Source organism: Triturus cristatus, chromosome 4_1, assembly GCF_964204655.1.
Source record: "Triturus cristatus chromosome 4_1, aTriCri1.1, whole genome shotgun sequence".
Classification (NCBI taxonomy): Eukaryota; Metazoa; Chordata; class Amphibia; order Caudata; family Salamandridae; genus Triturus; species Triturus cristatus.
Window position 1 is genome coordinate 1135622129 of NC_140585.1, and position 72089 is coordinate 1135694217.

Below are 72089 nucleotides of genomic sequence, written 5' to 3' on the forward strand. Positions count from 1 at the left end.
AAGCAATGATTGTGCGTTGGCAACACTTTCATATGGCAGTCAATGGCCAGAGAAACAAAAATAATCAACCCGCCCTTGTGTCTTCCCGCCCTTGATGGAATTGCGAGCACAAAAAAGCTCTTGTAACCCTCGAGAAAAATACTGTTTGTGTTGACCCATGTCTCCTACAGACATATTACATCAAAACCTTTTATGAAAGCACACCAGATATTGTCACTAAGTTTATTTATTAACCTTGCATTGTTCCACGACACAAGTTTACAAGCCTTTCTTTCTCTGGAACCGATAGGGTCTGTCAAAATCGAATTATTAAACAGTGATGATGACTGTACCGGGTCCTTGTCAGTGAGTCAGTCACAGGAGTCCAGGGTATCCAGGGGAGCAAATCTGTTGAAGAGGGGGGTATCTTGAATCATCAGCTGTCTAAATTGCTTGAGGCGCAGAGGAAGAGCCGGGTGATTCCAGTCATTTCTTTACCAATGTGGTATCGCACTACTCGGGGTACTATAAAAATGTCCCACGGGCAGGGCTACTATGGATTAAGCAGGCCATAAGAATTGATCTGTGTGACTGCTTGCAAGACCCTGTCTACCAGTTGATGCCTGTCAAAGTTGATTACAATGCAGTCTCCTACCATATATTCATTGGAACTTTCGATCCATGAAACTCGTCGTACTATGTTGATAAATCCCTCCATCCTTAGGCCCAATGTCGTGTTACAAGACAGCCAATGTAGGACTTTGTTCTTTAATTGGTCAAAGGCCTCAGTGCCACCCTATGGTAGTACCGGGATGTTTCCAAGGACCACTCCGTACGGGGTTGACTCTGGGGGTAGGTCTAAGACCGGTAACCTCTTCGTCTGATTTGTTCCCATGTGTACTGCTGCCCGAGTCTCCAGATAGGCCCCCCACTCGAGGATTTTCCCGAGAGGTTTTGGCTGACCTATGACAGGTCTGAGCTTTGAAGCAGGGGTTTTCCATTTCTGCTATTACAGCCAAGGGGTCTACTTTCGGGGGGTTTGAGTCCACCTGCGACCGGAAGGGAAAAAATTCTCTGCCTTGGAAGTCGATCAAGGATGGTGGAGGCATCTGGCCATTGGACTCATTGGACCCAGGATAATGTACACTGGCACTGTCTGGTCGAAGGCCAATCATTCCCCTCACATACTCCGGGTTCCTCGGACCACTGCTGGCATGTCCTGTCATGTCTTTAGACGCTCCGATTCAATAGCGGCTAGGCGTTGCAAAATGGGAGCTAATTTGAGGTCCATGCTTGCTGGTAAGGGTTCCAGCCAGCCTTCGATCATTACCACCAGCTCTCCCTTGGTTATGGTTAGAGGGTTATTTACACCTTGTGCTGAACCCTCTGCCCTCGAGCATTTTGCTTTGCTCGCAGACTGAGGTCTTTCTTTTTAAGTCCCTTACCTATCCCAGTTCTAGGCGCTGTCCCCACTCAGGTGTTCCTTGTCTTGGAGATGGGCTCCACACACTTGCCACAGGTGCCCTGAGTAACCAGGCAGGATGCCCTATCCAGCCCTATGGCTGGGGCTACCTCTCCATCCAGGCCGGGTCCTACATTCACCCCTGGGCTGATAGCACTTGAACAAGGGAAAAAAGTGCCCGGATCCATATCTGGGTGGGCGAGCCCGACAGAACCGTCAGGCTGGTCTATACTGACCCTTACAGTGTTTAGTAAGCTGGGTTGGGGGTAAAGGACTGGGGAACGGGACAGCCGGAGGGGGACAAACTCGATCTCCTTGTCAATGATCCCCACTGCTCTGAAGAGGAACAAGTCCATCGTAGAGCCTTGCGGCTCTGGTGCGCCTAGGGCTGTCCCATTGCATTTTCCCATTTTCACCAGGTGTGGGATGTAGCAGCAAGAATGCAGTCACCAGGGATTGTACGGGTTAGCTCAATAACTCAGTTTTAAAATATTGCAGTTTCACAAACTATCAGACAGGTCCAACCCCTTCCTATCTTACACCCAAGCCGGCAGTAATCCTCCTCCTAACTGCTCAGGTGGAGGTGATAAGGTCCATGGGGCTGTTGGGTGAGGAGCACTTGCTTGTCAACACCCTGGCAAAAGGTACTGCACAACGGCACTCCCAGCACACTGGGTCTGGCCTCAGGTCACGCCTCTGCATGCCAAGAGGGGTAGCTCGGTCGCATCCCGTGCTGCGGGAGTCCTCGTGGGCTCAAAAAGGCATGTAGGCCCTTCCTCCTGGGCATGGCCTCCTGGGACTTCAAGTCTTTCTCTCCCCTTCAGTAGCAGGTGATTGGGAGGCAACTCACCAGAACAGCATGTCCCGACAACACGTCCCATGCCACGGGAGTCCTCGCAGGCTCAAGAAGGCTTGTAGGCCCCTCCTCCTGGGCACAGCCTTCTGGGACTGGAAGTCCCTCTCTCCCCTTCAGTAGCAGGTGATGGTGAGGAAACGGATCAGAATAACAGACGGCAGTCCGTTAATGCATCATTTTATGTTTAACATTTTTAAAATGTAAAAGACGTGTTTCACACTATTCATGATTCTCTCTCGCATTACAGAATTTACCTGAATTGTGTTATATGTATTAAACAATAGTAAGTAACTCACTGTAGTAAATAAATCCATATGTCAATGTTGAGCTAAACGTTTTATAAAAAAACGATTAGTTCTATAAACAGAGCTCCTGAGTGGCAATATATTATACAACAAATAAAAGAATATTAATAACAAGCAAATTAAAATATAATTTAACATTCATTCATTACACATTTCGGAGTGCAACATATAATACTGACAACATGGAAGGAAACAAATTAAGCATGATACATGACACTATGAAACTTTTAATCTACAGATAAAGATGTACATTGTTTCTTTTGTAATATTTACCACAATACTGCTGCTCTGGGTCCCCCTGCTGACTGTGCAGAGTCAGAGAAAGTTCTTCTGAAGATCCACGTGTGCAGTGTGAAGAAACATTGACACTACTTTTGGGAGGGGGCATAACTCCTGCAAATCCTCTGCCTTCTGTCCTGCCCCATTCCAGGTGTTGTCCAGTCCTTTCCCTACTGCCTGTGTCTTCATGTGACAATGTCCTGCCAGATCTTGTTCTGTGCTACTTTTCTCACCACAGTGCCAGGTTCCCTTTAGAACTGAAGATCATTGTTGAGGGGCTTCATCCCTATGGTCTCCAATTTCTCCTGCAAGAAACTCAGGACCCTCTCTTCTTTAAACTCTGGCATTTGGGAGATTCGAAGACCAAAAGGAGAACCAGAAGGGAGGAGAACTGTATGGTGGCCCTCAGAAGGCTCAGGAATGGCCTTCTTCATGTTCGCATATGTCGTATCATGTTTGTCGAGGTTGGTGGAAATCTCAGACTCTGCAATGGAGTTCTCCACCTACATAACGAAGGTGACAAATTTTGCATCCTAGGCAGAATAAATTGCTATAAATAAAAATGAAGGAGAAACATGCCTGGAGAATTGTTACCTAAAAACAGTTTTAAGGATATTATTTTAGGATAGAGAAGTAGATGCATTTGGATATGAAAATGCGTGGATGTACTCCTCCATGTGTCCTTGCACTCAGCTACAGATTGGACCCCAGAATGTACCTGCCTGAAATCTCAGATTCCTCCACTGGGCTTAACTTGCTAATAACCTGCCAAATATTATGCTCATTCATTGCACAAATGCAAGGTTTTTAGCACATGCCAGACCCTTTGGCCAACCCGTTCTAAGCAGGGCATAAGGCTTTGTGTAGTCAGAGTTGGCAGCCTGTGGCAGGTTTGGAGCTGGGCCAGGCTAAATTCTGCTGCATATGGCCTTCTGCTCCATAAGCATCCTACAGAGACTGGCCAACAAAAGTTGTTAGTGTCAAGAGTGTACACTGTGATGGGATGAATTTACAAATGGCTATGTTTGTGATGTCATTCCCTAGATATACATACAGTCCCAGATTGAGTCAGTTAAAATTACCAATTTGCCACATGTAACCGAAATCCCCAGCAACCATCTGATGTGCAAGAGTGAACTGTCTGAAAATTGAGCTGTTGTGTGTGCATATACATCAGGGAAGCAGCCCCTGCAATTGCATACATCTTGCATTTTGGTGGAGTACCCATTGTGCCTTTTGTGGGAATGGCGTTACTTGTAATAGAGTGGATGAATTGTTATGTGGGTGCAATCAATGGGACCTGATATCTGAAGGAAGTGGAAAAGGGAATAGAATCCCCTTGTCACTTGTTGCCTTTCAGCTAGCAACTGTTGTATGATGGTAAACGAGGTCACTTGTCTGATGATGCATCTCAGTAACTGTCAGAAGCACTGTGATTGGCTTGACTGTGAGAAGTACACAGTGTCCCAGCTGACTTTCTGGAAAGATTCAGTGGCCAGTAAATAGAATGCAGCCAGTATTTTGACATGAGCAAGAACCACCTGGGAGCAGGCTGTATGTGATGTAAGTCCCAGTTCTCACTATGCAACCATGTCAAGGATCACAACAGCTGAGAAGCCATATCTAGCAATTACACCTTCCCTGGACATAGCAAAGATGGTTATTCCTGCCAGTAAAACCCCTCTCTCTCTTCCTCAAGTAATTGTTCCACAAAATGAGGAGCAAGGCAACAAAGAAATTCACCAACATGCTAAAATTGGTTTTGGTTTTTATCTGTGCACAGCCTGTGTGATAATGTTTTGTATGTTGATGGGTGTGGTAGAGTCCTTACTGCGGTAGCAAGTCTGTCGAATGTGTTGTAATTTGTGTTCTCAACCAGTTCAAGCTAGGTTTTGAAACGTAAAAATATTTCCCCAAGATTTTACACTCTGTGATATTAGTATTATTACCTGCCTCCACTGATTCCCATAAAACTCCCTTGCAATGCCAGTGATTGGCCATGTACGATGTGTAACTTAGCTTGAGTAGATATGAACCTGTTTGCTCAGTGGTACTACTGGAGGAGATGTGGGTGTAACTTTGGTGAATATCTAGCAGCTTTTTCGTTTTTGGGCATATTTTGCATTTGCTTGTGCCTCCGTATGCTCCTCCTTGATTTCCCTTTTACCCCACCCATTTAGTTGTAGAGATTCCACATTTGCTTGCCGCTCCCAATCCCCCCCTCCCAAGTGTACATCAAAAACATATTTTCTGTGCAGAGTTCTCTGTACATAAAAGACTGGGCAGGGATAGGCAGAGGCCACTGCCACAAGATTAATAGGTAGCATTTGTGAGTACATACTGAATGATCTGCTCCCACATCTTAATACTGTACCTCTGCAAAAGATTCATGCAAAGATAAAAATGAATACACATGCAAAGCGCACAACTTTTTTGGCAAAGAAACATCCTTCTGAAGGGTCGGATCTTTCAGGTCTCCCCCAATGCATGGTGAAGTGGCAAAAATACATAGTGTGATCGGAAGATATTGCTTTTTCAGCAAATATCTCAATGAGTTGTTTAACAAAAGGTATATGTTCCCAAGGAAGGTGGGAGACTTTGTGGCGTTTGGTGGTCTTGGGACCACAATTTTAATTTCTACAGATATAGATACTTAAGCATGGGGGATTCACAATTTTTCAACGTTTTCACAGTATGGAGTCTTTGTTTGTAACTGTTAAACAATCAGTTCTTCTTCTCAGGTTATGGCAAATAATAAGGCACTCTGGTGTGAATAGCAGGTCTATCAGTGACTAAGAGTAATCATGCTGTCCAGATTCTGCCAAGAGTAATGAATCAAGGTTGTCAGACATAATAAAATCTGCAGTCTTAAGACTGTTTTGAGGCTGATCTGGAATTATAAAGGAGGCAATGCAGGATACTTGATCCCTAAATACGATTTATGTCTTTTGCATGTCATTGTAATCACTAAATTGTTGTCTTCTTAACTAAATTCATTTGTTTTCCTTTTCTAGAATCTTGTTTTACTTTTGCTATGCATGCACCCTGTGAACTTTTCTATGAAGAACAGCTTTCTCCTTCTCACAAACTACAAAGGATAATCCGGGGAATCCTCATCAAATCTGTTATACCTTTAGGTGCTTGATTGCTTTGTCTTTGTGGGAGCTTAGCTGCAAGAGCGCTCTCCCTTCTTTATGTCAAGATCTATCTTTGGATTTTATGATTTCCTCCAATTAAGGCAACAAAAAATATATTTTCAATGTTTTTACATCATAAATGTAATCTACAAAATATTAATATTGTAGATAACAACATCAGATATTGATTTGCACAATGTAAAGCCTTGTTAGGTTTTGTGGTTTTGCCCACACAGTTTGATGTGGGCACCTAGCCGTGGCAAAGCAGTTCCTTAACACCTAGATTCTGATCTGACATTTAGCCTTTTTGTGCTATTAATTGTATTAGAATGCTACAGCAAACTATATGATGCACATTCTAACAGAAGACATTAGAACAAAGGCTATTCACCTAACGCAGAACTCACTGTGGACAAGACCTCTGCTCAAGAGGAGCTGATCATTGATGACAGAAGGGTTTTGTTTCTGAACAACAGAATCACAGTGGTAAGGCTGCCTTTCACTGTTCTGTTAAGAGAATGGGAAGTTAACCTGGAAAATATGAAGGTGACAAGTCAAGAGCACAGGCACTTGACATTACTGTGAGACTGTGAAGAAAGTGCTGAATGTTTGTGAGAGAGAGGTACAGTGTTGGAAGGGAATTTCTGTGATGATCACCTCACAATCACAATATTAGGCAGTGTCTGGCTGCATCGATACTGACAGCAAACCAGGATCACCCGGATCATCTAGGTTCCTATTTCCTTGTTAGTTGTGACACCAAAGGACAGGATTGTAAGCCAGCTTGTGTTTCTCTTACACTACTATTACTTCTCAAAGCATGTCTTGTGCCTTTGTGAAGCATGTCATTGATGTGGCACCTACCACTTCCGCCTACCTCCTATTGGTGTACAGTGGTGGCTGCCTTGGAACGGGATTGGTGGGGTGGGTTGGGGGTGGGAATGGATAAACAAATAAAAGAAAAAAATGTACCTTCGCTGCTGTGCCTCCGCATGCCTCTCCTCCATCCTCTTCATCTGCTGGAAAGCACCGGAAGCACCCAGGCTTACATACTCTCCCAGCCAATAAGTGTTCTGATTGGTCTGAGTGGCCTGTTTGGTCACTCAGGCAGTGCCTGGGAGCCTGGGCAAGTTCTCAACGGGGCTGTGCAACACAGCCCCATGGAGAGCATGCAAACCACTCCTCACTCTGCCCTGGTCATAGAGCCGAGCCTCGCTCCGACCTGGCTGAGATTCCCGCATAGAAAAATAAACTGATATTAACGTCCTGTTATTATCATTTGATTTTTATTTCTTGCACTGGTGAAATAGCAGTGGGGTGACGGTCTTCCGCCTTAGCATGTGAGCTGCTACTGTTGGTTTATAGAATGAAGACAATTTCTTAAATCACAAGCAATACGCTTAGCATGTGCCGTGATAGAGCATTCTGGACATCATAGTGTATTGTGTTTTTTTATATTTCTTCTATATTCTGTTGGATGAATGATTTCCACTGTTTTTCATCTACTGTGTCAAATGCCACCAATCTAAAATGAAAAAAACACAGAAATGATGGATGGAATGCAGTGCAAATCAAACATTCATCCCAGTCAAGAGATCTGGTTTAACTCCATTGTTCTTTTGCTCACCATGCCACCCCAGTTTAGACCCAGCCATATGCAAATCAGTCTCTACCCTGCTCCTCATGGGAACTGCCAAGCCAGGTCCTCCCTGGACCAGAAACAAGCATCCTGGGACCGGTTTCATAATATCACCCCTCATCGGCCCGGTTAGCTGGAATTCAGTGGCACAGTGAGCCCTGGACCAATGTCTGGGCATACCCAGCACCCAGTATACCCAAGACGTGGATTCTGGACTCACTGTGACGCTGGGCTACATGCACTTTATAATGAGAGATAAAAGTGGAAGGGGAGGACCATATGGCAGCTTGGGAAATGCCACAATTGAAACCCCACCTAGTTACTCCAGAAAGCTGCGATACTCATTTGGGAATAGGCTCTAACTGTACCCGGGAGTTCTTTGCTCCAGTCCTGATATGCCAAATGTTGGAAGGCGGACCCCGAGAAGTCGGCGAGACCACTCAGGGGGGGGCCCCCACACTGTACGAAGTAGCCGAGCGCTGCAGAGAAGCCTCCTGGGAGATCCTTCTCCTATTATGTACTAGCACAGTAACCCCACCACACAGGACTCAAGGAGGTTGTCTCAAGACGAGCAATTCTTTATCAGCACTTAAGGGTTACGGGCTCAATATTTACACGAAAAGGGATCAAGGGATCCACAAAAGTCTCAGTGTCTCTTTAGAAGGGAAGGGGTAGCGGGACAGTCTTTGGCAGGAGCTTGGTACGAGGGTACCTGGGGCCCAGTTCTCATCCTCAAGCTGGAGGGCCTCCGGAACTCGGAGGGGTCGAGCCGCGACGGCGTCAGCAGGGCTCTGGCGTTCAGTTCGTGGAGAGCCGCGACCAGGTCAGCGGGGCTCTCAAGATGGTTTCTACTCAGCTCGAGCCGCGACGTCGTCAGCAGGGCTCCGAGGGAGGTTTCAGCGAGGTTGGGCTGCGACAGCGTCAGCAGGGCCCCGATGTTCCGGGGGGCTTCAAGGTTTCAGCAAGAAGGAGCCGCGACACAGTCTGCAGGGCTCGTGGTGGTTTCAAGCAAGAGTTCTTCTCCGTAGGGTCGGCCGCGATTCAATCAGCAGGGCTCTCGACTCCGGGATACAACTGCCGGTCTGTTGCGGGGTCGCCCCAGATATAGGCCTGGAGCCCTTTGAAGTCCGGACCCTTGCGCCCGGAGGGGCGGAGAGGCCGGGGTGGGAGCGGCCAGACGCCCAGCAGGAGAGGCGCCGGGCCCAGGAGAGATGGAGGCCGATCGCACCTCGGTGTGTGGGGACGGTTGGGGGTCCCATCGATACCGCTCTCCGCCAGGGCGAAGAGGTGTTCACGTGATACCCCCTGGCCAGTTCTTGGTGCCTCAATGTCTGGGCCTCGCTGGGGCCGAGGCCGGGTTGAGCGGGGTCAGATGGACTGGTGTGCAGGGTCACGTGGCAGGCAACAAAATGGTGGAGCCCCGAGGTGTATGCGACCTCGTGCGGCTCGAACGGGTGGCCCGTGGAGGCCAGGGCGGGGAACGGGCCCAACCCCAGGGAAGTCAGGACCACGCCACGAGGCCGGGTCCAACAGGTGTCCCCCCCAGCCGAAGGCAGGGAGAGTCACCCATCTTCTTGGGGATTCTCCTCGTCAAGGCGGAAGAAGCGGGACAGGCCGTCAGCGTTGGCGTGGTCATTGCCGGGTCGGTGCTCAACCGAAAAGTCCATCCCTTGCAGGGCAATGGACCATCGCAGCAGCTTGGGATTCTCGCCTCTCATTTGCATTAACCACCGCAAAGGCCGGTGGTCGGTCTGGACCCGAAAGTGGGTACCGAAGAGATAGGGCCGGAGCTTCTGAAGGGCCCACACTACAGCGAAGGCCTCGCGCTCGATGGTGCTCCATCGTTGCTCCCGGGGCAGCAGCCGTCGGCTGATGAAGGCCACCGGGCGGTCGAGTCCCTTCTCATCAACCTGAGACAGGACGGCCCCGATCCCATATTCGGAGGCGTCTGTCTGTACGATAAACTCTTTACTGTAGTCAGGGGCCTGGAGCACAGGGGCAGTGCACATCGCGGCCTTGAGAGTCTCGAAAGCTGATTGGCAGCGGGGAGTCCAGTGCACCTTCTTGGGCTGTTTCTTCGAGGTGAGCTCCGTGAGAGGCCCCACAATGCTCCCATAGTCCCGGATGAACCGCCGGTAGTATCCGGTGAGGCCAAGGAAGGCCCGCACAGCGGTCTGGGTAGTGGGAGGTTCCCATGCCTGGATGGCATCGACTTTTGGTTGGAGGGGGGCCACCTGACCGCTTCCCACCTGATGGCCCAGGTAGGTCACCGATCCTTGGCCGACCTGGCATTTGCTGGCCTTAATTGTGAGCCCAGCCCTTTGGAGGGCGGCCAGGACGGCTTTGAGGTGAACTAGGTGCTCAGCCCAGTGGTTGCTGTACACGGCAATGTCATCCAAATAGGCCGCGCTGAAGGCCTCGAGCCCGGCCAGGACCTTGTTTACGAGTCTCTGAAAAGTGGCCGGGGCATTCTTCATGCCGAAGGGCATCACCCGAAAGTGGTAATGCCCATCAGGGGTAGAAAAGGCGGATCTTTCTCGGGCGCCGGGGGTAAGCTGAATCTGCCAGTACCCGGCGGTGAGGTCCAGCGTGCTCAGGTAGCGGGCGGACCCTAAGCGATCGATGAGTTCGTCGGCCCGGGGTATAGGATGGGCGTCCGTCTTGGTCACAGCATTCAGGGCCCGGTAGTCTACACAAAATCGCAGCTCCGGGGGATGGCCGGGGGCTGCGGCCTTTGGTACCAGGACGACAGGGCTGGCCCACGGGCTGTCAGAGGGCTCGATGACCCCGAGGGCCAACATCTTCGCTACTTCGGCCTGGAGGCATGCCCGTACTCGGTCGGGTACCCTGTAGGCTCGGTGTCTCACGGGGGGGCTGTCCCCGGTGTCGACGTCGTGGACGCACCAGTGGGTCACCCCCGGGGTGAGGGAGAAGAGGGCTGCGTAGTCCTGCAGCAGTTGTTGACAGTCGATGCGCTGTTCCGGGGTCAGGGAGGAGGCGAGCTGTACACCTTTGATGGATCCGTCGTGGACGTCGTTCTGCAAGAGGTCGGGTAGGGGCTCGGAGTCGGCCTCGCCCCCCTCGTCGGTCACCAGCAGCAGGCTCAGTTCGGTCCGGGCGAAGTAGGGTTTGAGCCTGTTAGCATGTAGAACCCGGAGGGGGTTCCGGGGGGACTCTAGGTCAACTAGGTAGGTGACGGAGCTCTTCTTTTCCACCACCTTGAAGGGCCCAGTCCACTTGTCCTGGAGGGCGCAGGGCTCAACAGGGGCCATGACCCAGACTCGCTGGCCTGGCTCGAACTCGATTGTCGAGGCGTTCCGATCGTACCACCGCTTCATGTCCTCCTGGCTGGCTTCGAGGTTGGCTTCGGCCAGGGCTCGGAACTTGCGGGTCTGGTTACGTAGGGTCAGGAGGTATCGGTAGACGTCAGGAGGGGCGCCCTGGAGCTTCGTCTCCCAGCCCTCTTTGACCAGGCTGAGGGGCCCGCGGACCGGATGTCCATACAATAGTTCAAACGGGCTGAACCCCAGGCACTTCTGCGGGACTTCCCGGTAGGCGAACAGGAGGCATGGCAGTAGGACATCCCATCTCCGCCTGGAGGGGCTCTTCCAAGCCCTGGATCATCCCCTTTAGGGTTCGGTTAAAGCGCTCTACCAGCCCGTTCCCCTGGGGGTGATAGGGGGTTGTGAATTTGTACGTGACCCCGCACTGCTGCCACAGGGACCGCATGTATTTGGAGATGAAGTTTGTGCCCCGGTCGCTCACCACTTCGCGGGGAAATCCCACTCGGGAGAAGATTCCCATTAAGGCCCGGCCCACCACGGGGGCCGTTACAGTTCTTAGCGGGACAGCCTCCGGGTACCTGGTGGCGTGGTCCACGAGGACCAGGATGAAGCGGTGGCCCAGGGCGGTCCGGGGGTCCAGGGGCCCCACAATGTCGATCCCGACTCGTTCGAACGGGGTGCTGACGGCTGGAAAGGGCTGGAGGGGGGCCTTGACCCGACCCCCGGTCTTCCCGCTGGCTTGGCAGGTCTGACAGGACCGGCAGTGGTTGTCCACGTCTTTTCGCATCCGGGGCCAGTAGAAGTGGGTCACCAGACGGCTGTAAGTTTTGTCTTGTCCCAGGTGCCCGGCGAGGGGCACGTCATGTGCCAGGTTGAGAAGGAACTCTCGGAAGCGGAGAGGGACCACCAACACGCGGCTGGCCCCGAGTTCTGCCACTTTCTGTTCACTGTACAATAGGCCCTCGGCCCAGTAGACCCAGTGGGTGCCGGTCTGGTCACCGTTGGCTTGGGCGGACGCTTGTCGTCGGACCCCTTCGAGAGAGGGACAGGACTGCTGTTCTTGCTGGAACTGCTCTCGCGAGGGGCCCCCTTCGTGGCGCCATTGTGTAAGTTCTGGTAGGGCGCCTAGGGAAGCAATCTCTTCGGGGGAGGGTTCAGTCGGTCCAGTGTCGGTGTCCGCCTCCCCCTTGCTGCAGGCGGGGGTTGGTGCGAGCCCCTCGGGCTGGGCGGTACCGGGGGCCTGGGATGAGCAGGGGGCCTGGGCGGCCATGGACCGGGTGATGGCGCAGGCCCATTCGGATAGTCCTAGCATTCGGAGGTGCTCTCGTCGCTCCACTTGAGCCCAGGGGGAACTCTCTAGGTCGTTCCCCAGGAGGCAGTCCACGGGTGCGTCGTCCCGGACAGTCACTTTCAGTAGGCCTGTCACCCCTCCCCACTCGAAGGGGACCACGGCCATCTGGCACAGGCTTTCGCTGTTGTCGGCCGTCCGGACGGGGCACAGCACATCGGGTAGGATTTGTTCGGGGGTCACCAGGTGGCAGCGGACAGCGGTGACACTGGCGCCGGTGTCACGAAGGGCTTCGGCCCGTCGGCCATTGATGGTGACCTGCTGCCGGTATTTGTGGGTGTTGCTTGGGATTGGTGTGCGGGGCACCATTTCTCGGCTGCCCAGGCAGACCAGGGACATGGCCGCCGGCTCCCATTCGGTGGTTCCTCGGTCGAGGATTTCTTCTTCTTCCTCTCCTTCCCCCAGGGCGGCGGCCACTAGCTGTCGGGGCGGGGGCCCGCCGGCCCCGCTTCTTCGGTTCAGGGGGCATACTGGATCGCTGGCATAGTGTCCGGTTTGTTGACAGCCGTAGCAGGTTACTGGGGGCCGTGGTCCGGTTCTGGCTGAGGTCGCCCCTCTTCGGGCTAGGCTCGGGGAGAGGTGTTGCGGCGGCGGCCCTCGAGGCGGGCTCCTGGGGGCCCCGGCGGGGGGGTCCCGATTCCGGTTCGGCCCTCCCCCTCCACCGCGTTGGCGTGGAGGTCCGGTGGGGTTCCTCTGGTACTCCCCCATCGAGTTCCGGGGGACGCGGGTGTTGACCCATCGATCGGCCTCGACGGCGAGTTTACGTGGGTCGGTCATCTTGCTGTCGAGGAGGTGTTGCCTTAGCTCCACGAAGCAATTGTTGGAGAGATGTTCCCAAACAATGAGGTCGACCAGCTGCCCCTAGGTGGTGACCTTGCTACCCTTGATCCATCCTTCTAGGGCCCGGCTGAAAAAGTCCACATATTCCACCCAGGTAGTGCCCGGGATCTTCTTACAGTCTCTGAACCGCTGGCGGTACATTTCCGCGGTTAGCCCGTAGCGGGTGAGCAGGGCCTCATTCATGTGGTCGTAGGAGGTCATCACCTCCTCTGGCAGCTGGAGCAGTGTGTCTCGACCTTCACTAAGGAACCGACCCCACAGGCCGGCGCCCCAGTCCTTTCGGGGCACCCGATTGGAGGTCATGGCCACCTCGTATGCTTTGAACCATTGTTGGATGTCGTCATTTTTGTAGTACTCCTTGACGACATCTTTAGGGATATGTACCTTGTTTTCGGCAGGCGGTAGGGTGTCTCTATTACTGGGGGTGTCGGTCCCCCCGTTCTTTGCCTTGATTTCGAGCTCTTTGAGACTTCGCTCGTGCTCAAGGGTCAGTCTTTTTTCCTCCAACGCTCGGTGCCGTCTCTTCTCTTCTATCTCATCTTGTAGCCGTAGCTGCTCTAGGGCCAGTTTCTTTTCTGCTAGCTGGAGTTCGCCGTCCAGCCGTAGTCGCGCGAGCTCTAGTTCGTGGTTCCGGACCTTCTCCCGTTTCCTTATCTCCTCTTCGGAGAGGCCGATTTCTAGGCTGTTTCTTCCTCCGGTTGCCGGAGTCGGTGCGGTTGATGTGGCCACGGTCAGGGGCAGTGGACCTTCATCCTGGGAGGGGCCTGCCCCGGCCTCTAGCCAGGTCCTCAGGGCTTTCTGCATCTCTTCTTTGGTACCTAGGCCGGTGGTTGCAATGCCCTTGTCTTTGCAGAACTGTTTCAACTCTTTGTGCGTGTATTCCTCCAACCGTTCGGGCTGGAACTCCGTGGTCGTGTTGTTCTCTTGGTTGCTCATGCCTTCCGGTTGTTTGGATGGGTAGCTAGTGGGTTACTGGCTTGTACGTACTGCGTTCGGCTCGGATCCCGTCGCTGGCCACCAAATGTTGGAAGGCAGACCCCGAGAAGTCGGCGAGACCACTCAGGGGGGGGCCCCCACACTGTACGAAGTAGCCGAGCGCTGCAGAGAAGCCTCCTGGGAGATCCTTCTCCTATTATGTACTAGCACAGTAACCCCACCACACAGGACTCAAGGAGGTTGTCTCAAGACGAGCAATTCTTTATCAGCATTTAAGGGTTACGGGCTCAATATTTACACGAAAAGGGATCAAGGGATCCACAAAAGTCTCAGTGTCTCTTTAGAAGGGAAGGGGTAGCGGGACAGTCTTTGGCAGGAGCTTGGTACGAGGGTACCTGGGGCCCAGTTCTTATCCTCAAGCTGGAGGGCCTCCGGAACTCGGAGGGGTCGAGCCGCGACGGCGTCAGCAGGGCTCTGGCGTTCAGTTCGTGGAGAGCCGCGACCAGGTCAGCGGGGCTCTCAAGATGGTTTCTACTCAGCTCGAGCCGCGACGTCGTCAGCAGGGCTCCGAGGGAGGTTTCAGCGAGGTTGGGCCGCGACAGCGTCAGCAGGGCCCCGATGTTCCGGGGGGCTTCAAGGTTTCAGCAAGAAGGAGCCGCGACGCAGTCTGCAGGGCTCGTGGTGGTTTCAAGCAAGAGTTCTTCTCCGTAGGGTCGGCCGCGATTCAATCAGCAGGGCTCTCGACTCCGGGATACAACTGCCGGTCTGTTGCGGGGTCGCCCCAGATATAGGCCTGGAGCCCTTTGAAGTCCGGACCCTTGCGCCCGGAGGGGCGGAGAGGCCGGGGTGGGAGAGGCCAGACGCCCAGCAGGAGAGGCGCCGGGCCCAGGAGAGATGGAGGCCGATCGCACCTCGGTGTGTGGGGACGGTTGGGGGTCCCATCGATACCGCCCTCCGCCAGGGCGATGAGGTGTTCACGTGATACCCCCTGGCCAGTTCTTGGTGCCTCAATGTCTGGGCCTCGCTGGGGCCGAGGCCATGTTGAGCGGGGTCAGGTGGACTGGTGTGCAGGGTCACGTGGCAGGCAACAAAATGGTGGAGCCCCGAGGTGTATGCGACCTCGTGCGGCTCGAACGGGTGGCCCGTGGAGGCCAGGGCGGGGAACGGGCCCAACCCCAGGGAAGTCAGGACCACGCCACGAGGCCGGGTCCAACACCAAAGAAATTGTCGATTTCTCCCATCTCCGTAGTAGATTTTTTTACACCTTTTAACAGGACCAAAATGATCAAGAGGCTGTCAGATTTCCCACATTCAGCTGATCTTAACCCTCACAGCATCAAGAATATGAATCAAAGGGTCTTAGTCAAAGGAATCTGGTTGTAGAGAAGGAAGAACCCCCTTTTGATGTCTGTCAAAATGCAGAACGTATCTTGAAGAGGAATTTAGTATCTAAAGAAAGGACAAACCGATCCTTAAAAATTATAAGAAAAGGGTGTCAATACATAAGGGGGCAAAAACCAAATTAAATGATGGACGGAGTGTTGAACATTGCAAGCACTCACCCCCAGTCAACTGATCTGGGTTTAATCCATCACCGTTCTTTAGCCCACTCTGCTACCCCAGTTCAAACATGGCCATATGCAAATCAGTCCAACCCTGTGCCTCATGGGAACAGTCCAGCTTGAACTGCCAAGCCATGTCTTCCCTGGAACTGAAACAAGCTTCCTAGGACCGGTTTCTGGCATTTCAGCCGTCTTCAGCCAGGCTTGCTTGAATCCAGTGGCAAAGTGAGCAAGGGACTCACGTCTGAGCATACCCTGCCAACTTATGGCGAACAAAGCAAAAACCGAGTGGGACGGGGATGCTCAGACGTGAGTCCCGTGCTCCCCATGCCACTGGAATAAACCTATCCTGGCTGAAGAGGGGTGAAACCCCGACAGCGGTCCCAGGATGCTTGTTTCCAGTCCAGGGAGGACCTGGCCTGGCAGTTCGGGCCTAACTGTTCCCATTGGGTACAGGGTCAAGAATGATTTGCATATGGCCGGGTCCAAACTGGAATGGCAAGGCGAGCAAAAATATGATGGATTTAGGCTCAGATTTCTGTACTGGGGTGAATGTATGACATTGTTCTGCAGTCTGTCCATCAATAGTTCTTTTTGCATTTGTCACCCCGAGTGGGACGGGTATGCTCAGACGTGAGTCCCGTGCTCCCCACGCCACTGGAAGCAAGCTATTCTGGCTGAAGAGGGGTGAAACCCCGAAACCGGTCCTAGGATGCTTGTTTCCATCATTCGTTTGCTCACCAAGCCACCCCAGTTTTGACCTGGCCATATGCAAATCAGTCTTGACCCTGTGCTTCATGGGAACAGTCCAGCCCGAACTGCCAAGCCAGGTCCTCCCTGGACCGGAAACAAGCATCCTAGGAACGGTTTTGGGGTTTCACCCCTCTTTAGCCACGATAGCTTGATTCCAGTGGCACAGTGAGCCCAGGGCCCACATCTGGGCATACCTGGCGCACTTAGGGCAAGAAAACAAAAGACACACAATTGATGGATGGAATGCAGAACAAATCAAAACATTCACCCCCAGTCAAGAGATCTGGTTAAATCCATCATTCGTTTGCTCACCAAGCCACCCCAGTTTTGACCTGGCCATATGCAAATCAGTCTTGACCCTGTGCCTCATGGGAACAGTCCAGCCCGAACTGCCAAGCCAGGTCCTCCCTGGACCGGAAACAAGCATCCTAGGACCGGTTTCGGAGTTTCACCCCTCTTCAGCCAGGATAGTTTGATTCCAGTGGCACAGCGATCCCAGAACCCACGTCTGGGCATACCTGGCGCACTTAGGGCAAGAAAGCAAAAGACACACAATTGATGGATGGAATGCAAAACAAATCAAAACATTCACCCCCAGTCAAGAGATCTGGTTAAATCCATCATTCTTTTGCTCACCGTGCCACCCCAGTTTAGACATGGCCATATGCAAATCAGTCTTGACCCTGTGCCTCATGGGAACAGTCCAGCCCGAACTGCCAAGCCAGGTCCTCCCTGGACCGGAAACAAGCATCCAAGGACCGGTTTCGGAGTTTCACCCCTCTTCAGCCAGGATAGCTTGATTCCAGTGGCACAGTGAAAAAGTAATAGACACATAATTGATGGATGGAATGCCGAACAAATGAAAACATTCACCCACAGTCAAGAAATCTGGTTAAATCCATCATTCTTTTGCTCACCATGCCACCCCAGTGAAACCCCGAAACCGGTCCTTGGATGCTTGTTTCCAGTCCAGGGAGGCCATATGACATTGTTCTGCATTCTGTCCATCAATAGTTCTTTTTGCATTTGTCACCCCGAGTGGGACGGGGATGCTCAGACGGGAGTCCCGTGCTCCCCATGCCACTGGAATCAAGCTATCCTGGCTGAAGAGGTGTGAAACCCCAAAACAGGTCCTAGGATGCTTGTTTCCAATCCAGGGAGGACCTGGCCTGGCAGTTCGGGCTGGACTGTTCCGATTGGGTACAGGGTCAAGACTGATTTGCATATGGCTGGGTCCAAACTGGAATGGCATGGTGAGCAAAAAAACGATGGATTTAGGCCCAGATCTCTGTACTGGGTGAATGTATGACATTGTTCTGCATTCTGTCCATCAATAGTTCTTTTTGCAGAGGCCATAGCAGAGGCTCTTAAGATATAAACCATTGTATCCAACAGGAACTTTGTTCTCAGTCATTAGGGAGGATGGAATACCTGTCAATCTGTTGTACCTGTGTCAGGTCTATATTGTGCGTACCTGAGTAAGTTGGCATGTATCTTTAAACCTTGAGTGTTGAGTAATAAGTGTTTTGTGTTCTTATGTACTGTGACTTAGATTGATTCTCTCTGTGGTTAGATGTTTGCTAGCTGGAGAGGGAGTATCATCTGTAGTAGTTGATGTTTTAAATAAATACCTATTTCAACCTTCATGGCCTGAGGACATTTACTTCTCAAGATTAGCGATGGTCATTTCCAGCGCTTACGACACATAACAATGACTACAACTGGGTGTTGCGAGAACCCAGTCTGATTGGTAGGACATCGTGAACACTACAACAATCTGCAAGGGTGTTTTTTTCTTGTTTTAAAAATTGGTGGCAAGTGCTGAATGAGTGAATTTCTCACCATGTATATGTTAATTGTGCTTGGACTGCACCAATGGCTTTGGCGTGTGTGTTCTACGTGTGGATTTCTGTCTACATTCTCACAAACAAGAGCGCATATCGTTGACCAACAACAAGGGATATCAGTTGTGAAAAACTGACGTGCAATGACAAGTGAGATGTCAGGGACTATCGGAGACTATGTCCAGAACACAGTCAGGAACTCGGGCAAGGACTGGTGACTGGGTAGAAAACATAAGCAGATAGAGTAGAACAGCACTTCCCAGGATTACACAGGAAGTCAGAGGAGAAAAGAGATCCAAAGGGAAAACCTGCACAAGTGAACAAGATGGCTAAAATTCAGAAAGGATGGGCACTGTAGAGGCAATTTAGCATTTAGAATAACTACACCCAGGAGGGACGTGCAAAATATATATATATATATGTGAGGAACTTACTGAATTTCAGGCCTACAATGTGGAGCTCCCGAGTGCTTTACTCCACATTCCCTTTATTGTTCATATTGTTATGTGTGTATATATTCATATCTATCTATCTATCTATCTATCTATCTATCTATCTATCTATCTATCTATCTATCTATCTATCTATCTATCTATCTATCTATCTATCTATCTATCTATCTATCTATCTCTTTCTCTCTCTATCTCTCTCTCTCTCTCTCTCTATATATATATATATTCCAAAAGAGTTCCATTTACCGGGGGCTCCGACCCTGCAGGGCGGGCTCTCAAAGGCAGGAATGGAGATCCTGCCGCTTTAACACCACAAAACACACCAGAGCCCAACTTCGTCTCACGGCAAGAAGCCGACTTTATTCGTCTCGAGCACTGCAGCTTGTGACACCCTTAAATAGTCCTGACGCGTTTCGGCGTGAATCCGCCTTAATCATAGGTAGGTGTGTCATTAATTAATCCCAAGTGGGCTTGGTCCCGCAGTAGCTGAACTACGGGTACCAGCATGCATCAGGTAGGTTATCCCAGGTAGGTACTGTGTTTGTGTCATTCTGCTGAATAGCGTTCTTCCACCCAGTACTGCTGATCCTTTTGCCAGCCTGACGTTGCCATTAAATTTCTGCTGCTCAGTTGCCATAATGTTTTTGCCAAGTGCTTAAGCCAATGCTGCAATGTTCACCAAAATATGCGCTTCAGCAGCGAAGTTGTAGGAAAAGGACGACGCCCTTCTCCTCTCCCTTTCTTCAACAAAATGCCAGGTAGCCAAGGAAGTCCAGATACGGCAGGCATTGTTGTAAGCGGATCATCCCCCTCCATTTGCATTCCAAAAGAGTTCCATTTACCGGGGGCTCCGATCCTGCAGGGCGGGCTCTCAAAGGCAGGAATGGAGATCCTGCCGCTTTAACACCACAAAACACACCAGAGCCCAACTTCGTCTCACGGCAAGAAGCCGACTTTATTCGTCTCGAGCACTGCAGCTTGTGACACCCTTAAATAGTCCTGACGCGTTTCGGCGTGAATCCGCCTTAATCATAGGTAGGTGTGTCATTAATTAATCCCAAGTGGGCTTGGTCCCGCAGTAGCTGAACTACGGGTACCAGCATGCATCAGGTAGGTTATCCCAGGTAGGTACTGTGTTTGTGTCATTCTGCTGAATAGCGTTCTTCCACCCAGTACTGCTGATCCTTTTGCCAGCCTGACGTTGCCATTAAATTTCTGCTGCTCAGTTGCCATAATGTTTTTGCCAAGTGCTTAAGCCAATGCTGCAATGTTCACCAAAATATGCGCTTCAGCAGCGAAGTTGTAGGAAAAGGACGACGCCCTTCTCCTCTCCCTTTCTTCAACAAAATGCCAGGTAGCCAAGGAAGTCCAGATACGGCAGGCATTGTTGTAAGCGGATCATCCCCCTCCATTTGCATTCCAAAAGAGTTCCATTTACCGGGGGCTCCGACCCTGCAGGGCGGGCTCTCAAAGGCAGGAATGGAGATCCTGCCGCTTTAACACCACAAAACACACCAGAGCCCAACTTCGTCTCACGGCAAGAAGCCGACTTTATTCGTCTCGAGCACTGCAGCTTGTGACACCCTTAAATAGTCCTGACGCGTTTCGGCGTGAATCCGCCTTAATCATAGGTAGGTGTGTCATTAATTAATCCCAAGTGGGCTTGGTCCCGCAGTAGCTGAACTACGGGTACCAGCATGCATCAGGTAGGTTATCCCAGGTAGGTACTGTGTTTGTGTCATTCTGCTGAATAGCGTTCTTCCACCCAGTACTGCTGATCCTTTTGCCAGCCTGACGTTGCCATTAAATTTCTGCTGCTCAGTTGCCATAATGTTTTTGCCAAGTGCTTAAGCCAATGCTGCAATGTTCACCAAAATATGCGCTTCAGCAGCGAAGTTGTAGGAAAAGGACGACGCCCTTCTCCTCTCCCTTTCTTCAACAAAATGCCAGGTAGCCAAGGAAGTCCAGATACGGCAGGCATTGTTGTAAGCGGATCATCCCCCTCCATTTGCATTCCAAAAGAGTTCCATTTACCGGGGGCTCCGACCCTGCAGGGCGGGCTCTCAATGGCAGGAATGGAGATCCTGCCGCTTTAACACCACAAAACACACCAGAGCCCAACTTCGTCTCACGGCAAGAAGCCGACTTTATTCGTCTCGAGCACTGCAGCTTGTGACACCCTTAAATAGTCCTGACGCGTTTCGGCGTGAATCCGCCTTAATCATAGGTAGGTGTATCATTAATTAATCCCAAGTGGGCTTGGTCCCGCAGTAGCTGAACTACGGGTACCAGCATGCATCAGGTAGGTTATCCCAGGTAGGTACTGTGTTTGTGTCATTCTGCTGAATAGCGTTCTTCCACCCAGTACTGCTGATCCTTTTGCCAGCCTGACGTTGCCATTAAATTTCTGCTGCTCAGTTGCCATAATGTTTTTGCCAAGTGCTTAAGCCAATGCTGCAATGTTCACCAAAATATGCGCTTCAGCAGCGAAGTTGTAGGAAAAGGACGACGCCCTTCTCCTCTCCCTTTCTTCAACAAAATGCCAGGTAGCCAAGGAAGTCCAGATACGGCAGGCATTGTTGTAAGCGGATCATCCCCCTCCATTTGCATTCCAAAAGAGTTCCATTTACCGGGGGCTCCGACCCTGCAGGGCGGGCTCTCAAAGGCAGGAATGGAGATCCTGCCGCTTTAACACCACAAAACACACCAGAGCCCAACTTCGTCTCACGGCAAGAAGCCGACTTTATTCGTCTCGAGCACTGCAGCTTGTGACACCCTTAAATAGTCCTGACGCGTTTCGGCGTGAATCCGCCTTAATCATAGGTAGGTGTGTCATTAATTAATCCCAAGTGGGCTTGGTCCCGCAGTAGCTGAACTACGGGTACCAGCATGCATCAGGTAGGTTATCCCAGGTAGGTACTGTGTTTGTGTCATTCTGCTGAATAGCGTTCTTCCACCCAGTACTGCTGATCCTTTTGCCAGCCTGACGTTGCCATTAAATTTCTGCTGCTCAGTTGCCATAATGTTTTTGCCAAGTGCTTAAGCCAATGCTGCAATGTTCACCAAAATATGCGCTTCAGCAGCGAAGTTGTAGGAAAAGGACGACGCCCTTCTCCTCTCCCTTTCTTCAACAAAATGCCAGGTAGCCAAGGAAGTCCAGATACGGCAGGCATTGTTGTAAGCGGATCATCCCCCTCCATTTGCATTCCAAAAGAGTTCCATTTACCGGGGGCTCCGACCCTGCAGGGCGGGCTCTCAAAGGCAGGAATGGAGATCCTGCCGCTTTAACACCACAAAACACACCAGAGCCCAACTTCGTCTCACGGCAAGAAGCCGACTTTATTCGTCTCGAGCACTGCAGCTTGTGACACCCTTAAATAGTCCTGACGCGTTTCGGCGTGAATCCGCCTTAATCATAGGTAGGTGTGTCATTAATTAATCCCAAGTGGGCTTGGTCCCGCAGTAGCTGAACTACGGGTACCAGCATGCATCAGGTAGGTTATCCCAGGTAGGTACTGTGTTTGTGTCATTCTGCTGAATAGCGTTCTTCCACCCAGTACTGCTGATCCTTTTGCCAGCCTGACGTTGCCATTAAATTTCTGCTGCTCAGTTGCCATAATGTTTTTGCCAAGTGCTTAAGCCAATGCTGCAATGTTCACCAAAATATGCGCTTCAGCAGCGAAGTTGTAGGAAAAGGACGACGCCCTTCTCCTCTCCCTTTCTTCAACAAAATGCCAGGTAGCCAAGGAAGTCCAGATACGGCAGGCATTGTTGTAAGCGGATCATCCCCCTCCATTTGCATTCCAAAAGAGTTCCATTTACCGGGGGCTCCGACCCTGCAGGGCGGGCTCTCAAAGGCAGGAATGGAGATCCTGCCGCTTTAACACCACAAAACACACCAGAGCCCAACTTCGTCTCACGGCAAGAAGCCGACTTTATTCGTCTCGAGCACTGCAGCTTGTGACACCCTTAAATAGTCCTGACGCGTTTCGGCGTGAATCCGCCTTAATCATAGGTAGGTGTGTCATTAATTAATCCCAAGTGGGCTTGGTCCCGCAGTAGCTGAACTACGGGTACCAGCATGCATCAGGTAGGTTATCCCAGGTAGGTACTGTGTTTGTGTCATTCTGCTGAATAGCGTTCTTCCACCCAGTACTGCTGATCCTTTTGCCAGCCTGACGTTGCCATTAAATTTCTGCTGCTCAGTTGCCATAATGTTTTTGCCAAGTGCTTAAGCCAATGCTGCAATGTTCACCAAAATATGCGCTTCAGCAGCGAAGTTGTAGGAAAAGGACGACGCCCTTCTCCTCTCCCTTTCTTCAACAAAATGCCAGGTAGCCAAGGAAGTCCAGATACGGCAGGCATTGTTGTAAGCGGATCATCCCCCTCCATTTGCATTCCAAAAGAGTTCCATTTACCGGGGGCTCCGACCCTGCAGGGCGGGCTCTCAAAGGCAGGAATGGAGATCCTGCCGCTTTAACACCACAAAACACACCAGAGCCCAACTTCGTCTCACGGCAAGAAGCCGACTTTATTCGTCTCGAGCACTGCAGCTTGTGACACCCTTAAATAGTCCTGACGCGTTTCGGCGTGAATCCGCCTTAATCATAGGTAGGTGTGTCATTAATTAATCCCAAGAGGGCTTGGTCCCGCAGTAGCTGAACTACGGGTACCAGCATGCATCAGGTAGGTTATCCCAGGTAGGTACTGTGTTTGTGTCATTCTGCTGAATAGCGTTCTTCCACCCAGTACTGCTGATCCTTTTGCCAGCCTGACGTTGCCATTAAATTTCTGCTGCTCAGTTGCCATAATGTTTTTGCCAAGTGCTTAAGCCAATGCTGCAATGTTCACCAAAATATGCGCTTCAGCAGCGAAGTTGTAGGAAAAGGACGACGCCCTTCTCCTCTCCCTTTCTTCAACAAAATGCCAGGTAGCCAAGGAAGTCCAGATACGGCAGGCATTGTTGTAAGCGGATCATCCCCCTCCATTTGCATTCCAAAAGAGTTCCATTTACCGGGGGCTCCGACCCTGCAGGGCGGGCTCTCAAAGGCAGGAATGGAGATCCTGCCGCTTTAACACCACAAAACACACCAGAGCCCAACTTCGTCTCACGGCAAGAAGCCGACTTTATTCGTCTCGAGCACTGCAGCTTGTGACACCCTTAAATAGTCCTGACGCGTTTCGGCGTGAATCCGCCTTAATCATAGGTAGGTGTGTCATTAATTAATCCCAAGTGGGCTTGGTCCCGCAGTAGCTGAACTACGGGTACCAGCATGCATCAGGTAGGTTATCCCAGGTAGGTACTGTGTTTGTGTCATTCTGCTGAATAGCGTTCTTCCACCCAGTACTGCTGATCCTTTTGCCAGCCTGACGTTGCCATTAAATTTCTGCTGCTCAGTTGCCATAATGTTTTTGCCAAGTGCTTAAGCCAATGCTGCAATGTTCACCAAAATATGCGCTTCAGCAGCGAAGTTGTAGGAAAAGGATGACGCCCTTCTCCTCTCCCTTTCTTCAACAAAATGCCAGGTAGCCAAGGAAGTCCAGATACGGCAGGCATTGTTGTAAGCGGATCATCCCCCTCCATTTGCATTCCAAAAGAGTTCCATTTACCGGGGGCTCCGACCCTGCAGGGCGGGCTCTCAAAGGCAGGAATGGAGATCCTGCCGCTTTAACACCACAAAACACACCAGAGCCCAACTTCGTCTCACGGCAAGAAGCCGACTTTATTCGTCTCGAGCACTGCAGCTTGTGACACCCTTAAATAGTCCTGACGCGTTTCGGCGTGAATCCGCCTTATCATAGGTAGGTGTGTCATTAATTAATCCCAAGTGGGCTTGGTCCCGCAGTAGCTGAACTACGGACTTCCTTGGCTACCTGGCATTTTGTTGAAGAAAGGGAGAGGAGAAGGGCGTCGTCCTTTTCCTTTTCCTACAACTTCGCTGCTGAAGCGCATATTTTGGTGAACATTGCAGCATTGGCTTAAGCACTTGGCAAAAACATTATGGCAACTGAGCAGCAGAAATTTAATGGCAACGTCAGGCTGGCAAAAGGATCAGCAGTACTGGGTGGAAGAACGCTATTCAGCAGAATGACACAAACACAGTACCTACCTGGGATAACCTACCTGATGCATGCTGGTACCCGTAGTTCAGCTACTGCGGGACCAAGCCCACTTGGGATTAATTAATGACACACCTACCTATGATTAAGGCGGATTCACGCCGAAACGCGTCAGGACTATTTAAGGGTGTCACAAGCTGCAGTGCTCGAGACGAATAAAGTCGGCTTCTTGCCGTGAGACGAAGTTGGGCTCTGGTGTGTTTTGTGGTGTTAAAGCGGCAGGATCTCCATTCCTGCCTTTGAGAGCCCGCCCTGCAGGGTCGGAGCCCCCGGTAAATGGAACTCTTTTGGAATGCAAATGGAGGGGGATGATCCGCTTACAACAATGCCTGCCGTATCTGGACTTCCTTGGCTACCTGGCATTTTGTTGAAGAAAGGGAGAGGAGAAGGGCGTCATCCTTTTCCTACAACTTCGCTGCTGAAGCGCATATTTTGGTGAACATTGCAGCATTGGCTTAAGCACTTGGCAAAAACATTATGGCAACTGAGCAGCAGAAATTTAATGGCAACGTCAGGCTGGCAAAAGGATCAGCAGTACTGGGTGGAAGAACGCTATTCAGCAGAATGACACAAACACAGTACCTACCTGGGATAACCTACCTGATGCATGCTGGTACCCGTAGTTCAGCTACTGCGGGACCAAGCCCACTTGGGATTAATTAATGACACACCTACCTATGATTAAGGCGGATTCACGCCGAAACGCGTCAGGACTATTTAAGGGTGTCACAAGCTGCAGTGCTCGAGACGAATAAAGTCGGCTTCTTGCCGTGAGACGAAGTTGGGCTCTGGTGTGTTTTGTGGTGTTAAAGCGGCAGGATCTCCATTCCTGCCTTTGAGAGCCCGCCCTGCAGGGTCGGAGCCCCCGGTAAATGGAACTCTTTTGGAATGCAAATGGAGGGGGATGATCCGCTTACAACAATGCCTGCCGTATCTGGACTTCCTTGGCTACCTGGCATTTTGTTGAAGAAAGGGAGAGGAGAAGGGCGTCGTCCTTTTCCTACAACTTCGCTGCTGAAGCGCATATTTTGGTGAACATTGCAGCATTGGCTTAAGCACTTGGCAAAAACATTATGGCAACTGAGCAGCAGAAATTTAATGGCAACGTCAGGCTGGCAAAAGGATCAGCAGTACTGGGTGGAAGAACGCTATTCAGCAGAATGACACAAACACAGTACCTACCTGGGATAACCTACCTGATGCATGCTGGTACCCGTAGTTCAGCTACTGCGGGACCAAGCCCACTTGGGATTAATTAATGACACACCTACCTATGATTAAGGCGGATTCACGCCGAAACGCGTCAGGACTATTTAAGGGTGTCACAAGCTGCAGTGCTCGAGACGAATAAAGTCGGCTTCTTGCCGTGAGACGAAGTTGGGCTCTGGTGTGTTTTGTGGTGTTAAAGCGGCAGGATCTCCATTCCTGCCTTTGAGAGCCCGCCCTGCAGGGTCGGAGCCCCCGGTAAATGGAACTCTTTTGGAATGCAAATGGAGGGGGATGATCCGCTTACAACAATGCCTGCCGTATCTGGACTTCCTTGGCTACCTGGCATTTTGTTGATGAAAGGGAGAGGAGAAGGGCGTCGTCCTTTTCCTACAACTTCGCTGCTGAAGCGCATATTTTGGTGAACATTGCAGCATTGGCTTAAGCACTTGGCAAAAACATTATGGCAACTGAGCAGCAGAAATTTAATGGCAACGTCAGGCTGGCAAAAGGATCAGCAGTACTGGGTGGAAGAACGCTATTCAGCAGAATGACACAAACACAGTACCTACCTGGGATAACCTACCTGATGCATGCTGGTACCCGTAGTTCAGCTACTGCGGGACCAAGCCCACTTGGGATTAATTAATGACACACCTACCTATGATTAAGGCGGATTCACGCCGAAACGCGTCAGGACTATTTAAGGGTGTCACAAGCTGCAGTGCTCGAGACGAATAAAGTCGGCTTCTTGCCGTGAGACGAAGTTGGGCTCTGGTGTGTTTTGTGGTGTTAAAGCGGCAGGATCTCCATTCCTGCCTTTGAGAGCCCGCCCTGCAGGGTCGGAGCCCCCGGTAAATGGAACTCTTTTGGAATGCAAATGGAGGGGGAAGATCCGCTTACAACAATGCCTGCCGTATCTGGACTTCCTTGGCTACCTGGCATTTTGTTGAAGAAAGGGAGAGGAGAAGGGCGTCGTCCTTTTCCTACAACTTCGCTGCTGAAGCGCATATTTTGGTGAACATTGCAGCATTGGCTTAAGCACTTGGCAAAAACATTATGGCAACTGAGCAGCAGAAATTTAATGGCAACGTCAGGCTGGCAAAAGGATCAGCAGTACTGGGTGGAAGAACGCTATTCAGCAGAATGACACAAACACAGTACCTACCTGGGATAACCTACCTGATGCATGCTGGTACCCGTAGTTCAGCTACTGCGGGACCAAGCCCACTTGGGATTAATTAATGACACACCTACCTATGATTAAGGCGGATTCACGCCGAAACGCGTCAGGACTATTTAAGGGTGTCACAAGCTGCAGTGCTCGAGACGAATAAAGTCGGCTTCTTGCCGTGAGACGAAGTTGGGCTCTGGTGTGTTTTGTGGTGTTAAAGCGGCAGGATCTCCATTCCTGCCTTTGAGAGCCCGCCCTGCAGGGTCGGAGCCCCCGGTAAATGGAACTCTTTTGGAATGCAAATGGAGGGGGATGATCCGCTTACAACAATGCCTGCCGTATCTGGACTTCCTTGGCTACCTGGCATTTTGTTGAAGAAAGGGAGAGGAGAATGGCGTCGTCCTTTTCCTACAACTTCGCTGCTGAAGCGCATATTTTGGTGAACATTGCAGCATTGGCTTAAGCACTTGGCAAAAACATTATGGCAACTGAGCAGCAGAAATTTAATGGCAACGTTAGGCTGGCAAAAGGATCAGCAGTACTGGGTGGAAGAACGCTATTCAGCAGAATGACACAAACACAGTACCTACCTGGGATAACCTACCTGATGCATGCTGGTACCCGTAGTTCAGCTACTGCGGGACCAAGCCCACTTGGGATTAATTAATGACACACCTACCTATGATTAAGGCGGATTCACGCCGAAAAGCGTCAGGGCTATTTAAGGGTGTCACAAGCTGCAGTGCTCGAGACGAATAAAGTCGGCTTCTTGCCGTGAGACGAAGTTGGGCTCTGGTGTGTTTTGTGGTGTTAAAGCGGCAGGATCTCCATTCCTGCCTTTGAGAGCCCGCCCTGCAGGGTCGGAGCCCCCGGTAAATGGAACTCTTTTGGAATGCAAATGGAGGGGGATGATCCGCTTACAACAATGCCTGCCGTATCTGGACTTCCTTGGCTACCTGGCATTTTGTTGAAGAAAGGGAGAGGAGAAGGGCGTCGTCCTTTTCCTACAACTTCGCTGCTGAAGCGCATATTTTGGTGAACATTGCAGCATTGGCTTAAGCACTTGGCAAAAACATTATGGCAACTGAGCAGCAGAAATTTAATGGCAACGTCAGGCTGGCAAAAGGATCAGCAGTACTGGGTGGAAGAACGCTATTCAGCAGAATGACACAAACACAGTACCTACCTGGGATAACCTACCTGATGCATGCTGGTACCCGTAGTTCAGCTACTGCGGGACCAAGCCCACTTGGGATTAATTAATGACACACCTACCTATGATTAAGGCGGATTCACGCCGAAACGCGTCAGGACTATTTAAGGGTGTCACAAGCTGCAGTGCTCGAGACGAATAAAGTCGGCTTCTTGCCGTGAGACGAAGTTGGGCTCTGGTGTGTTTTGTGGTGTTAAAGCGGCAGGATCTCCATTCCTGCCTTTGAGAGCCCGCCCTGCAGGGTCGGAGCCCCCGGTAAATGGAACTCTTTTGGAATGCAAATGGAGGGGGATGATCCGCTTACAACAATGCCTGCCGTATCTGGACTTCCTTGGCTACCTGGCATTTTGTTGAAGAAAGGGAGAGGAGAATGGCGTCGTCCTTTTCCTACAACTTCGCTGCTGAAGCGCATATTTTGGTGAACATTGCAGCATTGGCTTAAGCACTTGGCAAAAACATTATGGCAACTGAGCAGCAGAAATTTAATGGCAACGTTAGGCTGGCAAAAGGATCAGCAGTACTGGGTGGAAGAACGCTATTCAGCAGAATGACACAAACACAGTACCTACCTGGGATAACCTACCTGATGCATGCTGGTACCCGTAGTTCAGCTACTGCGGGACCAAGCCCACTTGGGATTAATTAATGACACACCTACCTATGATTAAGGCGGATTCACGCCGAAAAGCGTCAGGACTATTTAAGGGTGTCACAAGCTGCAGTGCTCGAGACGAATAAAGTCGGCTTCTTGCCGTGAGACGAAGTTGGGCTCTGGTGTGTTTTGTGATATATATATATATATATATATATATATATATATATCTATATATATATATATATATATGTATATATATATATATGTATATATATATAAATATACATGTGTATATATATATATATATATATGTGTGTGTGTGTATATGTCTATATTACCTACTGGCGGTCGCCGGTAGGTAGTTATAGTTAGGACCTATTATCAATAGGAAATCCGCAACATTCTATTTGGAATAACTTTGGCACCGGTTGACGAATCTTCACGAAATTTTCAAAACTCGTGGCCCTCTCCGCTCCTATCCTGAAAGTCTCGGGGTGATTCATCAAGCGGGGGCCGAGAAAAAAGGGGGTCCCAAAACGTGTTTTCCCCATGCAATTTTCCATAGGGACCGTTAGTCGCAGCTACAGCCCGACCTGCTGAACGGAATGACACCAAATTTGGCAGTAAGGTAGACCTTGGTTCACACTCGTGCCTTCTGCTTAAATGGTGTAAATCCGTTCAGTAGTTCCTGAGAAAATCAAAAGTAAAATCATATATATATCTATGGGCGCGGTGGATCCGCGCACCCTGCCGAGCATGAGCTGTATGCTAATTGGCTGTCAACACTCCAAACCAGGAAGTGTTGGCAGCCATCTAGTGCCTCGGTAGAACTGAGGCACAAGAAAAGAGAAGAAAAAATGCACAGAACGCAAAAAGGGGGCAGGGTAGAAACACCCTGACCCCCTAGGCCTGCTCATGGGGACTCACAATGAACCCCAGGGCTCCAAAAAATTATTTTTTTAGAAATCGGTGTATGGGTGCGCGGATCCTGCCAAAAAAAAAAAAAAAAAAGCGCGGCCTCCTGCGCTTCATTGCTGATTTGCCCCCGGGGGGCCAAATCCCAGGGGCTATGCAAGGATTGGGTTGGGGGCCCAAAGGGGCCCCCCAGCCCCGGGGACCCCCACCCCCCGGACTTTATGTGAATATGTGGGAGGGCTCACAGCCTCCCCCAGCCCCGGGGGCTGCCACCCCCGGGGCTACAAAAATGAATGGCTGGGGGGGCTCAAAGGCCCCCCCAGGGACCGGCTTTGTGAAAATATTTTCAGGGGGCTCACGGCCCCCTGCAGCCCCGGGGACCGCCACCCCTGGGGCTTGTTTATAAACAAAAGAAATACCCTGAGTGGGGGGGCTCAAGCCCCCCCACACGCCCGGGTATCACCACCCCCGGGGCTTTCTAAATTGGTGGAGCCAATGATGGCCCTGGGGACCTCCACCCCTCAGGGCCGACTCCTGCAGTGTCCCGGGGTGCCCACCCCCGGGACACTGCTGTTTGGTATAGAGGGTGGGAGCCTCTCGGCTCCCACCCTGCCATACCAAACCTGGTTTGAATTTTGAAAGAGAGAGCAGGGAAACCTGCTCTCTCTTTCAAAATTCAAACCAAATTGCTTTTCCACATGGGGACCTGCATGTGAAAAAGCAAAGCTGGCTCCCGCAGGAGGCGGGCAGCCGGCGGGACCGTGGGGGATTAGGGACCCCCCCCCACAGCCCCCAACGGAGAGGGCCAGCCGTGGGGGATGGGGTCCCCAGGGCTATTATTGGCCCAGGAGAGGCGCCACGTGGCCCCCCTTCCACCCAAAAAAAAATAAATTTGAAAGGCAGGCCCTGGAGGGTAGGGTCCCCAGGGCCTTTAGTGGCCAGAGGAGGGGGGCAACGCAGCCCCCCTCCAAAAAAAATAATTAAAAAAAGGCCATGCCCCGGGGGAAGGGGTCCCCGGCCCGGGGCTGGTTAAGGCCTCGGGACCGGGGCCACGTGGCCCCCTTCCCAAATGTTAATTTAAAAAAAAATAATAATTAAGGGGCAGGCCCTGGGGGATGGGTCTCCAGGGCCAAAAAATAAGAAAAGAAGGGGGGCTATGCAGCCCCCCTTTAAAACAAAAATTTAAAAAAATCCGCCAATCGCATCGGAGGCCATGCCGCCTTGTTTCAGCACTCTGCAAACACGCCCCGTGGCACCTTTGCAGATGGGGAACAAATTCCCTTGAATACTGGGGGTCCCTGGGGGCCAAATAGCCCACCAGGAAACTCCAGTATGCGCCAGGGGGCTGCATTGCAGAGAGGTGTTCTGAGGCCACGCCCTTTTCACACCTCTCTGCAACGCAGCTCTGTGGCGCTTAATGGAGGTAGCTGGTGGGGTAGTTGCACCCCAGGGACCCTCAGGATTCAAGGGGGGTAATCCCCCAACTTAAAACGCGCCACGGGGCACGTTTGCACAGTGGTGAAGGGAGGGGGCGGGCCCCGAGGTGATATGTGTGCAAACACGCCCTGTGGTGCGCTTTAAGTTCAGAAATTAATTCCTCTTCAATCCGGAGGGTCCCTGGGGGCCAACTAGCCCATAAGGTACCTCCAGTAAGCGCCACGGAGCTGCATTGCAGTGTGTTGTAAAAAGGGGTGTGGCGTCTGAACACCTCTCTCCAAGGCAGCTCTCTGGCGCATACTGGAGGTACCTGGTGGGCAAGTTGGCCCGTAGGGACCCTCAGGATTGAGGAGGAATTAATTCCCCAACTTAAACCGCGCCACAGGGTGTGTTTGCAGACATGTCACTTCAGGCCACGCCTCCTTCCCTCACCACTGTGCAAACGTGCCCCGTGGCGCATTTTAAATTGGGGGATTCCCTCTCTTTTAATACTGAGGGTCCCTGAGGGCCATCTAGCCCAACAGGTATCTCCAGTATGCACCAGGGAGCTGCGTTGCAGACAGGTGTTTAGAGGCCCCGCCCCTTTTTACACCTCTCTGGAACACAGCTCTGTGGTGCTTACTGGAGGTACCTAGTGGGGTAGTTTGACCCGAGGGACCCTTAGTTCAAGGGAACTTAATCTCTCAACTTAGAACGGCCACAGGGCGGGTTTACACAGTTGTGAAGGGAGGGGACGGGGCCTGAGGTTACGTGTACAAACACGCCCTGTGGTGCGTTTTAAGTTGGGGAAATAATTCCCCTTCAATCCTAAGGGACCCTGGGGGCCAACTAGCCCACCAGGTGCTTCCAGTAAGTGCCACTGTGCTGCATTGCAGAGAGGTGGTGCAGGCTATGCCCCTTTTTACACCTCTCTGCAATGGTGCTTACTGGAGGTACCTATTGGGCTAATTTGCCCCTAGGGAGCCTTAGAATTCAAGGGGAGTTAATCTCCCAACTTAAAATGGCTTCAGGGCGTGTTTACACAGTGGGAAAGAGAGGGGACGGGGCCTGAGGTGATGTGTGCAAACACGCCCTATGGCGCATTTTAAGTTGGGGAAATAATTCCCCTTCAATCCTGAGGGCCCATGGGGGCCAACTAGTCCACCAGGTGTTTCCAGTAAGCACCACTGTGCTGCGTTGCAGAGAGGTGGTCCAGGCCGTGCCCATTTTCTTTGCAAGGCAGCTCTGTGGTGTTATCTAGAGATACCTGATGGGCCAGTTGTACCCAAGGGACACTCAGGATTCAAGGTGACTTTATCCCCCAAATTAAAACGGCCATAGTGCGTGTTTGCATATGTCAGCTCAGCCCCCCCCTCCCTTCACCAGTGTGCAAACGCGCACTGTGGCACGTTTTAAGAGGTAGTTTAATACCCCTACCCTATTATATACTAGGGGCTTACAGAGGAGGTCATGCTAATAACAGGGGTACCCCAACGCATAGTGTTCCCTAGTGTATGTAGGTGTTTTAACTGTATTCTAAGTGTCTTTTAGCATAGCACTGGCTCTAGGACTGGTCAGTTACCACCAGTACCCATCTGAAAAAGTTGTGGGTATAGGATGATTTTGCAACAAAGAGTCTTTCTCCTCCTCTATTTGTTCTTTCTGTACGTCTTCCTTCTTCCGGCACTTTTCTTTGTCTTTGAGGACTTCTGTAGCTTCTTTCTGCATTTCTTTCTTCACATGTCCTATTTCTGTAGGCATAGTTAGAAATTAGCATTTAAAAAACTTTTGAAATTCACTTAAAAAACCATAGGTTTCAGGCACGTTATAGTTAGGAATTAGCATTTAAAAAACCTTTGAAATTCACAGAAAAAACCATAGGTTTCAAGGGTGCTATAGTTAGCTGGACATTTCACTCGTACAAAACCAGAGAAATTCCCTCGTTATAGTTACTTCAGCTAACTATAACTCACGCCCCCGCAATGCACTGCTGATGACATCACATATTTCATCACTCATGACATGGTCAGTGACATCACTGATGGCATCACTGATGACATCATCCATGTGATAATTTGATGCATCTTCTCACACCCTAATATAACCTTTGATACACCCACTCTAAATTACAGACTACCATTCTCAAAACCATAGACACTCCAACACCAATAACTACATACCCACTTACTGATTCTTAGGTCTACACACCCGTACAGTCACTCATACTTATGGTCACTCAGTACAGGACTATCATATGCACTCATACACCTATATAGACACTCACACACTGCCACTCATCCACAGAGGTACTCACACACCTACTCAGTTATGCAAATAATTAATCACACTGCCATTTACTCACCTATACAGTTATACACACACCAGCTCAATTACTCATACAAATACTAGCACATTCTTATGCTCTTATACAATCAATGATACAAGCACACACTCATCCATACAGCCACTCTCACAATCACACACTCTCACTTATAGCCATTTATGTACTCCAACACACATATATACTGCTTTTCACATATGTAGCTACTCACACATGTACCACTGAAATATACATTCACTCACTAACACAACCATACACACACTCACCCACCCATACAGTCCATCACAGATGCATTCTTGAAACCATGCACCCAGTGAATCACCCAGTCACACATCTATGCACAGAGTCACACACACCCCACCCACACAAACACTCAGGCACCCATACAGATACTCAGACAACCAATCTATAACTGATATAGACACTCATGTAGCTATTTGCAAACCCATGCAGCCACTTACACACCAACAGACAGACGGATACAGACATTCAAACAGTTTAGTCACTAACCCATGCATTCAGTAAGATACGTTTAATCACTCACTTATAGAGTCAGTCACGTACCTACAAAATCATCCATTCACACACTTATACACCCACTCATTCTTCAATGTGCCTTTCCCTATATATAATAAACATATTTAAACTTTACAGAAACACACAGACACTGGATGATGTCATCAGTGATGTCATCATTGATGTCATCAGTGATGTCACTGACCATGTCATGAGTGATGTAATATGTGGCGTAATCAGCAGTGCATTGTGGGAGTGCGAGTTATAGTTAGCTGAACTAACTAAAACGGGGGAATTTCTCTGGTTTTGTACGAGTGAAATGTCCAGCTAAGTATAACATCCCTGAAACCTATGTTTTTTTCTGTGAATATATATATATATATATATATATATATTACCTACTGGCGGTCGCCAGTAGGTAGTTATAGTTAGGACCCCTTTTCCATAGGAATATATATATCTATATCTATATCAATATATATATATATATATTATCTACTGGCAGTCGCCAGTAGATATAGATTACATATATATATATATATGTATACATATATTCACTGAAAAACACATAGGTTTCAGGGACGTTATAGTTAGAAATTAGCATTTAAAAAACCTTTGAAATTCACTGAAAAAACCACAGCTTTCAGGCACGTTATAGTTAGTTGGACATTTCAGTCGTACAAAACCAGTGAAAATCGGCAGTTAAAGTCAGTTCAGCTAACTATAACATGTGCCCCTGCAATGCACTGCTGATGACGTCACATATTACATCACTCATGACATGGTCAGTGACATCACTGATGACATCTCAAATGACATCACAAATGACATCACTGATGACACCATTCAGTGACTGTGTGTTTCTGTAAAGGTTAAATATGTTTAATATATATAGGCCAAGCTGTATTGAAGAATGAGTGGGTATATGAGTGTCTCAATGGATAATTTAGTAGGTGCGTGACTGACTCTATAAGTGAGAGCTTAAACGTATCTTACTGAATGCATGGGTTAGTGACTAAACTGTATGAATGTCTGTATCAGACTTTCTGTTGGTGTGTAAGCGGCTGCATGGGTTGTGAATAGCTACAAGCGTCTGTATATGGGTTATTGATTGGTTGTCTGAGTATCTGTATGGGTGCCTCTGTGTTTGTGTGGGTGGGAGGTGTGTGACTCTGTGCATAGATGTGTGAGTGGGTGATTCACTGGGTGTATGGATTCAAGAGTGCATCTGTAAAGGCTGCATAGGTGGATGAGTGTGTGTATAGGTGTGTTGGTGAGTGAATGGATGTCTCAGTGGAACATGTGTGAGTAACTACACATGTGAAAGGCAGTATAAGTGAGTGTTGGATTATATAAAAGACTATCTGTGAGAGTGAGTGATTGTAAGAGTGGCTGTATGGATGAGTGTGTGCTTCTATCAGTGATTGTATAAGAGCGTAAGTATGTGTTAGTATCTGTATGATTAAGTGAGGTGGTGTGTGTATAACTGTATAGGTGGGTAAATGGGGGAGTGATTCATTCTTTGCATGACTGACTAGGTGTGTGAGTAACTCTATGGATGAGTGGTGGCGTGTGAGTGTCCATATAGGTGTATGAGTGCATATGATAGTCCTGTACTGATGAGTGATCTAAAGTATGAGTGACTGTATGCAGAAAGAAGCAACAGAAGTCCTCAAAGATGAAGAAAAGTGCAGGAAGTAAGATAACGTGCAGAAAGAACAAACAGAAGAGCAGAAGGAAGCCTTGTTGCAAAATCATCCTGTACCCTCAACTTTTTCAGATAGATACTGGTGGTAACTGAGTCTGACTAACCAGTCCTAGAGCCAGTGCTATGTTAAAAGACACTTAGAATACAGTGAAAACACCTACATACACTAGGGAACACTATGCATTGGGGTCCCCCTGTGATTAGCATGACCTCCTTTGTAAGTCCCTAGTACAGAGGTCTTCAAACTTTTGTAGGTTGAGCCCCCCCAACTGAATTTTTTGAAATGTCGGGCCCCCCCACCACCTGACAGAAATTTCACCCGCATATCCCGGGCCATATCCGGCAAATAATGTTCAACGCAATAGGAGTTTAGTGAACTGTAAGTTTGCGAGTGGGTGTGGTTAATGACAGAGTCTTATTACAAGCTCAAAACAAAATGTTCCAAGTTAAAATGTGTGCAAAATGTTTTTACTGGGATGCTTTGTTTTACACATGACAGATTGATAAAAACACCACCAACATTAATGTGACGGGTGTACCTGTTTTTCACCACAGAGACGGTCAATCTGTGGATGGATTTTTGCTACTGCCATCCTCAGGTTGTGCTCCACATCCAGTCTTGAACGGTACTTAGTCTTTAATACCGCAAGTGCTGAGAACCCAATCTCACATAAATACGACGAGCTGAAAGGCAAGAGAGTTTTGATAGCAGTTTCTCTCAAAGCTGAATATTCTGTAGACATTTTCAGCCAAAACTCCCCCAGTGAGACTTTGCTGAAATGCATCTGCAGAGTGTGGTCGCTTTGGAGATCAATGAGTTCCTCCTGCATACGAATCGGGAGATGGCTTGCCACCTCAGCCAGAAATGGTTGAAAGACCCAGTCATTGAAGTGATCGTTGTCCTCAGGAAAATACTTTTGCAAACTGTCCCTGAGAGATGTCAGGTGATTTTTTATTATCTCAGCTACACTTGGAAGTTCACCCTCAGTCTCCGCAAGTGCATCTACTAAACATGGAAACTTCTCAAACAGGCCATCTTCAACTAGTCTTCTCCATAATTCAAGCTTCTTCTTGAATGCAGTTATTCTTTTATTCATGGTAAAAGAAGTCATATCAGCTCCTTGCAGCGACAGATTCAGGGAATTTAATTTCTCAAAAATGTCAGCAAGGTATGCTGGAAGCACAAGCCAGCGGGAATTGCATAGTTGTTCTGCTTTGCAGGGGTCCAAACACAGAAGAAACTGCCGTACTTCATTCCTTAATTCGAAGATGCGAGACAGCACTTTCCCCCTGGACAACCACCACACTTCTGTATGAAACAGCAAGCCATCATGCTCGGCTCCCATTTCTGCATATAAAATTGCAAATAGACGAGCTCTTGTGGGATGGGGCTTTATAAAATTTACTATTTTTATAGCAGAATTCAGCACATTCTCTAGTTCGCTTTCCATGTTTCGAACAGCAAGGGCTTCCCGTTGTATCATACAATGAGTCCACAGAATATGTGGAGCCACTTTCAATACATTAGCTTTTAGGCCAGCCCTAGCACCACACATTGAAGGAGCACCATCTGTTCAGATTCCAACACAGTTTTCTCATGTTAAGCCATGGATATTCAGGAAGTCATTGATAATGGCAAACAAATCGGATCCTGTTGCCCACCCCTTGATTGGCTTGCAAAATAAAAAATCTTCTAATACTAGTGTTTCATGACAGTAACGAACATAAGCAATTAAATGGGCATCCTTTGACACATCAGTTGCTTCATCCAGCTGCAAAGCAAACAAACTTGATTTCAGCCGGGCTATGAGCTGTCCCTGGATATCTTCTGACAAGTCAGAGATGCGGCAGCAAACTGTTGTGTCTGAAATGGGTATACTTTTTAACTTCTCTGCTGCTTTTTCAACAAGCATTGTCCTAGCTACGTCGAGCAATGCTGGGAGAATCACCTTTTCTCCATCTACAAAGGGCCTTTTGTTTTTGGCAATGTGGTAGGCTACTTGGTATGAGGCTTTTAATGCATTTGCAGGAGTATTTGCCACATGTTTCACTGCTTCTTTCTGCTGAGTTATCTCTTGCAACTTCCTGGCAAAAAAAATCTCTGCTTTTTCCTGCTAGAGACCCATGTTTCGTTTCAAAGTGACGTCTTAATTTGGTTGGCTTCAAGCTGTCCATAGCTAAGATCACACCACAAACCACACACTGTGGTCTACTTTCTCCACTAACAGCAATGCAGGTGAAACCAATATCCAAATAGGAGGAATCATATTTCCTTGTTTTTGCAGCTTTTCTCTCTCCATCTGTTTCTGTTTCAGCCTTTCGCTTGACCACTCTACCATCTTTTGGGAGTAGAAAACGATCCATATCAAAAGCCTGCTAAGATACAAAATGTGAAGCTGCATGTTAATGAATAGTACATGGCTGCAATTTTACAACTGCATGAGGTACAGGAGGTTTTTAACTTTGTAGTTTAAAAAAAACATCTTTAAAAAAAATCTTCTTATGGTTTAAATAAAATAAATTTGGATAAAAGAATCCTTCTGTGGTAGGTGGATAAAAAGTAATTCCAGCTCATCCAGGCTTTAAGTAGGTGCTCCCAATACTTATCCAGTATGTATATGCTGTATACCACCGATGAGGCTCTGCAAGTTACTTGTTCAAAGGTTAGTGAGGGCAAACTTCAGCACTGCCCCTTCACCCATCATTCAAAAACAAATGCATACCTTCTTATTCACTTCCTCAGATGTTTCTTCTGCTTGAATAGGAGTCCTCGGCCTAGCGATCAAGTAGCTTTTTCCCTTGCAATGAAGAGAAAATGTTTAAGACATATTACTTGCATGTTCTCAGTATGTTCGCACGAGACACCATGAAAGCACGCAAGATCAAAATCAGAGATGGGCAAGGGAGTGAATGGCATGCCTAGAAGTTACTTGCTGCCTTATCTTTATGGCAAATAAAATACGCCCTGATCTGCAAGTTATTAGTTGAAGGCCTGATGCAAGTTAAAAATTTGATTTCTGGCAGTTCCTTTTTGCACTTTTGCACAGAATCACAACTGGCACATGTGACTAATGTAATGTGCACTCTGCAGAGAAGCACAGGATTGGATGAGCATGCATTTAGAACAACTTTAGGACCCAGTGACAGTCACTGTGAGAAACTTGCACTGCCTTTGATTCTCAACTTAGGAGGTCATAATTGTGGTTTTTGGACTGTTTAAGTATGGACGCATAATTTGCATGGAGCCCTGGCCTTTGCTCATACACCTTTGCAATATTACAGACGGATGGCCAGGGCAAAAAAGCACTGGGAAAGATAACTTACTCTACTGCAACAAAAAGGGTTCATACAACATGTGCAGCTGAATGGCATCTGGAACAGAACAAGGAGGGCTCCTGGGATACAATCAAAAAGGGTTCATACAACATGTGCAGCTGGATGGCATCTGAAACAGAACAAGGAGGGCTCCTGGGATACTCCGTACCGCCACTCTGTACCATTTTTTAAAATTTGTATTAAAAATATAAATCTCTCCTATGCCAAAGCTAAGGCTCCATTGGTTAAGACACCACCTTGATATATTGGGAAAAATTGAAGGGTGAAAATGAGGAGTGTGTTGTCTGAATGTAGGGTGCATTCCCATACACTTGATGTCAGCATGTCATTTCCGGCGGCGTAGGATTTCACACATAAGTTAAACCAGCGCTATTATGACATTACCCAGGGATCGATGGTGGAGGGAATAATTAACGTGCTGATTCTGCAACAAACTACCAGTTTTATGATTAGGGTTGCCTGCTCATTATTTTGATGTCCCAGCCGGTACAAAAATAAGCAGTCACCTAAAGCGGTATTTTCAGCACTCATCTGTGCATACTTTGCACAGCAAATATAAATAGAAAGCACTTTAAATTGTGTTCTAGGGCGGCCTGAAAGATCCATAACTGAAAGGGAACAAAGACAGAAAATGAATACATACTTCTTTATTTATAACCCATATTTAGTGCCAAGACAAGCAATTTGCAGGGTGTTCATAAAACACATGGCTGGCATTTTTATTTTGGCAACTTGAAGCCCTTCTAGTCCTGTGGGTGTTGCTGTCTGCCTGTATAATTCTAAAAAAAACTACGTATTTTCCAGCTTGGCTGCTGTGCCCTTCTAAATGCAGCCCAAGTGCAACATTCGACACAATTGCTTGGGAGACCTATGTAATTGTCGAACTCCAGCTCAGGAATATTTTAGAGAAAGTTAAACATTTCCCAAATATTTACAAATAGGTTTGAAATAGTGTAATTTAGCTTCTCTGTGCAGACCCAGGGGCTGCTGCCCTAAAGGTACCTCTGAATACATCCCCTGGGATGGTGGTGCACCCCCCCCTTGATTGATGAACTCTGAATTAAGTGTACCCGAACACCTCATTCCACATTTTGCATGTCACATCATTGCCCCCAAATCTTTTGGTGTTTCCATGTGTAGGACTCTTAAAGTCAATTGGTCTCCTGAGAAGTGCAGAGCTGCCAAGGTTTCAGATTGCTTATGTGTGACATTTGCATAATGTTAGTGCCTTATGAGTGACATTTCCACGACTATGACACTTTCTCGCAAGCAAAATCAAGCAAAGAAGATGAGGGAAACAAATATTAGAAATCACACTCAGCTGAGCAAGGAGGAACTCTTAAGAAGTCACTGAACTAAAGTGTGCAACAGGACTCAATACTTCATGACTAGGTAAAGCACTTGGTAGATGTTTCATTGAGACATAGAAGTGGTCCTAAAATCTTAGGAAATAAAACAATAAAAAACACTTCCAATTTTTGTTTGATTCTTGAAACCGCCTGTACCTAATTAGTTTCACAGATATGTGCGCTTTCCCACCATATATTTTTACAAGTCCCTTTGTGAAGCATACATTTGGATACCTGACCTAATGAAGAACCATCAGTGAATGAGGATTCCCACTTTTCACTAATTTTCATGGTTATTCTGTCTCTAGTTAGCATTTCCACTGTGAGACTGACATTAATTTACTATTATGGGGCCTTGAATCGGGTTACTGTCATGAATGGGCCGTGGAAGTGTGCTGCTGCAGGATTGGACATCTGAAACGTAAATGCACGTTTTTTTCCTACCTTTCAGAAGCGTGGAGCGCAATGGCAGGCAGAGAGAGGGTGATGCAAGTGTTCTGCACTCACTGGCCTGGCAGGTTGCTGGCAGTGCATATACCAACCCCCCTCCACACCCCCACCTGTGTGGCAGCCCAGGCACACACACAGCCGCCCCCGAGTACTTCACAGGTCTTTTAAAGACCATTCGCTTGTTAATGGGGCGTTGTTGGTTTTTCACCCCTTCTAGAGCCCCTGCCCTGCATCGCCACTCTGACAATTGCTGGAAGAATTAGCACGTTACACAACACCAAGCCCTGTCTGCTGAAACCCACAGGAATCAGGTTTTTGCTTGCAGGAATCGGGAGGCGGGAGACTAGCCTTGAAATCGGTAATCTCCCGCCTGAATCGGGAGGGTTTGCATGTCTGACATTTTATCACCACTGGTATTTTAAACATCGTTCGTCATTGGTTGTATGTCAATCAGTCATAGTAAAACATAATACATTGATATACATAGTATGATCTCAGGTAAAAGAGAGAGGCTCGAGGCACGTTCGGCAATATAAAAAAACGTATCAATTAAAAACTCTTACAAATCTTACACGCACCAAAAACCCGGGGCGAAGGAGCGGGACAATTCGACGTAAAATTGCAGAAATTGTGACATTGGAGACGGATGGCTCTGCCCTGAGAGTGAGTAAGTTTGGGCGAGAGACTCGTCAGCAGCAATGACAGCAACAAAGACAAAACCATTCTGAGGAATTGCATTCTTCTGGAAAAACGCCTCATTGCCCAAGTCCTCAAACTTTTAATGACCAACTCTAGGCATCATGTGAGCGAGGGTTGTCAGGACGTGATCCCGCTGTCTACCAGCTGTAAGGATGGAACTCTTAGTCTGCCTCGCAGGGCTCAGGGCGGGGGAAGTGTTAAGGGACATAGCGAACTGGGCGCATCAAAAGCAGGGCCGGACTGGGAACCACAACCGGCCCTGGCAAAGTGCTCGGCTGCCTCCCCCCACCCCCCTGGGGGTGGAGGGGTGCCGCCGAGCTCTTTGCCAGGGCCGGTTTTGGGCCGATTTTGTTGCAGGGCCAATTTTGCAGCTATGCTGCAAAAACGGCCCTGTAACAAAAACGGCCCCCAGGGGCCCAAAACCGGCCCCCACCCGTGCGGCGCACCGGGGGATTGCCCGGTGCCCACTACGGCCAGTCCGGCCCTGATCAAAAGTAGCCATCGAGGTGATTAATATACAACTGAAAAAATAAAGCGCTGTGCGCGAGGATGCTTTTAGGCGGCCAATGGGTTCAAAACTTCCGTTACGGCCGAATATCAGCCAAACATTCCCCCCCCCCTTCGAGAAAGACCTCTTACCATATTTCTGCAGTCCTTCACAGCAAAACGACGGGAAAACGCAGGAAAGCCTTCACAGGAAACCAGGGAGTAAAGGCAACAAAACATGAAATGCAGGAGCTTTATGCCCGCAATTTTCGCGGCACTTCCTGGAATCTCAGCTGCTGCCTCCCTCATTGGTGGAATGTCACTGGTGAAGTTCCTGCGTGCTGATTGGAGAAAGCGGGAGCAGCAGCCAGTCAAAACTTCTTATTCGAAATGGGTGATAACTTGTGAGGTGGGACGCGGAAAAACAACACAACAAAGGTAAGATTTCCGGGAGGAGTGCGCGCCCCCCCTGGGATGGTGGCGCGCCCCCCCTGGGGGGTGCGCCCCACAGATTGAAGAACACTGCCCTAGTATATAATAGGGCAGGGGGATTAAAACTACCTCTTAAAACGCGCCACAGGGCATGTTTGCACACGTCACGTCAGGCCCCGTCCCCTTCCTTCCCCACTGTGTAAACACGCCCTGTGACCGTTTTAAGTTGGGAGATTAAGTCCCCTTGAATCCTGAGGGTCCCTAGGGTCCACCTAGCCCACTAGGTACCTCCAGTAAGCGCCACAGAGCTGCGTTGCAGAGAGATGTAAAAAGGGGCACGGCCTAGACCACCTCTCTGCAACACAGCGCAGTGGCGCTTACTGGAAGCACCTGGTGGGCTAGTTGGCCCCCAGGGTCCCTCAGGATTGAAGGTGAATTATTTCCCCAACTTAAAATGCGCCACAGGGCGTGGTTTCACACGTCACCTCAGGCCCCGTCCCCTCCCTTCACCACTGTGTAAACGCACCCTGTGGCCGTTCTGAGTTGAGAGATTAAGTCTCCTTGAATCATAAGGGACCCTAGGGTCAAACTAGCCCACTAGGTACCTCCAGTAAGCGCCACAGAGCTGCGTTGCAGATAGGTGTAAAAAGGGGTTTGACCTCAGAACACCTATCTGCAACGCAGCTCCCTGGTGCATACTGGAGATACCTGTTGGGCTAGTTGGCCCTCAGAGACCCTCAGTATTGAAGGGAAATTAATTCCCCAACTTACAACTCGCCAGGGGGCGCGTTTGCAGAGTGCTGCAAGGAGGGGGCGTGGCCTCTGGTGCGATGCCGATCTTTTATTTATTTATTTTTTTAAGAAGGGGGGCTGTGTGGCCCCCCTTCTTTTTCTAATTTATTGGCCCTGGGGACCCCATCCCCCAGGGCCTGCCCCCTAATTTTCTTATTTTTTAGAAAAAATATATTTGGAAGGGGGCCGCATGGCCCCCCTCCCGAGGCCTTAATCGGCCCGTGGACCCCAACCCCCGGGGCATGGCCTTTTTTTTTTTTTATTCTTTAGGAGGGGAGCTGCGTTGCCCCCCTCCTCAGGCCACTTATGGCCCCGGCACCCCATCCCCCGGGGCCAGCCTTTCTTTTTTTTTTTAAATATATTTATAGAAACACCTAGGACATGCTGGACAAACCGTACGTACCTATCACCATGACGATTTGCGTGATATTCATTGAAAGGTGACTATGCATACAATGAATCCATGTGGAATGTATTTACACCGCTAGTGAAGCTCTGACGTGTCTGACGCCCTACCGTGCCTAATCCCAGCGCCCCCGCCGGTGGGTACTCTCCAAGTAGACACACTTGTCGTTTATTTATACAACATGGGTAGCTATTGACGGGCACATTTAATACACACGCACACCAAGCCATTCAAAGGGGAGTCGACAAAAATTCGACCAAAACTAAGCAAGAAACGCCCCTCACGGTTAATAAAACACACATCCACCACCGGATGTGTAATACTTTTTATTTTACTCTCTAGAAAGGAGATGAACCTCACTTGAGATTCACAGCGCGCTCCTGGCTGAGCCCAATGCTGTGTTACACCCACCAGTGCCCGCCAAGTGCCACACACCTCTGTGTTTTATTCCACCAGCTAGTGCGTATGCTATGACACGCTCTAGCCCATGTGCACTGTAACACCATCCCGTGAATATGTCATGCCACACTTGCCTTCGCACGGGTTATATTGCCCCATCTAACGTGCCTTCCTCGATGCCTATGTTATAACGCACATAGCTATGCAATACATATTACAATCTGGGATCCATATCTTTGTCACAGTGCATATGCAACGTTACACTCCCCAGCACATATTTTATATTACAACTTTAGAGACTAGTTAGGTTACACAACACTGCCCTGTGCATTTTACACTCCAAGGTACATATCGCATAGCACCCGCTAGTGCCTGTGCTATCTCGCGCTCTCCAATGAATCTGCCATTGCGCACAATGTACTGCATATTATATTTCAAGCCCCGGTTCATCTTATATCACACTTTTTGGTGCTTAGTTTATACCATACACTATAACTAGTTTTCATTTTCAATCGTGCTCTCAGGACTATATTCTATATAACACTGAGTTCACATACCCTTTTCACGAGCATTACATTTTGCGATGGGGGGTGGAGGGTCAGGGGGTGTTTATGCCAAGTGAGCCCAGAGTCACAGTCACAAACGTCCTCTTCTTCCTGAATAAAAGTGAGAATATGCTGCATACTTGTTCATATTTTTACTTCGCACAGACACATATTTTAAAAACAATAACGTTCCTAATACCGGCCTTCTCTGAACAGTTAACTTGCTGCCCCATCCACCTCCTCCCTATCCTCTGTTGTCTGAATCCATGGACTAGCCTACTCCCTCCTGCCATGCATGGTCTGATGTGCTGCCACTGCCCTCCATTTAGCATGATGTACCAGTCCAGTCCTCCTGCCCTCCATCGCCCAATTCTATGCCCCATCATTGACCCACTGCTTAGCCTCTGTGCTTAGCCTGCTGCCCCTATTCTCCTTCCCCCTGCCCTCCGATGTCTTTGTGCATGCCCCTGCTCCATCATTTTTGCCCACCATGTTCCATGGACCTGCCACTCCTATCTACTCTGAGTGTTCTGTTGAGCTGCCACTCCCCTCCCACCTGCCTAGCATTGTCAGATGACTGTAACCTGTCCCTGCCACCTCCACCCTGGCTGTCCTCATTCCATGCCCCTATACCCTTCCTCCTGTCCTCCATGGTCCATTTTACTGCCACACCCTTCTGCCCTCCCTGGTCTGTTGTGCTGCAACTGCTCCTCCTGCCTGCCCCGCGTGGTCTGTTGTGAGGCCCCTTACCCTGAACTCTCTTGTCTGTGCCCAGGTACTGACCCTCCCTTCTATCCTCCATGGTCCTTTGCCCATCATAGCCATTGTGCTGCCACTAACCCTCCCGCTTGCCATGCATGGTCTTCTGTGCTGCCACAGCCTCTCCCACCTTCCCTGTGTGGTCAGCTAGCTGACCCTGACCCCCTCCCATCTTCCCTCCATGGTCTGTGTGTATGCCATCATAGTCTCACTGTTGCTCTCCATGGTGTGTCTTTCTTCTAGTGCCCATCCTGCCTGACCTCCATGGTCATCTTGCTGCTCCTGCCCTGCCCCCTTGCCCCCAGCCCTCTGTTTCCATGTGCAGACCCCTATTCCCTCCCTCCTGGCTTGCCTATTCCATTGTAATGCCCCTGATCCGTCCCTCCTGCCCTTTATGGTCTGTTATGCTGCAGCTTTCTCTCCTGTCTGTCCATTATGGTCAGCTAGCTACCATTGCCTCTTTCCCCTCTGTCACCTGTTGTCCATGTGTGTGGTCCTGTCCCCTCCCTATTGCTTTCTATGGATTGTTGGGCTGCACTCCCGTCCCGCATGCCCTGTGTGGTGTATTGTGCTGCTGCAAACCCTGATGCCTGCCCTGTAGGGTCAGTTTGGTGCACCTCTTCATGTCCCTCCTGTCCTCTGTTATCCAAGTCCATGTCCCTACCCCAATTCCTCCGGCCTTCCATGATCCAATGTACCATACTTGCAAACATTTTGAACTTGGTAAGAGGGAGATTTTGAAAAAAAACTGGAGTATTGATTTTCCCCTTTGAGTTACATTGAAAAAGAGGAGATTGTAGACAGGAGACAGATCAAATAAAGGCCATTTGAGCTTAAAAATATTGGACGTTACCTGGCTGAATCGGGTCTGTTGGCATGTATGGTTGTACTACCATTGTCTCTTCCTTCTGCCCACAATGGTCTATTATATTGCCACAGCCTCTCTTGACAGTCCTGTATTGTTGGTTTGTTGTCCCTGCCCCCCTTTCCACTGCCCTCAATAGTCTGTTGTGCTGCCACTGCCCTTCCTGTGTGCCCAGTGTGGTCAAATTGTTACCTCTGCACACTCCTACCTGCCTTCAATGTTCAGAGTCCGTGCCCCTGGCCTCTGCCTCTCAACAGTATCCTAATGAACAACTAGATTGCTAACATTCTATATTTATTACAAACGTGTGGAACGCCTGACGTCATCTTGGTGTAATCAAAACTGTAATACCTAGAGCATTTCCTTTAGAAATTATATATATGAGAGGCTCTTATTTGCATCAAAAGTATGGCTAGTGCTCTAAAAAACTAAAATGAGGACATATTTTCTGAGTTTTCAAATAGAGACAATGTGTTACTTCCAGAGCTGTAGACTTTGCAACTGGGGAACCAGGTTGGAGTTTCTGCTCCAGCTCGACATTCTGTGATTCTGGTCAAATCACGTAATCTCCCCATGTCTACAACCAAAATGAATTTGTTCTTGTGAGATGTAACCAATGCTCATGTAAAGCACTCCAATACCTGACAAGTCTGCACTATATAAAACTGCAAAAACACAAAAAATAAAAAGTGTTTTGCACACTTCTGTCATTGGGCTACATGTGGGCTACATCTGGCTGATATTTGTGCTGCATTTGGGCTCTTTTGTCTCTGGTGGCCATCTTGGGGGACTTATTTGTTATGATGTTTCCTAATTTCCTCCTTTACTACAGTCTCCTCAGTAGGAAATAATTTCAGTCTTTTACTCTGATTCCATCAAGAAGGCATTCAGATGTGTCACACATGTGCCATAAATTCTGAATGTTAGCACTCTAGTTGCTCATTAGATCACTGTAGTAAAGCTACTGCTCATCACGGAAGTCTGCTGCTGGTATTAAAAGTGCATGTTTCAGTCTGCATGTCAGAATTTTTTAATGAAATAGAAGAGGATTTGAGAAGTCACTAAAAATGTGCCCTAATTTTTCTTTCTACATAAGAAAAAAATTACCTATACCTCTAGTGACTTCAACACTTATTCATATCAAGTAAGATAAACGAAAATTAATATGTTTACCTAAGCAGTAATTTCTGCCTTTTATTTATTTTTTAAATTAATATCTTTGATCACAAAAAGAACACATAATGAACTACACGAAATACCACATTAGTACTTACACAATGAAAATGAACAACGTGAAAAATGTGTTTTGACATACAATTACAAATAAACTCATAATAATCAAACATCGAAGCAACCAAATGAAATATCACAAAGAACAATCATTATATACACAATCCGAAATACAAAGTTGTCATACAAATTGATAAATTAGACAACTAACACCCTTATATTTGGAATAAATCAAATCCTCTGAAATATCAGGGACACAAGGGGGTATATTTGCAATATTTAACCAAGGAGTTGAGTTCCTTTGTCTGCCAACGCGTTTCGAGTGCCGGTTAAATCAATTGCCGCACTCTCATCAGGGCTGGATTAGTCTTTCTCACGAACAGACTGCATTATGCCGATTAAATGTAACCATCAGCAATATGTAACAAGCAGTGGTTGCCAATCTGGTTTTCAATATTGCGTGGCCAAGACGATTTATAAACAGTAGACAGCAATTGCAGATCTTTACTTTCAGGGAGAGGGGCCCGAAGGCGTGGCCCCACAGAGGAAGTGTTGTAACAAATGACGGTCCTTCACTCTCTTTAAAAATAGTTTGTGGCTAATAAAGCTTCAGGCTCGAGGTTTCAAGTGGGGATTTGTCTCCATTATTGCTAGCAGCCCTACCTACCCTCTAATCCTTTGGGCCAAACCCCTCCTTTTTTGCTAATTTTTCTTTCTGCAGCACTAATCATACTTTCTATGGCAAAATGAACCCCCTCTTTTTGTTCCTTTTTAAATTAAATGTTTTAAGAGTTACCACTTTATTCCAATCAAGTTGGCTTCAGGTGTGCAATACGTTTGTCATAAGTAGGACTGTTAGCGCTCTAGTTGTTCTTTAGAACACTCTGGAAAGCTGCTGTAGAACACAAAGTAAGCAACTGACAGTCTTTGCCCTTATTGGATGTACATGTTTTACTGAGAATGTCAGACTTCATTCTCACATGACTAAGAAAGATAATGTGAATTTACAGAAAATATGCTCTCAGTTTAGCTTATAGATCACCTTTCAAACCTCTGCGGGAAAAGCATGAGAAAATAGTTTTCTCTCAAACATGATTCATGATATCCCAGCAGAAGGCTTTTTCACATGGTAAAATCACCTTAGACCACACCATAATTCCTAAAATGAGTATAGTACCATCAACAAATGATTTATAATGTAACTAAAGTCTTAAAACCTTCTATTAACTGCAAAGCTTTTTAATGAGGTGCTATCATGTATATTGGTCCCAGGATGGCTGCCAACACTTCTTGGATGAAGTGCTGACAGCCAATCAGATCTCACGATGAGATGTGTGGTTAGGCTCCGCCCAGATATATATGTGATTTTACTTTTGATTTTCTCAGGAACTACTGAACGGATTTACACCATTTAAACAAAAGGCACGACTATGAACCAAGGGCTACCTTTTTGCCAAATTTGGTGTCATTCCGTTAAGCAGTTAGGGCTGTAGCTGCGATTAAAGGTTCCTATGGAGAATTGCATGGGGAAAACACGTTTTGGGACCCCCCTTTTTTCTCAGCCGCCGCTTGACGAATCACCCTGAAACTTTCAGGATACGAGCGGACCGGAGCACTCCACCAGTTTTGAAAATTTCGCAAAGATTCATCAACCGGCGCCAAAGTTATTCCACAAAGAATGTTGCGGATTTCCTCTGGATAATAGGTCCTAACTATAACTACCTACTGGTGAAGTAGGTAATATATATATACATATACATATATATAATCTTAAAATTGGGACTATCATTTTGTCCGGCAATGGGCCTAGACTATGTACAAACAAGAATCGATCTTTTCAAATTGATTAGGACATTGAAGCTTAAAAAGCACTTCCTATCGAATCCCAGCAGAAGACCAATAATTGCAACAGCTTCAAGTGGAGAACAAGCTGGAAACCTGGAAATCGGCTACATGAATTTGATATTGGAATTGAGAGGAATCAATACAGAGAATCCCAATGATGAAATTGGAAGTAATGTTGATACAGTGGCACAAGAAGAAGGTATCGACATTTATCAGAATGTGCGAACTGATTTCAGACCAAATTCAAAATTTACCCCGATGACAGCAAGGGATGTAACGGACATATATAATGAGTTGGTAACCAATGACTTGAAAAAGCTAGGAGCATGAGCAAACCTAGTTAAGAATAAAGAAAGCACTACAAAACAGAAAATGTATGATGCTCTTATTAAGAAATTGTCTAATGAAGATAATTACATAGTACAAAGGCAGATAAGGGGGGCAACATAGCCCTCTGGGACAAACAGAAATATATGATAGAGGCCCACAAGCAATTAAACAACAAGAACTGCTATGTAAAAGGCAATGAGAACAATATGACTTTGAGTAACAACGAGTTTAATGTGGAACTCAATCAATGATATGAACAGGGCCTCATAAAACATGATGAGTATCTGTTTTTAAAGATCGAGCAGCCAGTAATACCAGTATACTATCTAATTCCAAAAGTCCACAAGGATGTTAACAACCCACCAGGGCGGCCAATAATTTTGGCGATGGGTAGTGCCTTAGAGAATACATCGAAATTCGTAGATTCTTTTCTAGGCCACTAGTTAGAACACTTCCATCCTATATACAGGACACGGGAGATTTCCTACGTAAAATATATGATCTCCCTTGGGAAAGTGATTATTTGTTGGTGACAATTGATGTATCAACGCTTTATACCAGTATTAAACATAACGATGGGTTACGAGCTGCAAAACACTTTCTAGGGACAAGGCCAATACAACTATGGGCACATACACAGATGATCATAAGAATGATTGACAAATGTCTGAAAAGCAACTATTTTTTGTTTAATGGGCAATTATACCATCAGGTTTGTGGTACTGCAATGGGCACCTGCTTCGCCCCCAGCTATGCTAATTTGCATATGGGCTGGCGGGAGGAGCTGGTGATCCAGGTGCAGTACTAAAATGAGTGGGGAAATCATATAATGCACTGGAGTCATTTTATAGACGACTTGTTCATTGTGTGGAAGGGCACTGAAGGAGAAGTAAAAAGCTTTATAGACAAGATACAGACAAATTAACTAAACCTCAGCTTTACTAGTGTAATCAGTACTTCCAGTGTGAATTTCCTTGATTTAACTGTATATGTCCATGAAGGCAAAGTGCAAACAAAGCTTTTTAGAAAACCATCCTCAGGCAACACACTCCTGCATGCTATAAGTTTTCATCCGGTAAACCTTAAACGCAGTATCCCTTATGGGCAAAGCCTTAGAGTGAGGCGTAATTGCAGTGAGACTGAGGAGACAAAGAAAGAGCTCAACATTCTGAAACAAAGATTCAAGAACAGAGGATACCCAGATAGTTGGATTGACACTGGAATGAGGAAAGCTACAAATAAAAAGAGGGAAGAATTGCTTTTTGATGCAGATAAAAAACATGATAAAAAGAGTGAATCACAATGTAGATTCATTACAACATATAGCCAGCAACATGACGATGTAAGGAGTATCTTAAACAAACACTGGTACCTAATTAAGAAAGATCCAGTATTGGGTAAAAATGTGCCTCGGAGACCACAAATTACATTTCGAAAAGCCAGGTCCTTTAAACAGGCTTTAGTCAGCAACAATTTGAAGAAAGCTAAACCTAAGATAACATGGTTGAATAAAAAAGAGGGGTTTGTAAAATGCGTCAAATGTAAGGCCTGTACGCATGGCATAAACACTGAGCAATACAGACTAGGCCTATCTAATAGAATGCGTAAGATCAATGGGAAGTAACCGTGCAAGAAAAGTTTCGCTGTCTACGTGCTGCAGTGCCCTTGTGGCCTGCGGTACGTGGGCAGCACAATTCTGGAAGCACATAAAAGAATCCTACAACACCTGAGGGCTAATAAGAACGGAGACAGAACATATCCAGTAGCCAGGCACTTTGAAAAGGTGCATGGGAAAGATACTAAGGGCCTGACTTTCTATGTAATAATAGTAGGATTTGTACTGTGGGAGTAATAACAGGTTAGGTGCTGGTCAATAGAAGGTTCCACTGTTTTTGTTGTTCCATGTAATAGATGCAGTTAAACAGAATTTGAGAGGTGGAAACCGAGAGAAGAAATTAAGACGATTAGAGTCTCGCTATATAATAGAGTTAGACTCTAAGCAACCAGGAGGATTAAATATTGAGGAAGACTTGCACACACATTTGTAGATTAATCATGTAAGGGATGAACCGCCATTAAGTAAATAGTGCAGCAATGAATTTTAAGTAATAATAGAATTAGGTAATTTTTTTTAGCAGACTTAGACAATAATGAAAGGTTGTTAGTCACGACAGCTACCAGTAAACCAAGAAATGAATTCGCAACAGCTCGAATATGTAAGCTCACTTGGGCGTAATTGTTTTATCGTTTTTCGCAATTTTTATGTTGGGAAATGTAAGAATGAAAAGCTCACTTGAGCAGAATTGATGTGAGCGCATAAATCGGAAAACCTATTTGCGCCGAATATGACAATACAGCATTAATGCTTACTTGAAATGTTCTAGCTACATTTGTACAACATTGCAATCAATTGGTTTGTATAAATTATTTCCCACTAATTATGGAAAACGATATGCCTAATGCGAAAGTTGCGTTATGAAATTGACTGGCTATTTGGTATGCAATGCCTGTGAAATTGTAAAAACTGCAAGGCTGTTTTCACATTCATCACGTTTGTAGTTTATCATGTGATTTGTTTTCAAGCATGTAAAGCACTTTAAAATGGCCGCGCGTTTTGAATTTCACTATCAGTGAACAAGGCTGCTTTGATAACGGCAGTTTAAAATAAATCTTTAAACCGCACACGGCGTCGTCTTTATTGGATTGATGTTTAGGACCTGCTCTCGAGAGGTCCCTTGTGACGACGCAGCTCTCGGTAAGGAGTGGCAAAGAAACACTCGAGAAAAACAAGAGGATATATATATATATAAATATATATATATATATATCCCCCAAAATTTGCCCAGCAAAATGAGGCCGCACTCCCAGTCAGGTAAGGAACATCCTTTATTTCATAAGACAGGCAGCTTCGCATCCCGTTTTGTGGTCCTTCCAGCCGACGCGTTTCGGGGACTTTCTTTCCCCTTCTTCTCGGGCTAGATGCGAGCATTCAGTCAGTACGTGTGCTGCCATTACCAACCCTGCATGCTTTAAAAGTTTTAATTGGCCTCCGGTGTGCCATCAATCAATCCTCTTAATCCCATTGCATGCTGGTCGGTGTAGTTTTCATTTTGCATAATTTTAGCCCTCCAGTGGGCCTGAGTGCTCGCATAAGATTCCGGACCCATTCACAGCCCTCCATTGAGCCCCCGGATGGGACTCTGCCTGTCTGTTTGCAATAACCTGACACGCCATCAATCGAGGCAATTTTGCCCCGTCAGGGCCCCTGTTGAAATAAGGGGTGGTGCGTCGCCTCTGCGGACTGGAACCTCCGCAATTATATCACCCAAAATTTGCCCAGCAAAATGAGGCCGCACTCCCAGTCAGGTAAGGAACATCCTTTATTTCATAAGACAGGCAGCTTCGCATCCCGTTTTGTGGTCCTTCCAGCCGACGCATTTCGGGGACTTTCTTTCCCCTTCTTCTCGGGCTAGATGCGAGCATTCAGTCAGTACGTTTGCTGCCATTACCAACCCTGCATGCTTTAAAAGTTTTAATTGGCCTCCGGTGTGCCATCAATCAATCCTCTTAATCCCATTGCATGCTGGTCGGTGTAGTTTTCATTTTGCATAATTTTAGCCCTCCAGTGGGCCTGAGTGCTCGCATAAGATTCCGGACCCATTCACAGCCCTCCATTGAGCCCCCGGATGGGACTCTGCCTGTCTGTTTGCAATAACCTGACACGCCATCAATCGAGGCAATTTTGCCCCGTCAGGGCCCCTGTTGAAATAAGGGGTGGTGCGTCGCCTCTGCGGACTGGAACCTCCGCAATTATATCACCCAAAATTTGCCCAGCAAAATGAGGCCGCACTCCCAGTCAGGTAAGGAACATCCTTTATTTCATAAGACAGGCAGCTTCGCATCCCGTTTTGTGGTCCTTCCAGCCGACGCGTTTCGGGGACTTTCTTTCCCCTTCTTCTCGGGCTAGATGCGAGCATTCAGTCAGTACGTTTGCTGCCATTACCAACCCTGCATGCTTTATAAGTTTTAATTGGCCGCCTGAAATAAAGGATGTTCCTTACCTGACTGGGAGTGCGGCCTCATTTTGCTGGGCAAATTTTGGGTGATATATATATATCTATATATATTTTACCTACTGGCGGTCGCCAGTAGGTAGTTATAGTTAGGACCTATTATCCATAGGAAATCCACAACATTCTATTTACATTCTATTCTACTTTATTCAGCTAAACTGAGAGCATATTTTATGTAAATTCACATTATCTTTCTCAGTCATGTGAGAATGAAGTCTGACATTCTCAGTAAAACATGTATATCCAACAAGGGCAGAGACTGTCAGTTGATTCCTCTGTGTTCTACTGCAGCTTCCCAGAGTGTTCCAAACAACAACTGGAGTGTTAACAGTCCTACATATGACAAACGTATGGCACACCTGGAGCCATCTTGGTTGGCATAAAGTGGTAACTCTTAAAACATTTAATTTAAAAAGGAACAAAATGAGGGGGTTCATTTTGCCATAGAAAATATGATTAGTGCTGCAGAAAGAAAAATTAGGGCACATTTTGAGTGACTTCTCAAATCCTCTTCTATTTCATTAAAAAATTCTGACATGCAGACTGAAACATGCACTTTCAATACCAGCAGCAGACTTCCGTGGTGAGCAGTAGCTTTACTACAGTGATCTAATAAGCAACTAGAGTGCTAACATTCTGAATTTATGGCAAATGTGTGACACATCTGTATGCCTTCTTGATGGAATCAAAGTAAAAAACTGAAAGTATTTCCTACTGAGGAGACTGCAGTAAATGAGGAAATTAGGAAACTTCATAACAAATAAATCTCCCAAGATGGCCACCAGAGACAAAAGAGCCCAAATGTAGCCCAAATATCACCCAGATGTAGCCCAAATATAGCCCAATGACAGAATGTCCCAGAGTGTTCTTAAGAACAACTAGAGCGCTTACTGTCTTACTTATGACAAAAGTATGGCACACCTGAAGCCATCTTGATTGGAAAAAACTGGTAACACTTAACACATTTAATTTAAAAAGGAACACAATGAGGGGGTTCATTTGGCCATAGAAATTATGATTAGTGCTGAAGAAAGAAAAATTAGGGCACATTTTGAGTGACTTCTCAAATCCTCTTCTATTTCATTAAAAACGTCTGATATGCAGACTGAAACATGCACTTTTAATACCAGCAGCAGACTTCCGTGGTGAGCAGTAGCTTTACTACAGTGATCTAATGAGCAACTAGAGTGCTAACATTCAGAATTTATGGCAAATGTGAAACATATCTGAATACCTTCTTGATGGAGTAAACAACTGAAAGCATTTCCTACTGAGGAGACTGCAGTAAATGAGGAAATTAGGAAACTTCATAACAAATAAATCTCCCAAGATGGCCACCAGCCCAAATGCTGCACAAATATCACCCAGATGTAGCCCACATGTAGCCCAATGACAGAAGTGTGCAAAACACTTATTTTTTGAGTATTTGCAGTTTTATATAGTGCAGACTTGTCAGGTATTGGAGTGCTTTACATGAGCATTGGTTACATCACACAAGACCAAATTTATTTTGGTTGTAGACATGGGGAGATTAAGTAATTTGACCAGAATCACAGAATGTTGAGCTGAAGCAGAAACTCCAACCTGGTTCCCCAGTTGCAAAGTCTGCAGCTCTGGAAGGAACACCACATCCTCTCCCCTAGGTGCAACATTTAATGAAGTGGTCAACTGGATAAAAAAACATAAAGAATACAAATAATGTAAAAGTTCTTTGTCGCTATTTGAAAACTCAGAAAATATGTCCTCATTTTAGTTTTTTAGAGCGCTAACCATAATTTTGATGAAAATAAGACCCTCTCATATATGTAATTTCTAAAGGAAATACTCTAGGTATTACAGTTTTGACTACATCAAGATGACGTCAGGCGTTCCACACTTTTGTAATAAATATAGAATGTTAGCAATCTAGTTGTTCATTGGGAGACTGTTGAGAGGTAGAGGCCAGGGGCACGGACTCTGAAAATTGAAGGCAGGTAGGAGAGTGCAGATGCAAGAATTTGACCACACTGGGCAGGCAGGAAGGGCAGTGGCAGCACAACAGACTATGGAGGGCAGTGGAAAGGGGGGCAGGGGCAACAAACCAACAATACAGGACTGGCAAGAGAGGCTGTGGCAATATAATACACCATTGTGGGCAGAAGGAAGAGGCAGTGGTAGTACAACCATACATGCCAACAGACCCGTTTCAGCCAGGAAACGTCCAATGTTTTTAAGCTCCTCGTTTTTAATGTAACTCAAAGGGGAAATTCAATACCCCAGTTGTTTTTCAAAATCTCCCTCTTACCAAGTTCAAAATGTTCGCAAGTATGGTACATTGGATCATGGTAGGCAGGAGGAATTGGGGTAGGGACATGGACTCGGATAACAGAGAACAGGAGGGACACGGAGAGGTGCATCAAACTGACCCTATAGGGCAGGCATCAGGGTTTGCAGCAGCACAATACACCACACAGCGCATGCGGGACAGGAGTGCAGCACAACAATCCATAGAAAGCAATAGGGAGGGGACAGGACCATGCACATGGACAACAGAGAACAGAGGGGAAAGAGGCAATGGTAGCTAGCTGGCCATAATGGGCAGACAGGAGAGAAAGCTGCAGCATAACAGACCATAAAGGGCAGGAGGGACGGATCAGGGGCATTACAATGGAACAGACAAGCCAGGAGGGAGGGAATAGGGGTCTGCACATGGAAACAGAGGGCTGGGGGCAAGGGGGCAAGGCAGGAGCAGCAAGATGACCATGGAGGTCAGGCAGGTTGGGCACTAGAAACAAAACACGCCATGGAGAGCAACAATGAGACTATGATGGCATACACACATACCATGGAGGGAAGGTGGGAGGGGGTCAGGGGCAGCTAGCTGACCACACAGGGAAGGTGGGAGGGGCCATGGCAGCACAGAAGACCATGTATGGCAAGCAGGAGGGTTAGTGGCAGCACAATGACTATGATGGGCAAGAAGGAGGGTGCAGGGGCATGCACAAAGGACCATGGAGGATAGAAGGGAGGGTCAGGACCTGGGCACAGACAAGAGAGTTCAGGGGAAGGGGCCTCACAAGAGACCGTGCGGGCAGGCAGGAGGAGCAGTTGCAGCACAACAGACCAGGGAGGGCAGAAGGGTGTGGCAGTAACATGGACCATGGAGGACAGGAGGAAGGCGATAGGGGCATGGCATGTGGACAGGCAGGGTGGAGGTGGCAGGGACAGGTTACAGTAATCTGACAATGCTAGGCAGGTGGGAGGGGAGTGGCAGCTCAACAGAACACTCAGAGTAGATAGGAGTGGCAGGTCCATGGAACATGGTGGGCAAAAAGGATGGAGCAGGGGCATGCACAAAGACATCGGAGGGCAGGGGGAAGGAGAATAGGGGCAGCAAGCTAAACACAGAGGCTAATCAGGAGGTCAATGATGGGCCATAGAATTGGGCAATGGAGGGCAGGAGGAGTGGACTGGTACATCATGCTAAATGGAGGGCAGTGGCAGTGCTCCAGCGCGGAGTGCAAAATCCCTCCCTACCGTTGCGGACCAAAAGATCTCACACACTATCCATACATTCGCTGGTGGGGCCCATAACACCAACACACACTCACCATCAGTCCGTACGAGAGGCGATTATCCTTCCAAGTGCTGGATAATGAGGGAGGAAGATACCACTTTACCCTAATGAGCAACAAACCTACAAACCCTTCTCATACTCATTAGGCCCTAGATTCTACATTTGGTATTCCCCTCATGACCAAGATGGATCTGTTAGTTGTAGATTTAAGTGAATTTCTAATACTCTAATTAACCTTTTCATTAACACATTTCAATGAATAAACAACCCAACTCATTTCTGTAGATGTTTAAATCCAAATTTATATTAATATTGCAGATTAAATCATTCATTTGATCAAGTTGCCATTCATATTTACCTATTCTGGCTAAAGTCGTCCTCTATTTCAAATCTGGCAATCTCGCAAATCTATGCCCATCAATTTAGCAGGTTAAGTTCATCAGGATTTTGGGCATTAATTCAGTCTGTCAAAGATTCAGGCTAACAGCTGTCCTGCAGTGTCACCGTCCTCTTCGTCAGCATATCATCAGGAAATCGAAGGAGCGACCCTCCAACCTCTCTATTCTATGGGTTTTATAATAATTTCAATAGCAAAATGTAACAATATTGAGTTTTAAACAGTTCTGATTGGCTGATCAGGGGTCAACCTCTCCGTTCCCATAAGGTTTAGTCCATGTTGTCAGCATACTTGCTGGTTCCGGTTCTTTAATAAAGCCTTTTGTCTGTAGCGCTGGCACCTTTCCCAGTGGCCTTGATAAGTACAGCTTGCCTGGGGTCAAGACAGGGCCATTGTTGCTCATCTTTTAGCGCAGGCGCACTTCACCCAAGCCTGGTTCAGCGTCGGCAGTTGGGTTAGGCACCGAAAGCAGCCATCATTTGATAGGCCAGAATAGTCAACTAAAGCAAAGAAACACAAAAACGTAATTAATACATAGAAATGACTAATTAAATGTTATTCCCTCGCTAATACCCATATGTGTGTGTATTTATCTAGCCAAAAGCAACACTCAATGCGGTTTATACTAACTAAATAAAGCACGAATCACAATTTCATCACCAAAGCGACATATATCATGCAATGTTCTAATTATCTATCATTAATATGCGTACGAAATTTAGTTCACGTCATTAATTAGGCCATGCACATGCAAATCCCACGTATATTTCGGTCATTAATAAGGTTGATTAGTTATTTCCACATCACTCCAAACCATTAGTACGATTATGATTAATTAGTTAATCTAATTAATAAAACAACATGCAAAATGGGATGGGTATACACAAATTGTGCATAACCCGCTCCAGCAGCAGCACATCAGACCATGCATGGCAGGAGGGAGGAGGCTAGTCCATGGATTCAGACAACAGAGGATAGGGAGGAGGTGGATGGGGCAGCAAGCTAACTGTTCAGAGAAGGTGGGTATTAGGAACTTTATTGTTTTTAAAATGTGTGTCTGTGCAAACTACTTAAAATATGAACAAGTATGCAGCATAATCTCACTTTTATTCAGGAAGAAGAGGACGTTTGTGACTGTGACTCCGGGCTCACTTGGCAGAAACACCCCCTGACCCTCCACCCCCCATCGCAAAATGTAATGCCCGTGAAAAGGGTAGGTGGACGCAGTGTTATATAGAACATAGTCCTGAGAGCACGATTGAAAATGAAAACTAGATATAGTATATGGTATAAACTATGCACCAAAAAGTGTGATATAAGATGAACCGGAGCGTGAAATATAATATGCAATACATTGTGCGCAATGACAGATTCATTGGAGAGCGCGAGATAGCACAGGCACTAGCGCGTGCTATGCGATATGCGCCTTGGAGTGTAATATGCACAGGGCAGTGTTGTGTAACCTAACTAGTCTCTAAAGTTGTAACATAAAATATGTGCTGGGGAGTGTAACGTTGCATATGCACTGTGACAAAGATATGGATCCCAGATTGTAATATGTATGGCATAGCGCTGTGCGTTATAACATAGGCATCGAGGAAGGCACGTTAGATGGGGCAATATAACCCGTGCGAAGGCAAGTGCGGCATGACATATTCACGGGGTGGTGTTACAGTGCACATGGGCTAGAGAGTGTCATAGCATACGCACTAGCTGGTGGAATACAACACAGAGGTGTGAGGCACTCGGCGGGCACTGGTGGGTGTAACATAGCATTGGGCTCAGCCAGGAGCACGCTGTGACTCTCAAGTGAGGTTCGTCTCCTTTCCAGAGAGTAAAATAAAAAGTATTACACATCCGGAGGCGGATGTGTGTTTGATTAACCGTGAGGGGGATTTCTTGCATAGTTTGGTCGAATTTTTGTCGAATCCCCTTTGAATGGCTTGGTGTGCGTGTATATTAAATGTGCCTGTCAATAGCTACCCATGTTTGTATAAATAAACGACAAGGGTGTCTACTTGGAGAGTACCCACTGGCGGGGGTGCTGAGATTAGGCACGGTAGGGCGTCAGACACGTCAGAGCTTCGCTAGCGATGTAAATACATTCCATGTGGATTCATTCTATGCATAGTCGCCTTTTAATGAATATCACGCAAATCGTCATGGTGATAGGTACATACGGTTTGTCCAGCATGTCCTGGGTGTTTCTATAGATATATATTTTTTTTAAATAATAAAAAACAAAGGCCGGCCCCGGGGGATGGGGTCCCCGGGGCCATAAGTGGCCTGAGGAGGGGGGCAACGCAGCCCCCTCCTAAATATTTTTTTTTTAAAAAGGTCATGACCTGGGGGTTGGGGTCCCCGGGGCCGATTAAGGCCTTGAGGGGGCCAAATTTATTTTTTTCAACAAAAAAAATTAGGGTGCAGGCCCTGGGGGATGGGGTCCCCAGGGCCAGTAAATTAGAAAAAGAAGGGGGGCCACACAGCCCTCCTTCTTAAAAAAATAAAATAAATAAAAGACCGGCATCGCGCCGGGGGCCACGCCCCCTGCTTGCAGCACTCTGCAAACGCGCCCCCTGGCCAGTTGTAAGTTGGGGAATTAATTCCCATTCAATACTGAGGGTCCCTGAAGGCCAACTAGCCCAACAGGTATCTCCAGTATGCGCCAGGGAGCTGCGTTGCAGACAGGTGTTCTGAGGCCACGCCCCTTTTTACACCTCTATGCAACGCAGCTCTGTGGCGCTTACTAGAGGTACCTGTTGGGCTAGTTGGCCCTCAGGGACCCTCAGTATTGAATGGGAATTAATTCCCCAACTAGTTTGACCCTAGGGACCCTTAGGATTCAAGGGGACTTAATCTCTCAACTTAGAACGGCCACAGGGCACATTTACACAGTGGTAAAGGGAGGGGATGGGGCCTGAGGTGACGTGTGCAAACACGCCCTGTGGCGCGTTTTAAGTTGGGGAAATAATTCCCTTTCAATCCTGAGGGACCCTGGGAGCCAACTAGCCCTCCAGGTGCTTCCAGTAAGCGCCACTGCTCTGCGTTGCAGAGAGGTGGTGCAGGCCGTGCCCCTTTTTACACCTCTCTGCAATGGCGCTTACTGGACATACCTAGTGGGCTATTTTGCCCCTAGGGATCCTCAGGATTCAATGGGACTTAATCTCCCAACTTAAAAAACGGCCACAGGGCGTGTTTACACAGTGGGGAAGGGAGGGGACGGGGCCTGAGGTGACGTGTGCAAACACGCCCTATGGCGCGTTTTAAGTTGGGGAAATAATTCCCCTTCAATCCTGAGGGCCCCTGGAGGCTAACTAGCCCACCAGGTGCTTCCAGTAAGCGCCACTGAGCTGCGATGCAGAGATGTGGTCCAGGCCGTGCCACTTTTTACACCTCTCTGCAACGCAGCTCTGTGGCGCTTACTGGAGGTACCTAGTGGTCTAGTTGGACCCTAGGGACCCTCAGGATTCAAGGGGACTTAATCTCCCAACTTAAAACAGCCACAGGGCGTGTTTACACAGTGGGGAAGTGAGGGGACGGGGCCTGAGGTGACGTGTGCAAACACGCCCTGTGACGCGTTTTAAGAGGTAGTTTTAATCCACTGCCCTATTATATACTAGGGGCTTACAGAGGAGGTCATGCTGATCACAGGGGGACCCCAACGCATAGTGTTCCCTAGTGTATGTAGGTGTTTTCACTGTATTCTGAGTGTCTTTTAACATAGCACTGGCTCTAGGACTGGTTAGTCAGACTCAGTTACCACCAGTATCCGTCTGAAAAAGTTGAGGGTACAGGATGATTTTGCAACAAGGCTTCTTTCTGCTCTTCTGTTTGTTCTTTCTGCACGTTATCCTTCTTCCTGCACTTTTCTTCGTCTTTGAGGACTTCTGTTGCTTCTTTCTGCATTTCTTTTTTTTCTTTCTGTTCGTTTTTTCTTCTTTCTTCACATGTCCTATCTCTGTAGGCATAGTTAGAAATTAGCATTTAAAAAACCTTTGAAATTCACTGAAAAAAACATAGGTTTTAGGCATGTTATAGTTAGGAATTAGCATTTAAAAAACCTTCGAAATTCACTGAAAAAACCATAGGTTTCAGGGGCGTTATAGTTAGCTGGACTTTTCACTCGTACAAAACCATTGAAATTCCCCCGTTATAGTTAGTTCAGCTAACTATAAATCGCGCGCCCGCAATGCACTGCTGATGACGTCACATATTACATCACTCATGACATGATCAGTGACATCACTGATGACATCACTGATGACATCTCAAATGACATCACTGATGACATCATCCTTGTGATAGAGTGGCAGACCTCCTCTCCCCCTAATATAACCTTTGATACACACATTCAAAAATAGAAACTAAAATTTCCAAAACAATGGACATACCAATATCAGTTACAACAACCTATTCAGTAATTCTAAGATCCACATACACATCCACTTATTCACCAACAGTCCTTTACAGTCACTCATACATGTACTCACTCATCATATGTACTCATACACCTATACATCCTGTTACACAAAGCCACTCATCCATAGAGTTACTCACACACATAGTCACTCATGCTAATAAAGAATCAAACATCCATTTACTTGCATATACAGTTATACACACACCACCACACTTACTTCTACAGAAACTTACACATACTTAGTCTTTTAAACAATCACTTATAGAAACACATACTTATTCATACAGGATTTCTTTCAATCTCTCACGCTCACATATACTCACTTATATACACCAATAGTCACATATACTAGTTTAAAACATATGTAGTTACTCATAAAGACACTATTGAGACAGTCATTCACTCACTAACACACCCATGCACACAATCATCCACCCATACAGTCCTGCACACATGCTGTCTTCAACACATACAAACAGTGAGTCACTCATTCATGCACCTATGCACTACGTAATACCCCCCACCGAACCATACACTCAGACTGATACTCAAAAAACCAACTAATAACCTATATAGACTCTCATGTAGCTACTCACCAACCCATGCAGCCACTTATACACAAAGTGAGAGACTGATACAGATATTTACATATTTAAACATTACTCACTAAGCCATGTATTCACTAAGATACACTTAATCAGTCAGTTATACAATCAATTTTTAAAAAACAAATCATCCATTTAGACACTTATATACCCATTTATTCTTCCATCGACCTTGAGATATACATATATAATAAATATGTCATTTTCAGAAAAACACACATTCACTGGATGATGTCATCAGTGATGTCATCAGTGATGTCATTTGAGATGTCATCAGTGATGTCATGAGTGATGTCACTGACCATGTCATGAGTGATGTAATATGTGACGTCATCAGCAGTGCATTGCGGGCACGCGAGTTATAGTTAGCTGAACTAACTATAACGGGGGAATTTCAATGGTTTTGTACGAGTGAAAAGTCCAGCTAACTATAACGCCCCTGAAACCTATGTTTTTTTCAGTGAATTTCTAAGGTTTTTTAAATGCTAATTCCTAACTATAACATGCCTGAAACCTATGGTTTTTTCAGTGAATATGTATATGTAAATGTATGCATGCATTTATATTTGTATTTCAATAGATATGCAGATTATATATATTTTTAGATATGTATGTATATATATATAAACATACATATATATATAAATACGTATGCATATATATGCATATATGTATGTGCATATGTGTGTGTGTAGAGAGAGGCAGAGAGAGGTAGAGAGGTAGAGAATAGAGGATGAGTAATAGAGAGTAGAGAGTGAGTAGTAGAGAGTAATAGAGAGTGGTAGAGAGTAGTAGAGAGAGTATCAGAGAGTGAGTAGTAGAGAGTAGTAGAGTGAGTAGTATAGAGTGAGTAGTAGAGAGCGAGTAGTAGAGAGTGGGTAATAGAGAGTGAGTAGTAGAGAGTGAGTAGTAGAGTGAGTAGTAGAGAGTAGTAGAGAGTGAGTAGTAGAGAGTGAGTAGTAAAGAGTGAGTAGCAGAGAGAGTAGCAGAGAGAAAGTAGTAGAGAGTGAGTAGTAGAGTGTGAGTAGTAGAGTGAGTAGTAGAGTGAGTAGTAGAAAGTAGTAGAGAGTAGTAGAGAGTGAGTAGTAGAGAGTAGTAGAGAGTGACTAGTAGAGAGTGAGTAGTAGAGAGAAAGTAGTAGAGCGTGAGTAGTAGAGAGTAGTAGAGTGAGTAGTAGAGAGTAGTAAAGAGTGAGTAGTAGAGAATGAGTAGTAGAGAGAGAGTAGTAGGGAGTACTAGAGTAGTATAGAGTGAGTAGTAGCGAGTTCAGTAGTAGAGAGTAGTGGAGTAGTAGAGAGTGAGTAGTAGAGAGTAGTAGGTAGAGAGTGAGTAGTAGAGTGAGTAGTAGGGAGTAGTAGAGAGTGAGTAGTAGAGTAAGTAGTAGAGAGTAGTAGAGAGCGAGTAGTTGAGAGTAAGTAGTAGAAAGTGTGTATTTGATAGTGAGTAGTAGAGAGTAGTAGAGAGTGAGTAGTCAAGAGTAGTAGAGAGTGAGTAGTGGAGAGAGTAGTAGAGAGTAGTAGAGAGTGCGTAGTAGAGTGAGTAATAGAGAGTGAGTAGTGGAGAGTGAGTAATAGAGAGTGAATTGTAGAGAGTAGCAGAGAGTGAGTAGTAGGGAGAGAGTGAGTAGTAGAGAGTAGTAGAGTGAGTAGTAGAGAGTGAGTAGTAGAGTGAGAGTAGTAGAGAGTAGTAGAGAGTGAGTAGTAGAGTAGTAGAGAGTGAGTGCTAGAGAGTAGTAGAGAGTAGTAGAGTGAGTAGTGGAGAATGAGTAGTAAAGAGAATAGTAGAGAGTAGTAGAGTAGTAGAGAGTGAGTAGTAGAGAGTGAGTAGGAGAGAGCGAGTAGTAGAGAGTGAGTAGTGGAGTGTCAGTAGTATGGAGTAGTGGAGAGTGAGTAGTAGAGGGTGAGTAGTAGAGAGAGAATAGTAGAGAGTGAGTAGTAGAGAGTAGTAGAGTGAGTAGTAGAGAGGGAGTACTAGAGAGAGAGTAGTAGAGAGTAGTAGAGAGTGAGCAGTAGAGTAGTAGAGAGTGAGTAGTAGAGAGTGAGTAGTAGAGAGTAGTAGCGAGTGAGTAGTAGAGAGTGAGTAGTTTAATTTAAAAGGAACACAAAGAGAGGGTTCATTTTGCCATAGTAATTATGATTAGTGCTGAAAAAAGAAAAATTAGGGCACATTTTGAGTGACTTCTCAAATCCTCTTCTATTTCATTAAAAAATTCTGACATGCAGACTGAAACATGCACTTTCAATACCAGCAGCAGACTTCCCTGGTGAGCTGTAGCTTTACTACAGTGATCTAATAAGCAACTAGAGTGCTAACATTCCAAATTTATGGCAAATGTGTGACACATCTGAATGCCTTCTTGATGGAATCAAAGTAAAAAACCTGAAAGTATTTCCTACTGGGGAGACTGTAGTAAATGAGGAAATTAGGAAACTTCATAACAAATAAGTCTTCCAAGATGGCCAACAGAGACAACAGAGCCCAAATGTAGCACAAATATCAACCAGATGTAGCCCAAGTATAGCCCAATGACAGAATGTCCCAGAGTGTTTTAAAGAACAACTAGAGCGCTAACAGTCTTACTTATGACAAAAGTATGGCACTCCTGAAGCCACCTTGATTGGAATAAAGTAGTAACACTTAAAACATTTAATTTGCAAAGGAACAAATTGAGGGGGTACATTTTGTCATAGAAATTATGATTAGTGCTGCAGAAAGAAAAATTAGGGCACATTTTGAGTTCTCAAATCCTCTTCTATTTCATTTAAAAAAAATCTGACATGCAGACTGGAACATGCACTTTGAATACCAGCAGCAGACTTCCCTGGAGAGCAGTAGCTTTACTACAGTGATCTAATGAGCAACTAGAGTGCTACCATTCAGAAGTTATGGCAAATGTGTGAAACATCTGAATGCCTTCTTGATGGAACCAAAGTAAACAAGCATTGAAAATGCAATAGGTCTCGCCCTCGTTTAAGTTAAAGCAATTCTGTTTGTAATTAGGTGGCTTTTTAGCTTTGCTTGTATTAGTGTTTTTCAAACTTTCATGTACATAACATGCATGTGTATGCATATATGTATATGAATATGTATGCATGCATTTATATTTGTATTTATATAGATATGCAGATTATATATATGTTTATATATGTATGTATATATTATCTACTGGCGGTCGCCAGTAGATAGTTATAGTTAGGACCGAGTTCCCATAGGAAATCTGAAAATTCTATTTTGAATAACTTTGGCGCCGGTTGACGAAGCCTCGCGAAATTTTCAAAACTAATGGGGTGCTCCACTCAGCTCCTACCCTGAAAGTCTCGGGGTGATTCATCAAGCGGGGGCTGAGAAAAAAAGGGGGTCCCAAAACACGTTTTCCCATGCATTTTCCCATAGGACCTTTAGTCGAAGGTACAGCCCGAACGGCTGAACAGAATTACTTGAAATTTGGCAAAGAGGTAGTCCTCAGGTCGGGCATGTGCCTTTTGCATATATGGTGTCAATCTGTTCAGTAGTTTCTGAGAAAATTGCAGTTAAAAGTACATAAATATCTATATGCGCGCACCGTGCGCGCACGGTGCGTGCTCCATAACGTGCGCGAGCGTAATTCTGATTGGTGGTTACATGTCAGTCAACATTCGAATCGGTCGAAATCAGTGTCGGCCACCATTTTGTGTGTGACACTGAAAAAGAAAGGTGGAGAACGTGAAAAGGGGGCAGGGTAGAGAGTTCCTGACCCCCTAGCCTTTGTCAGGGGGTCCCTGAAGGACCCCGAAGGGTGAAAAAAACATTTTATTTTTTTTCAAAAAACCGCGGGGTGCGCGCACCGTGCGAGCACCGTGCACGCACCGTGAAAAAAACTTTAAAAAAACAAACATTTTAAACTGTTTATAAGTTTATAGAAGATATTAACTATGCTGTTCAACTTTATCCAAATTCAAAAAAAGAGAGCTGAGCCATTCCATATTATAGGATACAGTCAATCTATAACTATATACATAGGTAGTTTATTGTATAATAAATATATAAAAAACATAATAATACATACATAAATTAGCATTTAAAAAACCTTACAAATTCACTTAAAAAACCATAGGTTTCACACACGTTATAATTAGGAATTAGCATTTAAAAAACCTTGCAAATTCACTTAAAAAAACCATAGGTTTCATACATGTTATAGTTAGCTGGACATTTCACTCGTAAAAAACCATTGAAATTCCCCCGTTATAGTTAGTACAGATAGCTATAACTCGCGCGACCGCCACTCTATCACAAGGATGATGTCATCAGTGATGTCATGAGTGATGTCACTGACCATGTCATGAGTGATGTAATATGTGACGTCATCAGCAGTGGATTGCGGTCGCGCGAGTTATAGTTATCTGAACTAACTGTAACGGGGGAATTTCAATGGTTTTTTACGAGTGAAATGTCCAGCTAACTATAACATGTGTGAAACCTATGGTTTTTTGTAAGTGAATATATATATATACACACATACATATATAAATGCATATACATATATATGCATATATATATGTGCATATGTGTGCGTGTAGAGAGAGGTAGTGAGAGGTAGAGAGGTAGAGGTGTAGAGGTAGTAGAGAATGAGTAGTAGAGTGAGTATTAGAGAGTAGTAGAGAGTAGTAGAGAGTGAGTAGTAGAGTGTGAGTAGTAGAGAGTGAGTAGCAGAGGGAGAGTATTAGAGTAGTAGAGAGTGACTGGTAGAGTGAGTAATAGAGAGTAGTAGAGAGTGAGTAGTAGAGAGTGAGTAGTAGAGTGAGTAGTAGAGAGTGAGTAGTAGAAAGTAGTAGAGAGAGAATAGTAAAGAGTGAGTAGTAGAGAGTGAGTAGGAGAGAGTAAGTAGTAGAGAGTGAGTAGTAGAGAGAGAGTAGTAGAGAGTGAGTAGTAGAGAGTAGTAGAGTGTGAGTAGTAGAGAGTGAGTAGTAGAGAGTATTGGAGTAGTAGAGAGTGAGTAGTAGAGGGTGAGTAGTAGAGTGAGTAGTAAAGAGTAGCAGAGAGTGAGTAGTAGAGAGTAGTAGATAGTGAGTAGTAGAGAGTAGTAGAGAGTGAGTAGCAGAGAGAGTAGGTAGAGAGTGAGAAGTGGAGAGAGTAAGAGAGAGTAGTAGAGTGAGTAGTAGAGAGTAGTTGAGAGCGAGTAGTAGAGAATGAGCAGTAGAGAGTAGAAGAGAGTGAGTATTAGAGAGTGAGTAGTAGAGAGTGAGTAGTAGAGAGTGAGTAGTAGAGAGAAAGTAGTAGAGAGAGAGTAGTAGAGAGTGAGTAGTAGAGAGTAGTAGAGTGAGTAGTAGAGAGTGAGTAGTAGAGAGAGAGTAGTAGAGTGCACGGTGCGTGCTCCATAACGTGCGCGAGCGTAATTCTGATTGGTGGTTACATGTCAGTCAACATTCGAATCGGTCGAAATCAGTGTCGGCCACCATTTTGTGTGTGACAGTGAAAAAGAAAGGTGGAGAACGTGAAAAGGGGGCAGGGTAGAGAGTTCCTGACCCCCTAGCCTTTGTCAGGGGGTCCCTGAAGGACCCCGAAGGGTGAAAAAAACATTTTTTTTTTTTCAAAAAACCGCGGGGTGCGCGCACCGTGCGAGCACCGTGCACGCACCGTGAAAAAAACTTTAAAAAAACAAACATTTTAAACTGTTTATAAGTTTATAGAAGATATTAACTAAGCTGTTCAACTTTATCCAAATTCAAAAAAAGAGAGCTGAGCCATTCCATATTATAGGATACAGTCAATCTATAACTATATACATAGGTAGTTTATTGTATAATAAATATATAAAAAACATAATAATACATACATAAATTAGCATTTAAAAAACCTTACAAATTCACTTAAAAAACCATAGGTTTCACACACGTTATAATTAGGAATTAGCATTTAAAAAACCTTGCAAATTCACTTAAAAAAACCATAGGTTTCATACATGTTATAGTTAGCTGGACATTTCACTCGTAAAAAACCATTGAAATTCCCCCGTTATAGTTAGTACAGATAGCTATAACTCGCGCGACCGCCACTCTATCACAAGGATGATGTCATCAGTGATGTCATGAGTGATGTCACTGACCATGTCATGAGTGATGTAATATGTGACGTCATCAGCAGTGGATTGCGGTCGCGCGAGTTATAGTTATCTGAACTAACTGTAACGGGGGAATTTCAATGGTTTTTTATGAGTGAAATGTCCAGCTAACTATAACATGTGTGAAACCTATGGTTTTTTGTAAGTGAATATATATATACACACATACATATATAAATGCATATACATATATATGCATATATATATGTGCATATGTGTGCGTGTAGAGAGAGGTAGTGAGAGGTAGAGAGGTAGAGGTGTAGAGGTAGTAGAGAATGAGTAGTAGAGTGAGTATTAGAGAGTAGTAGAGAGTAGTAGAGAGTGAGTAGTAGAGTGTGAGTAGTAGAGAGTGAGTAGCAGAGGGAGAGTATTAGAGTAGTAGAGAGTGACTGGTAGAGTGAGTAATAGAGAGTAGTAGAGAGTGAGTAGTAGAGAGTGAGTAGTAGAGTGAGTAGTAGAGAGTGAGTAGTAGAGAGTAGTAGAGAGAGAATAGTAAAGAGTGAGTAGTAGAGAGTGAGTAGGAGAGAGTAAGTAGTAGAGAGTGAGTAGTAGAGAGAGAGTAGTAGAGAGTGAGTAGTAGAGAGTAGTAGAGTGTGAGTAGTAGAGAGTGAGTAGTAGAGAGTATTGGAGTAGTAGAGAGTGAGTAGTAGAGGGTGAGTAGTAGAGTGAGTAGTAAAGAGTAGCAGAGAGTGAGTAGTAGAGAGTAGTAGAGAGTGAGTAGCAGAGAGAGTAGGTAGAGAGTGAGAAGTGGAGAGAGTAAGAGAGAGTAGTAGAGTGAGTAGTAGAGAGTAGTTGAGAGCGAGTAGTAGAGAATGAGCAGTAGAGAGTAGAAGAGAGTGAGTATTAGAGAGTGAGTAGTAGAGAGTGAGTAGTAGAGAGTGAGTAGTAGAGAGAAAGTAGTAGAGAGAGAGTAGTAGAGAGTGAGTAGTAGAGAGTAGTAGAGTGAGTAGTAGAGAGTGAGTAGTAGAGAGAGAGTAGGAGAGAGTGAGTAGTAGAGAGTGAGTGGTAGAGAGTAGTAGAGTGAGTAGTAGAGAAGAGTAGCGAGAGAGTAGTAGAGAGTAGTAGAGTAGTAGAAAGTGAGTAGTAGAGAGTGAGTAGTATAGAGTAGTAGCGAGAGAGTAGTAGAGAGTAAGTAGTGGAGAGTTAGTAGAGAGTGAGTAGTAGAGAGAGAGTAGAGAGTGAGTAGTAGAGAGTAGTAGAGTGAGTAGTAGAGATAGTTGTAGAGAGTAGTAGAGAGTGAGTAGTAGAGAGTGAGTAGTAGAGAGTGAGTAGTAGAGAGAGAGTAGAGAGTGAATAGTAGGGAGTAGTAGAGTGAGTAGTCGAGAGAGAGTAGTAGAGAGTAGTAGAGAGTGAGTAGTAGAGTGTGAGTGGTAAAGAGTAGTAGAGTGAGTAGTAGAGTAGTAGAGAGTGAGTAGTAGAGAGTGAATAGTAGAGAGTAGAAGTGGAGAGTAGTAGAGAGAATAGTAGAGAGTAGTAGAGAGTGAGTAGTAGAGAGTGAGTAGTAGAGAGTAGTAGCGAGTGAGTAGTAGAGAAGTAGAGAGTGAGTAGTAGTGAGTGAGTAGTAGAGAGAGAGTAGTAGAGAGTAGTAGAGAGTGAGTAGTAGAGTAGTAGAGAGTAGTCCGTCAGTGTCAGTGTCAGTCAGTCAGTCAATGTCAGTCAATCAGTGTCATTCAGTGTCAGTCAATCAGTGTCAGTCAGTCAGTGTCAGTCAATCAGTGTCAGTCAGTGTCAGTCAGTCAGTCAGTGTCAGTCAATCAGTGTCAGTCATTGTCAGTCAGTCAGTTTCAGTCAATCAGTGTCAGTCAGTGTCAGTCAGTGTCAGTGTCAGTCAATCAGAGTCAGTCAGTGTCAATCAGTCAGTGTCAGTCACTCAGTGTCAGTCAGTCAGTGTCAGCTAGAGCAGCTCTGCTGACCTGGTTCTCTGGCTCTAAAGCAGCTCTGCTGACCTGGTTCTCTCCCTCTAAAGCAGCTCTGCTGACCTGGTTTCTCTGGCTCTACAGCAGGTCTGCTGACCTAGTTCTCTGGCACTAGAGCAGCTCTGCTGACCTAGTTCTTACGCTACACAGCAGCTCTGCTGATCTGGTTATCTGGCTCTACAACAGCTCTGCTGGCCTGGTTCTCTGGCTCTAAAGCAGCTCTGCTGACCCGGTTCTATGGCTCAAAAGCAATTCTGCTGACATGGTTCTCTGGCTCTAGAGCAGCTCTGCTGACCTGGTTCTCTCCATCTAGAGCAGCTCTGCTGACCTGGTTCTCTGGCTCTAAAGCACCTCTGCTGACCTGGTTCTATGGCTCAAAAGCAGTTCTGCTGACATGGTTCTCTGGCTCTAGAGCAGCTCTGCTGATGTGGTTCTCTCCCTCTAGAGCAGCTCTGCTGACCTGGTTCTCTGGCTCTAGAGCACCTCTGCTGACCTGGTTCTATGTCTCTAATGCAGTTCTGCTGACCTGCTTCTTAGGCTCTAGAGCAGCTCTGCTGACCTGGTTCTCTGGCTCTACAACGGCTCTGCTGACCTGGTTTCTCTGGCTCTCCAGCAGCTCTGCTGACCTGGTTCTCTGCACTCACGATGCACGCACCCGAGTTCGTGAAAATATATTTAAAAATAATATAAGTTTATTAAAAGTACACATATATTAATTTTATGAATATCTTAGATAATCTCTTGCCCTAATATGTATATTAAAGACACATACATATCATTTTGTAACATACATTTTTTTTGCTGGACTCGCGCACCCAGCGCACCCCAGCACGTATATGACGTCACGCGGGACCCACAACCGCGCAAGCATCTCGTATTGTAATGCGCATGTGTCGCGAATGCGTGGGTGCAGGAGTCGTGAACTGGTCACATACCAATCGCGCACATCACCTAATATTAAATGTATATGATGTAACTGAAAAACACACAGCTGTCGCACACCGTACGCGGATCCTTCATGACTTTTCTAAAATGGCGGATAGAATGCGCGCACCCACCGTGATGTGTACGCTTTGAGTGCGCGACTCTGAAAAAAAATTGGTATAACTACTATCACACTTAAAAATTAGCATTTAAAAAACCTTTGAAATTCACTGAAAAAAAACATAGGTTCCAGAGACTTTATAGTTAGAAATTAGCATTTAAAAAAAGCTTTGAA

At 46.7% G+C, this 72089-nt stretch overlaps 1 protein-coding gene across 1 annotated transcript; it reads right to left on the reverse strand.

The window, feature by feature from the left end:
* Window positions 1–3132: 3132 nt before the first annotated feature.
* On the reverse strand, window positions 3133–37331 carry LOC146856162 (zinc finger BED domain-containing protein 5-like). The gene is made up of 2 exons (XM_085651213.1): window positions 36651–37331; window positions 3133–3384 (listed from the first exon to the last, which is right to left on the reverse strand). Exons 1-2 carry the CDS (start codon window positions 37329–37331, stop codon window positions 3133–3135), a joined length of 933 nt encoding a protein of 310 aa, XP_085507339.1.
* Window positions 37332–72089: the final 34758 nt, after the last annotated feature.

Bases quoted from the DNA above. Each gene is read 5' to 3' on its own strand.
- LOC146856162 (XM_085651213.1), bottom strand. From the start codon at position 37,331: ATGGAAAGCGAACTAGAGAATGTGCTGAATTCTGCTATAAAAATAGTA. The intron at 3,385-36,650 runs GTCTCACTGGGG...TTCGTTATGTAG, and splicing joins TGCAGATGCATTTCAGCAAA to GTGGAGAACTCCATTGCAGA.